The sequence below is a fragment of the Triticum aestivum genome, chromosome 3D (assembly GCF_018294505.1).
Source record: "Triticum aestivum cultivar Chinese Spring chromosome 3D, IWGSC CS RefSeq v2.1, whole genome shotgun sequence".
In the NCBI taxonomy this organism is placed as follows: domain Eukaryota; kingdom Viridiplantae; phylum Streptophyta; class Magnoliopsida; order Poales; family Poaceae; genus Triticum; species Triticum aestivum.
The window spans coordinates 594,147,524-594,219,612 of record NC_057802.1 but is presented as its reverse complement, the minus strand read 5'-3'; the positions used below and the strand labels follow the sequence as shown (position 1 = coordinate 594,219,612).

The 72,089-nt window shown below is 48.0% G+C and overlaps 3 pseudogenes; 1 reads left to right on the top strand and 2 right to left on the bottom strand.

The window, feature by feature from the left end:
• Positions 1 to 34,213: 34,213 nt before the first annotated feature.
• On the top strand, positions 34,214 to 43,294 carry LOC123076618 (protein STRICTOSIDINE SYNTHASE-LIKE 8-like; annotated as a pseudogene).
• Positions 43,295 to 63,170: 19,876 nt separating this feature from the next.
• LOC123075755 (protein STRICTOSIDINE SYNTHASE-LIKE 10-like) lies at positions 63,171 to 64,411 on the bottom strand (annotated as a pseudogene).
• A 6,739-nt stretch (positions 64,412 to 71,150) lies between these two features.
• The window catches only part of LOC123075754 (60S ribosomal export protein NMD3-like), a 1,533-nt pseudogene continuing 594 nt past the window's right edge, over positions 71,151 to 72,089 (bottom strand).

Below are 72,089 nucleotides of genomic sequence, written 5' to 3'. Positions count from 1 at the left end.
GCAAAACATGATCACACCTTAGTACTCTTTGGGTGTTAATCACATGCGATGTGAACTAGATTATTGACTCTAGTAAACCCTTTGAGTGTTGGTCACATAGAGATGTGAACTATGGGTGTTAATCACATGGTGATGTGAATTATTGATGTTAAATCACATGGCAATGTGAACTAGATTATTGACTCTAGTGCAAGTGGGAGACTGAAGGAAATATGCCCTAGAGGCAATAATAAAGTATTATATATTTCCTTATATCATGATAAATGTTTATTATTCATGCTAGAATTGTATTAACCGGAAACATAATACATGTGTGAATACATAGACAAACAGAGTGTCACTAGTATGCCTCTACTTGACTAGCTCGTTAATCAAAGATGGTTATGTTTCCTAGCCATGGACATGAGTTGTCATTTGATTAACGAGATCACCTCATTAGGATAATGACGTGATTGACTTGACCCATTCCGTTAGCTTAGCACTCGATCGTTTAGTATGTTGCTATTGCTTCTTCATGACTTATACATGTTCCTATGACTATGAGATTATGCAACTCCCGTTTACCGGAGGAACACTTTGTGTGCTACCAAACGTCACAACGTAAATGGGTGATTATAAAGGTGCTCTACAGGTGTCTCCAAAGGTACTTGCTGGGTTGGCGTATTTCGAGATTAGGATTTGTCACTCCAATTGTCGGAGAGGTATCTCTGGGCCCACTCGGTAATGCACATCACTATAAGCCTTGCAAGCATTGTGACTAATGAGTTAGTTGCGGGATGATGTGTTACGGAATGAGTAAAGAGACTTTCCGGTAACGAGATTGAACTAGGTATCGAGATACCGACAATCAAATCTCGGGCAAGTAACATACCGGTGACAAAGGGAACAACGTATGTTGTTATGCGGTCTGACCGATAAAGATCTTCGTAGAATATGTGGGAGCCAATATGGGCATCCAGGTCCCGCTATTGGTTATTGACCGTAGACGTGTCTCGGCCATGTCTACATAGTTCTCGAACCCGTAGGGTCCGCACGCTTAACGTTACGATGACAGTTTTATTGACTTTTGATGTACCGAAGGAGTTCGGAGTCCCGGATGAGATCGGGGATATGACGAGGAGTCTCGAAATGGTCGAGACGTAAAAATCGATATATTGGACGACTATATTCGGACTTTGGAAAGGTTCCGAGTGATTCGGGTATTTTTCGGAGTACCGGAGAGTTACGGGAATACGTATTGGGCCTTACCATACGGGAAAGAAGGAAAAGGGCCTCAAGGGTGGCCGCACCCCTCCCCTTGGTCTGGTCCGAATTGGACTAGGGAAGGGGGGCGCCCCTTCCTTCCTTCTCTTTTTCCCTTCCTCTTTTCCTATTCCATATGGGAGGTGGAATCCTACTAGGACTAGGGAGTTCTAGTAGGACTCCACACTTGGTGCGCCCCCTCCTAGGGCCGGCCTCCTCCTCCCTTGCTCCTTTATATACGGGGGCAGGGGGCACCCCATGGACACACTTGATATACGATATTTTAGCCATGTGCGGTGCCCCCCTCCACCATATTACACCTCGATAATACCATTGCGGAGCTTAGGCGAAGCCCTGCGTCGATGGAACATCATCATCGTCACCACGCCGTCGTGCTGACGAAACTCTCCCTCAACACTCGGCTGGATCGGAGTTCGAGGGACGTCATCGAGCTGAACGTGTGTAGAACTCGGAGGTGCCGTACGTTCGGTACTTGATCGGTCGGATCGAGCTGAACCGCGTTGTGATAACGCTTCCGCTGTCGGTCTACGAGGGTACGTGGACAACACTCTCCCCTCTCATTGCTATGCATCACCATGATCTTGCGTGTGCGTAGGAAAATATTTGAAATTACTACGTTCCCCAACATCCGGACCATTCCGGAACTCCTCGTGAGGTCCGGGATCTCATCCGGGACTCCGAACAACTTTCGGTTAACCGCATACTAATATCTCTACAACTCTAGCGTCACCGAACCTTATGTGTGTAGACCCTACGGGTTCGGGAGACATGTAGACATGACCGAGACATTTCTCCGGTCAATAACCAACAGCGGGATCTGGATACCCATGTTGGCTCCCACATGCTCCACGATGATCTCATCGGATGAACCACGACGTCGAGGATTCAATCAATCCCATATACAATTCCCTTTGTCAATCGGTACGTTACTTGCCCGAGATTCGATCGTCGGTATCCCAATACCTTGTTCAATCTCGTTACCGGCAAGTCACTTTACTCGTACCGTAATGCATGATCCCGTGACCAAACACTTGGTCACATTGAGCTCATTATGATGATGCATTACCGAGTGGGCCCAGAGATACCTCTCCGTCATACGGAGTGACAAATCCCAGTCTCGATTCGTGCCAACCCAACAGACACTTTCGGAGATACCCGTAGTGCACCTTTATAGCCACCCAGTTACGTTGTGACGTTTGGCACACCCAAAGCACTCCTATGGTACCCGGGAGTTGCACAATCTCATGGTCTAAGGAAATGATACTTGACATTTGGAAAAGCTCTAGCAAATGAACTACACGATCTTGTGTTGTGCTTAGGATTGGGTCTTGTCCATCACATCATTCTCCTAATGATGTGATCTCGTTATCAATGACATCCAATGTCCATAGTCAGGAAACCATGACTATCTGTTGATCAACGAGCTAGTCAACTAGAGGCTCACTAGGGACATGTTGTGGTCTATGTATTCACACATGTATTACGATTTCCGGATAACACAATTATAGCATGAACAATAGACAATTATCATGAACAAGGAAATATAATAATAACCATTTTATTATTGCCTCTAGGGCATATTTCCAACAGAGAGGGCCCGAACCTGGGTAAACATTGTGTCCCCCGCCTCCTGTTACCATCCGCCTTAGACGCACAGTTCGGGACCCCCTACCCGAGATCCGCCGGTTTTGACACCGACATTGGTGCTTTCATTGAGAGTTCCACTGTGCCGTCACGATAAGGCTTGATGGCTCGTCTTGTTGTCAAGGACAACATTACCTCGGGGGGAGCCCTGGCTGTAGGCCAAACTCTCCGACTAGGCGGCTTCGTCATGACCGCCCGTTCGGCCGTCACGCCGACGATGACTTCTCGGGTCATCAAAAACAGCCTCCACGTCGGCTCGGGATTCGCCGAGCAGATGGATCCAATAGAGCTCTCTTCCTTGAACGAGCTCTTGGATCGCATCGCCGCCCTGGGAGTCGCTACGGACTATGATCGGATTGGGCTTAAACCCGACCAAAGGGAGATTAACTCTCCCCCTGTCACCCATCAGATAGCGGTGGTGGAGGAGCAATGCGGCGATTCTTCCTCTATTTTGAGGACAAACTATGTCCGGATTCCCGAGCTCTTCGAGCCGGATACCCGTCTACGGGACGACATGGCCCAAGCTTCGAACCTAGAATCGGACATCGGGCCAGAAAAATTGGGCAACATCCTGGAGCCCGAACTGCCAAGCTCGGAAACTCCTCTGCCCCTGGGTCTCAGATCGGGTCAGGGTTTGGACCTAAATCTACCCACCCACCCAGACATAAGTGATCTTTCCCACATTAGACAAGAGCCCCAAGAGACAGTACATCACTATTGGCCCAGATTCCTCCTTGTAATGAGTAAGGTCAAGGACTGTTGCGAGGAAGACACAATTTCATTCTTTTGTGAAAATGGCATGGACAAGGGAATCCTCAACGCCATAAGTCGCCGTGACATAGCACACTTCGCTGACTTGGCGGCCATAGTATAGAAGTACTGTGCGATGGAAAGCGCCTGGAAAACCCAAACAAAATTCTAGGATCCTCCGGCTCTCATTAAAGCCCCCGTCCGAACTAAAAGGGTGTACTCTCGTAAGTCACCCAATCCAATTACAAAGAAACCAAAGCCCACTACAGGGCGTGGAACCGTATTGGAGGGATGGCTCAATGGGCCATGCAAAATTCACAGTACACCAGATACCATGCCAACACACAGCCTTAGAGCATGTTGGATACTCCGGCAGGTGGCCAAGAGCGGCGAGGATCTCCTCATCAACAATACCGCAGAGCACCATCCCGTGGAAAATAACAATACCGTATTGACAGTCTTCGAGACTTTCGCCTCAAATAATAGGCGCAAGCGAGCACTCCGCAGCCTCGCCGAAGTCTGCCACGTTGCAGCAATAAATCCATGGAACGATATCGCCATAACCTTCAATGCTAGTGACGAACCTCAATTCCAAACAGTCCGAGCACCAGCCGCTTTGGTCCTTAGTCCAATTGTGGACGGCTTCCGGCTTACTAAAGTGCTCATGGACGGTGGCAGCGGATTAAACCTCATCTACGAGGAGACTCTTAGCAAAATGGAAATAGACAAGAGCCGCATTGAGCAAAGCACACGACCTTCAGAGAAATCATCCCTAGCCGGGAGGCACGATGTGCGGGAAAAATCACACTAGATGTGGTATTCGGCACACCGGAGAATTATAGGTCTGAAGAAATCACATTCCAAGTGGCCCCGTTCAGTAGCGGATAGGCATTCACGATCTTCCAAGCTATACCCCATTACGGGTACATGAAGCTCAAGATGCCCGGGCCCAATGGAATCATCACTCTAGCTAGTGATCCGGACATAGCACTCCGCGCCGAAAATAAAACCGCCGCACTAGCCCTCGAGGCGTTATCCGAAGCCCTCGCGGCCGAAGAACTAATTGCGCTGCGCTCCACAGTGGACAGGGACGACGTGATACTCGACAAAAGACCCAAGTCCACCTCTTTTAAACCAGCGGACGAAATAGTCAAATTCCAGGTCCACCCAACGGATCCTACAAAAACAGCATCCATCGGGGCACAGCTGAACCCCACAACAGACACCGCACTGCGGCAGTTCTTGCGCAAGAATTGGGACATCTTCGCCTGGCATCCTTCAGACATGCCAGGAATCCCACGCAGGCTGGCCGAGCATAGCCTAAACATTCTAAAGGGATACAAGTCGGTCAAGCAGACTCTTGGGCGTTTCTCAGAGCCTAAGCGACAAGCCATGGGAGAGGAGCTAGCCAAGTTACTCGAGGCCGGATTCATTAGAGAAATAAAACATCCGGACTGGCTCGCAAACCTGGTAATGGTACCAAAGAAGGAAAAATCCCGGCGCCTATGTGTCGATTTCAAGGACCTTAACAAGGCTTGCCCCAAGGATCCCTTTTCCCTCCCCCGCATCGATCAAATCATCGACGCCACCGCAGGACACGACTCATTATGTTTCCTCGATGCATACTCCGGATACCATCAAATTAAGATGGCGGAGTCCGATCAAGCCGCAACGGCATTCATCACTCCATATGGCCTCTTCTGTTTTAACACCATGCCTTTCGGGCTCAAAAACGCATGATTCAGACATGCCTGGAAACACAAATTGGCAAAACAGTGGAGGCATACGTAGATGATGTGGTCATCAAAACCAGACATGTCGAATCTTTAGTAGATGACTTGAGGCTTACGTTCGACAATCTCCGAACATATGACATCAAGCTCAATCCGGAAAAATGCGTTTTCGGCGTGCCCGCCGGAAAGCTCTTGGGATCGTTTCCAATAGAGGAATTGAAGCAAATCCGGCTAGAAATCCGAGCTCTGTCACAGTTTGCTATCCCAACAGACCTCAAGCAAATCCAGAAATTAACTGGATGCGTGGCTGCCTTAAGCCGCTTTATCTCCCGATTGGGAGAAAATGCACTACCTCTTTATCGCCTTCTTCGACGCACCGAACAATTCGAGTGGACGGATGCGGCCACGGCCGGATTGGAAGAAATAAAAGCCCTCTTGGCCAGCAACCCAATCTTGGCTGCGCCAAATATCAGCGAACCAATGTTGTTATATATAGCGGCAACACACCAAGTTGTAAGCGCAGTGCTCGTCATCGAACGAGAGACGGACGGACATAAGTTCCCGCTTCAGAAGCCGGTATACTACGTATCCACTGTCCTCACTCCATGCAAATCACGGTACCCACATTATCAAAAGATAGCATACGCGGTCTTCATGGCATCCCGGAAACTACGACACTACTTTCAAGAGTGTTCAATCACGGCGGCCTCTGAAGTACCACTCAACGACATAATAAATAACCGCAATGCCACGGGCCGGATTGCTAAATGGGCTATTGAGCTCCTCCCGTTCGACATAACATACAAACCTCGGCGGGCCATTAAGTCGCAAATACTGGCTGATTTCGTCGCCGAATGGACAGAAGTCGAACTCCCTAAAGAGTACGGCGCATACTCCAATTGGATCATTTATTTTGACGGCTCTAAGATGCTGGCCGGTCTGGGGGCAGGCGTCGTCCTCACATCCCCCACCGGAGATACAGTCCAATACGTACTCCAAATATTATACACAGACTCCAACAACGCAGCAGAATATGAGGCCCTGTTGCATGGTCTCCGGATGGCAGTTTCCATGGGCATTCAACGCCTAGAGGTGCGTGGGGATTCGAACCTCGCAATATCTCAAATAAATGGAGACTTTGACGCCAAGGACCCAAAAATGGCGGCTTACCACAATGCCGTCCTCAAAATGTCAGCTCGGTTCGAGGGGCTCGAATTCCACCATGTGGCCCGAGAAAACAATCAAGCGGCGGATATCCTCGCCCGCATCAGCGCTAAACGCGACCCTGTCCCACCTAATATCTTCTTGGAAAGGCTGTTTAAGCCATCCGTTGTGTGGGAAGGGGAGACCGGCAACAACAGTCCGAATCCGGCCACAACACCAGATCCCGAACACTCTGACGTAATCGGAGGCTCCACCAAAATAACACCTTCGGCCCACGTGATTATGGCCGTCATCGCCCCGTGGACAGAACCCTTCTTGGCTTACCTAAATAGGCAAGAACTCCCCGAGGACCCAAACGAGGCACGTTGCATTGTGCGACGGTCTAAAGCCTACAAGGTCCACGAGGGAGAGCTTTATAAGAAAAGTGCTACCGGAGTACTTCAAAGGTGTATCTCCGAAGAGGAAGGATGGCAACTTTTGGCAGAAATTCATGCTGGACTCGGGGGCCATCACGCCGCAGCTCGGGCCCTGGTAAGCAAGGCCTTCCGTACAGGTTTCTACTGGCCGACATCCCGAGCAGACGCACAGGACCTCGTCAAACACTGCGTCGGGTGCCAGCTTTTGCAAAACAAAGCCATATGCCACCTACCGCTCTCCAAACAATACCCATTACTTGGCCCTTTGCGGTCTGGGGGCTTGATATGGTCGGACCCCTTAAAGGAGGAAGCCATAAGAAAAAATACCTATTGGTCATGGTGGATAAATTCACCAAATGTATAGAAGCCAAACCAGTTAAAACGGCCGAGTCCGGACCAGTGATAGACTTCATATCCGGGGTTGTACACCGTTATGGTGTCCCCCACAGCATCATCACCGATAACGGCTCAAACTTCACAGCTGACGAGGTAAAAACTTGGTGCGGCAACATGGGCATTAAGCTCGATTATGCCTCCGTCTATCACCCCCAAACAAACGGTCAAGTCGAACGAGCAAATGGTCTTATTATGAGCGGCATTAAACCCAGACTAGTGCGATCCTTGAAGGAATCAGATACGCACTGGGTTGAGGAGCTCGACTCTGTACTATGGGGGCTACGGACCACGCCGAATCGCACTACTGGATACACACCATTTTTTATGGTGTACGGCGCAGAGGCGGTACTGCCCTGCGACATCATTCATGACTCACCTCGAGTGCGCATGTACAAAGAGAAAGAAGCCGAGCTTGATCGGCAGGATAGTTTAGATGCCCTGGAGGAGGAGCGTGACGTTGCAAAAGCCCGCTCCGCATTCTATCAGCAACAGGCTCGACGGTATCAAAGCTGGAAAGTACGGGCCAAAACTTATAACGTTGGTGAACTCGTTCTACGCCTACCAGAGAAGAAAAAGGACAAGCTCAAGCCCAAATGGGAAGGTCCCTTCATCATCGATAAAGGTCTCACCGGTGGAGCGTACCGTCTGGGTGATGCATCGGACAATCGACTTGAGCCAAACCCATGGAACGCGGCCAGACTCCGAAGATTCTACGCCTAGTGCCGGACTCTGTGTTTGTCTCCTTATATATATATATATATATATATATATATATATATATATATATATATATATATATATATATATATATATATATATATATATATATATATATATATATCCGCTATCTGTCTTTCTTTCTTTTTTCTTCCCTTTTTCTTCATGGCCTTAAAAGCTTAAAGTGTGTCTTGACTACACAATCTTGACGCGCCATGCATGCTCATTATACCTGGGGGCTTCTTATACAGAAGCTTAATATAATTATATTCCGGGCTTTATGCCCCTTGCACATGTGTTACTTTTCTACATGTACCTTTTCTTCGCCATTATATGCATCGATATGCCTTAAGTTTTGGCCAAGTTGGGTTGCCTGGCTCTTGTGTTTATGCCCTACGTTCCCGTTAATTCGGCTAGGCCATAAGGGGAGCACCTCTGCGATTGTTACTGCCAGGTCAGCCGGATGTGTACCTCAGACTGGGTGAAGCCGAAAGCTAGCGTTCTTAAGGGAATATTCGGTCGGCGAACAAAAGATGACTTTTACTTATTGCAATACATGCCCCCAGATGTTTATATCCTGCGTCGCTTTTCGCAGTTCGGACATGCACATTAATGCATGCGTACCCATGGAAAGGAACCCTTAACGGAACTATTCTCCCTGGAAGATGTTTCTTACTATCCATGTAATATAACATAGCTAGTTGGGTACTTGTCTGTTCAAGCACTTATGACCCCTACGCCTGGTTTCCACGCGTATCCCGGTTTTTACATAACTGAGCGGGTATTCGGATACACTCCGGACTGTCGGGTCCGGAGGTTGAAGCGAAAAGGTCCGCCATGACAAATGATTTACAATCCGGCTAGGGACAAAATATGTCATTGGAAGTACACAGTCACTTAGACTGACTAAATTCTTCTTCTATACCATCCAATAGGCTGTCTAGCCTACAATACTGTTGGGAATACTTTGCGGCTAATTTTACCTGGTCATATACCAGACTAACGGGGATCTCTTTCCCATCAGACCCTACAGGTCCGACCTCGGCCATGTGGTTCGGGTCAGCCTTGGTATATCGCGTCTTCACCATGGCCCAGGCTTCCCTTGCACCTAGTCGGCAGGCCGATATCTTCCATAATCGGAAGCGCCGCCGCGCCCCATGGAGCATCTCTACGAGCTCCCCCATGCCTCCTGGCAGGGAGGTGGATGGCCACAAGGCCTGGGCAATGCCCTGCATCACCTGCCGAACTTGTTCGTGCCGTTGTGAGAGCTCTTGCAGAAGATCGCTCGCAGATCCGGGCATCTCCTCCTCGGGACGACCCGTCAGCATACCTACAGATATAACTCTGTTAGCCGGTTTCTTCGCCGAACTCTATAAAAGTTCGTTCAAGAACTTACTAAAGATGCCACGTCGAAGCCTCTTATTCTCCTTTACGGAGTCAGCAAGCTGGGCCCGAACATCTTTCAGTTCAACGCCCAGCCGGGTATTGGCATCTTGGAGATCGTTTTTCTCCCGCCTAACCCGCGTAAGCACGCGCTCGCCAGCCTCTAGATGTCGTTGAGCATGTTGCTCATCCCCTCGCACGATCTTCGGATTCGCTCCGGGATTATCTGCAGAATCTATTGTTAGATTTGCATGCATGCCGAATACTAACTGGTACCTGTCATTTCATTCTTTTCGATCAAAACAAGTATTACCAGATGGGGCCTTCTTGGACTCCTCCATTCCGGCAACTGCGGCCCGTAGCTGGGCTTTGCATTCCTCCAGCTCTTGAGACAACTGAGTATTCTTCTCTGTAAGAACCTACGCATATAATGATCCTTAAATCAGTTGTGCCAACTATTTCAAGTCTCAGGGGCTACTGGTATACATAATTATCAGATTTTCTTACCCGTATATCCTTTACATACTGGTCCGTCGCTCTGGCCAGGCCATTTTGAGCAGCTCGGATGTACGCGTCTCCTGAGTTGAAGGCATCGAACGCCTCTTCGGAGAAACTAGGGTCGCGGAGTACGGCCCGGCGACGCCTGTGATTCATGGTGCTCTCCACTTCGGAATTTGCAGCGGACAGCCTATCTGCATCCTCTGTAGGAGGAACATCCGGTGTTGTCCCCACATTAGCATCTGCCCCTAAGTCCGGCTCTGGAGTCCGGCTGGTGGAGGCGTGGCCGGCAGGCTCTCCGGACACGGTCCGGCGAGCGTTTTTCCTGCCAAGAACCATGGACGTTATTATATTTTAAAGACGACAACCACGGAGTAGGGTTTTTTTTTACCTCTGCGACGGCGTCTCAGTCCCGGCTGCCTTTCTTTTTAAGCCTACCCGGCTTCGGTGCCCCTTGTTGATGAGTCACCGCGGGTTCGGCATGGCGCTCCGAGGGCCTTCCCTATAAGACGCAACACGTGTGCGGTGGGTAAAGTGCAAAGAAGGGATCCTTCTCGGAAGTTGGGACTCTGGTTTTACTTACATGCGATGCAGGGAGCAGGCCAGGATAATCGGCTATGATGGCCACCAAGGCACTTTCGCAGCTTAATTGATAGAACGTCCTGTCGACGAGCTCCACAAATATGTCCGGATCTTCTTCGAGTCCGGGGTCGAGGGCCCGGTCAGGGTCCTCTGGCTGTGGAGATGGGTTGTGGACCTCGCTCACAGTTTTTCGTAGTTCCTGCTTGAAATATCAAGGTAAATATTTATGATGAAGAATGCGGGAAGGTCTGGAGTAAAAGGTAGCAGCTCACCCAGTTTGGGGGGTTGTACATGGAGAATCCATCCCGTGGCTTAATGCGGACGAACTCCTCTTCCTCTCCTTTGTACAAATCGGACAGTATTTTCGCTAGAGCAGCGGCGGAGTCCGGACCTTTACGACCGCAGCGGGTGGCATCGTCTTCTCCATTGAAGTGCCACATGGGTTTTCTCCGATACTGAAGTGGCTGCACCCCCCGCATTATACATATTGACATAACCTTGACTATTGTCAGTCCTGATTTGGCCAGGGTCGTTATCCTGCCCATCAGGTAAAGGACCTCTCTGTTATCTTCCTCCTGGGGGCTCCGAGGGCGCCAGCTGTGGCGTTTCTTCAAAGGGGCATTATCAAACTCAGGAAGGCCCAACCGAATAGGGTCCGGAAGGGGGACGTCCTCCATATAAAACCACTCCGAAGGCCAGTCTTCGGATGTCTTCTTCGGAGTACCGGACAGGTATCCGGTCCCGGCGATGCGCCATATTTCGGCTCCGCCCACTTGATATATTGACCCCTCCTATGTACGAGGTACGAGGCAGAATAGCCTCTTCCATAGCTTGAAATGAGCTTCGCAGCCCAGAAACAGCTCGCAAAAGGCGACGTAGCCGGCAATGTGTAATATGGAGGCGGGAGTGAAGTTATGCAGCTGGAGGCCATAGAACTCCAGGAGCCCGCGGAGGAACGGATGGATTGGAAATCCGAGTCCCCTCAATAAGTAAGGGACAAGGCATACCCGCTCCCCCCTGGATGGGTTGGGAAAGCTCTCCGCTTGCTCCCCGCCATTATAAGTGGCTAGTCCCTCTCGGACGGGGACCATATATGCAGGAGGGAGAAACCCCTGGGTCTGCAACTCTACTAATTGGCTGTGGGGGACGGAACACTTCTCCCAATTGCCTGGCTTAGTGCTACGGGAGCGAGAGGGGGAGCTGCGATGGCCGGCCATGATGGGATGGACTTTTTCGGGCGCGCTCTGATGGATACTCGATGTGGGAGGATGGTGTGATCTGGATCTGAGGATCCCCGTCTCTTTAAATAGACGATATACTTACGTGGTTAGGGTGGCAAATGTAAAAATGCCCTGACTTCTCGCATTCGCTCAACACGTGGAGATAGCCATTATTGAAGCACAGAAGCCGAGGAGTGCAACATTCATGGGAAGCCGGACACTACTCGACAGGTACTCGGAATTTGGAGAAGAACCCGCCTTGCAATGCCGAAGACAATCTGCGTGCCGGACTCATCGTCATTGAAGCCTGGTTCAGGGGCTACTGAGGGAGTCCTGGATTAGGGGGTCCTCGGACTGCCGGACTATATACTTTGGCCGGACTGTTGGACTATGAAGATACAAGATTGAAGACTTCGTCCCGTGTCCGGATGGGACTCTCCTTTGCATGGAAGGCAAGCTTGGCAATTCGGATACGTAGATCTCCCCCCTTTGTAACCGACTCTGTGTAACCCTAGCCCCCTCCGGTGTCTATATAAACCGGAGGGTTTAGTCCGTAGGACAACAACAATCATAATCATAGGCTAGCTTCTAGGGTTTAGCCTCTACGATCTCGTGGTAGATCAACTCTTGTAATAATCATATCATCAAGATCAATCAAGCAGGAAGTAGGGTATTACCTCCATCGAGAGGGCCCGAACCTGGGTAAACATTGTGTCCCCCGCCTCCTGTTACCATCCGCCTTAGACGCACAGTTCGGGACCCCCTACCCGAGATCTGCCGGTTTTGACACCGACATTGGTGCTTTCATTGAGAGTTCCACTGTGCCGTCACGATAAGGCTTGATGGCTCGTCTTGTTGTCAAGGACAACATTACCTCCGGGGGAGCCCTGGCTGTAGGCCAAACTCTCCGACTAGGCGGCTTCGTCATGACCGCCCGTTCGGCCGTCACGCCGACGATGACTTCTCGGGTCATCAAAAACAGCCTCCACGTCGGCTCGGGATTCGCCGAGCAGATGGATCCAATAGAGCTCTCTTCCTTGAACGAGCTCTTGGATCGCATCGCCGCCCTGGGAGTCGCTATGGACTATGATCGGACCGGGCTTAAACCCGACCAAAGGGAGATTAACTCTCCCCCGGTCACCCATCAGATAGCGGTGGTGGAGTAATGCAGCGATTCTTCCTCTATTTTGAGGACAAACTATGTCCGGATTTCCGAGCTCTCCGAGCCGGATACCCGACATTGACACAATTGTCTGCATCAACGTCATGTGATCCCGACAACATTCTCGCTTGGGCACCGGGGAAATCTGGGATCTTCTCCGTATGGTCTCGACACCACTTTGCCATGAACGAGCGCGAGCGTCCTATGGCAAGAAAATCGAGCAGGGCATTATACAATGCTTTATGCGCTAGTTGGCCAGCAAGCGCTCATGCGCCTAGCCTGTTGGGCTGGCCCATGAAGCACGAGAAAACCGCTCAATCGATCGCTCGATGGGCGCTCATTCGAGAGGCCTCACTCGATGGTTGCTTCAGTCGTCCGTTTGACCTTGACCACTGACCGTTTGACTCATTGACCATTGACTTTTCAAAAAATCGATAAAAGTTCATGAATTTGGAAAAAGTTGGCGAATACAAAACAAGTTCATGAATTTGAAGAAAGGTTGCGCACAAAAAGTTCATCAAGTTAATTTTTTTCCCAAATTCCAAAAAAGTTCATGGATTTGAAAAAAAATTTGCTCCCTTCGATCAATATTAATTGGCGTATCCTTTGGTACAACATTGAACTGAAGTTATACTAAAGCAGCGTTAATTAATTTGGACTGGAGGGAGTAACAAATGTGGAAAAATTCCACACATTAGAAAAAGTTCATAAATTTTAAAAAATGTTCACAAATTTGAACCAAAAATTAGACATTTGAAAAGGTTCACAAATTTGAAAAAGTTCATCGGTTTATTAAAAAAATATAAATTTGACATTTTTTTTGCATTTTTATAGAATAACTAAAAAATGAAAATAAATAAGGGGAAATATAAAATATAAAAAAATAAAAACGAAAATAATAAGGAAAAAACCAGGAATGAAAACAAAAAAACAGAAAAACCACAAACTGAACAGTCTATAATGTTCACAAAACTGGCTGGAAAAGAAGCTGGACAATATCGCCTACCTGGGCAATCAAACTATATTTAAGGGCTCAAGAGGAATTGCCAAAATAAGTCTCCTTTGTCTAGGCCTGCTAGCAAGTCCTCTACTTGCCGCCGCCTATGGGAGCTCCTATTCGGCGCTTTAGGCGCCAGGGAAGCTCCCTAGCGCCCACGTACATTTTCACATTGGAGGAAAAAAAAAACAGGAAAAAAATCGCAAAAAAGAATAAAAAAATCATGAATTAACAAAAGTGCACGGATTTTGAAAAATAAAATCATGAATTCAAAAAAGTGCACAGATTTTGGAAAATGATCACTAACTTGAAAAAAAAAGTTCTTCATTTGAAAAAAATTCATTGATTTTTTTAAAGATCATTGAATTTGAAAAAGATCACCAATTTTGAAAAAAGTTAAACAATGTTCAAAAATGTTTATCGATTTTGAAAAGAATTCGTTGAATTTGTGCAAAGTTCACTGTTTTTTTAAGTTCATCGATTTAAAAATAAGTTCATTGAACTTGAAAATAATTCATTGAATTTGAGCAAAGTTCACTGTTTTTAAAAAAAGTTCATCGATGTGACCAGGGCCGGCACTGACAATCCCAGGCCCCGGTGCACGACAAAAAAATGGGCCCCCTATACACAAAAATTTATATAGCTCATTTGATATTTCGATAGCAACTTATATATTGAACATAATTCTCTCTGTATTCTCAATAGACACATTAAACCACATAAGCTACTCATTATTTTATTACTGACAAACTGACAATGTTCAATTGAAAAAGACACTACATTTGACCAAACATGGCATAACCAGCTCGCACTACATCCAGCTCTGCGCTTGAGGCCTATATTTTCATGACCATTAGCATTGTTATCGTTCTCATCTAAATTTTCATTTGGTTGTCCAAAAATTACTAGCAGAACTTCTATTTGACCTAGCAAATTTGTTCATGGCTCCCTTTTGGGATTCTGTAAATTCATTGTCTCTCTTTCTCTTTTGCCTCTTCTCATGACCAGACTTACACTTTCTAGATGACATCTCATAACACAAGAAACAAAGACTACAAAAATGATGACATGAGATTGAATGTTGAAAAACAAAGCATGGATCTGGTTGCCCTTGCTTGCTAACCAGAAGATCTAAGGAATTTATAGAAGGGGAATAGGAAGTACTGACTGTTGCAGATTGTTGGAAATCAGGAAAATCGGGATCTCCTCCGCCCAAACGGCTAGAATATGCTACGGGAGAGCAGGGCACCATTATCGGCGTGATTGGGGCTGAGGAGAACTGAAGAACGAGGAGTCGCGGAGGCAGAGGAGAACGAGGAGTCGTCGAGGAGAACGAGCAGGCGTGGTCGCCGATTCCTTTCTTTCCAGCGAAATTGCGGGGTGTTAATTCGATCAGGCTTTTTTTTGCGGTGATTACTTTTTTTTTTTGCAATGAACTTTGAGCTTTATTCAAACAAAAATGTTTGCTTGGCAGTCAGCCATGAGGCTGCTAACCAAAAAACTTGGAGTTTCAGAGCTCTCGGTTACAGACACATTACATGCCCGTTGCGCACATTACTTCGGTCAAGCTGCTGGGCGTTTTGCGCTATTGGGCGTTCGTATATGGAGTATGTAGGTGGGGTGCCCTCGCAGGTGAGAGGGCCAACGCACCGGACGCACCTGCTCAGGGCCGGCCCTGGATGTGATCAAAGATGTGAGTCCGATTTTATTGCTGTACCCGTTGCGCTCTTGTTTCTCCACCAATTCTCTCTCTCTCTCTCTCTCTCTCTCTCTCTCTGCATGCGGTTATTACAGGATGCGCTGGCCAGGTCACTTGTTGTTATCCAGTGAAGTTGTTATGCTTGCATGCATCTGCGCGCGCAGAGGAATAGGTCATGGAGTTAGTCTGTTAGTGAGAGGAGCAAGTCTTACGGTGTGGCATAAGAGCCTTTTTATCAAGGCATTGTGCCTTGTGTGCGTTCGTGAAGCAACCGAGCAAGAGAGATAGAGATAGAGAGAGGTGAGAGAATCCCGTCAATGGCGCTCCGGCGGCAGCTCTGCCTCTGCGTGCTCCTCCTCCCCCTCCTTCCACTGGTCTTCGCTTTTCTGGCGTCTCCCGTCGCCGCCCTGCCCGCCGAGAACTGCTACGAAACGGTGATGAGGGTGCCCAAGTGGTGCGCGGGGGAGTTCATCCTGGCGCTCTTCGCCAAGAAGAGGCACTGGATCAGCCGTCCATGCTGCGACCGGCTCGTCTGCGTCCGCGAGCTGGCGTGCTACAGCGTGCTCCAGAGCTATTGCGTGCCGCAGGCGTGGCAGGACAACTGTTTTTGAGAAATTAAAGCGGCCGCGCGCCGGAGTACCATTGCCCGTTCGGCCGGGAGTGTCTACGTCGTACGGGTACCAACAATTAGGTGGCGTGCGCCGGCCTAATCCTTCTTCGTCCGAGGACGTTGTGCCTCGCATTGCGACTCTCCTCTCTTTCCGAGTGTGTAACGGGCCTGTAGGATATGTCTTGTATTTCTACTTGTATAAGGGTGCTAAGTACATTAAAAATCTTGACAACTAGTCTTTTCAATGCGTAAGAGCAAGTATAATAAGCTTATGTAAGCATGTTGTAAGGATTAAAATGTTATTTTTCTACTGACGTGGAGGAAAGAGAAGAGGAGCCGGCTACAGAATAAGAGCTAGCAGCACGTGCTCCTAGGCACTATATGTGAGAGTGAGAGGTGAGCCATATATTAATGAAGTAGCAATCTTTGTATCTTACTATTATACTTGGAGGCTACAAGCAGGGCCGGTCTTGAGATTTCTGGGGCCCGGGGCGAGGCTAAAATTAGGGGGCCCTCAATCAATATATGTATATGTGGAATATTATTAATAAACAATATAGTAAAGTGCATCCAAAATCAAATAATTTCTATTTTACCTTAAAATTTTGCTCTAGCATTCCTAGATGCAATTATGTTTACTATGGTATCAATAAAATCTCATTCAATATTTTTTAAAGTTACCAAACTATTTAAGCTCCCATGGAGTATATATCTATTTAAAAGATGTTCATGCTTCTTACTGACAATAACTATCACATAAGGCAGCATATATACCTCAGCCATTATTCACACATCCAGTGCCTCCTTATACATGTCCTTTTTGATAAAAGCAATCGTTCTTGAAGCACTAGAACCATCTTCTAAGCTCTAGAGATAACATGGATAATGAGCTGGATGTCATAAACTATATGAGAGAACCATTGAACAGAAGATTCAGTATATTACTAGATGTCATCTCCAGATCTAAAAGGCATTATTTTCTATCAAATTTAATCCTGGAGATATATGTTGAAACTTTCTAAAAGGAAGGAACCATCTGAATGTTTTTGAGAAAAGTGATTTTGCAGAATCACTAGGAAACCCTAAAATTGATCAGCAAGATAATTGAACAGACAAGTCTCATAAAAATTAGATGCAACTTAGTGTTAATCCTGCTTCAGTAGACATCAACCCCTACTCAGAATTTCTCTAAATCCAACAGTAACATCATGACCCTAATTTTCGAATGCCAAACTTAAATCCCGCTGATGGTGAGAAATATGAAAATCGGCACAATCCCACAAGATTCAATCAAAAAAGAACGAAGCGGTCCTTACCAGGGCCTGAAGATGAGCCTAGCTATGTGCTCCTTCTCCCTGGCCGCCATCGTAGCATCGGCGGCAAGAGCCTTACCGCGATTCGGTTCTGAAGTTTGGCGTCGGCGGCGGGCGATGGGCATCCACGAAGGAAAAAAAATGACACGAGGGCGTTGTGCGCTACCTAGGGCGTTGGCAGCATTGGGCCAGGCCCAGTATCTTAGCGAGAGGGATGGATGATGGATCGCAACAATGGAAACATGACAACGGACGTACAAGGCGATCTTCATCTAAAAAAATGTACGAGGTGAACTGCATGCTGCTGCGTAGGATATGCCTGGTCAGAGGGGGCCCCTGGATTTGGGGGGCCCTGGGCGGCCGCCCCTCCTGCCCCCCCTCAAGGCCGGCCTTGGCTACAAGGTTGGCTATAGATGACGTGGCAATGTCATATAGCCATCAGCTGGCTCTACTATTAACCATGCTCTAAGTGCTTAGCTACTGTACTCCCTCCGTCATGGTTTAGAAAGTGTACATTAGAAATCTCTGGGACCAAGGTATTCCACTATTGGCACTAGTTTCCTTTGCATGCGACTTAAAAATAGCAGCGTAGTTAATAGCACAGCGCCTAATTTTTTGAAAAATCAATGCGCAGTAACCCATGCCCCTAAACGAGCAGCCCTCACGCATGCATTGGTGGAGACCGATTCCAGCGGGTTGATATTGCTTTCCTTTTTCTTCCCGCACTCCTTCCTTTTCTTCCCGCTCTCCTTCCTTTTCTTTCCGCACAGTTTCCATAGAAAAGGAGAAAATTTCGCCTCCAAATCTCTCCCGCCGATGATCCCTGCTCCCAAATCCAAAACGAAATTAGACGCGCCAATTCTGCTCTTTTTATACCTAAGCCGATGGAGTGATGGAGTCACACGAACAGACGCCGCTCCAAATTTTAGATTTTTAAGATTTTTATTTTAATAAGATCTTCTTTCCTCCTCCATCCAATGGCGCCACCGCAGCAAGGTCAAGAAGATCGCCGGCCTCCTCCTCTTGGCCTCCGTGGCCTTTCGCGAGTGGCCTTCCAACCCAGATCGCCGCGGCCTGGAGGACTTCCACCTCTTGGTCTTGCCGGACGCGCACCACTGCCCTCTTTCTCCATCGGCACGGCTGGCTCCGAGCGTGTTCCTCCTCCATCTGTCTTGCCTCGACGACGTGTCGGACTGTCACGACCATCTCGCCCTCCGGCACCTAATGAGGCCGGTTCCTCGAATTGGGGTACCTCTGTCGGCGGTGGCGGGACGGGCAGTGGCGGCAGCGCACGATCATCTTCTTTCGTGGGGTTCAGTCTCAATGGTGGCGGGGGGATCTCGTTTGGCGGCAGGGAGTGCATGGGCTTCAACTTCAGAAGCGGCGCTGGTGGCATACGAATAGGAGGGAGCGGAGAGAGTTCATCTGGTGCTGCCATTGGTGGCAGCAGAACAGGTAAGCCCTCATGTATGTAGATCACGTACTCCCTCATGTATCTAGATCATGTACTCCCTCTGTCATGTATCTAGATCATGTACTCCCTCTGTCACATCTTCTGGATGGATGGCTGAATCTTCATACCCGTCGTACAATACTTGGGCTTTGTTTTTGCAATTTGTCGCCAGTTCATCTACTGTAAACCATCATTTAGTTTATCTATTTTTCGTAGTTGTAGATCACGAATTAGATCACCTACAGTTTTATAATTCTACTTCTTGTGTTTGTAGTTCATCTGCTTTTTTTTATTGTATATCATGTAGGTGTAGGTCTTGTAAAATTATTACCTACTCCATAGAATTTGTTCATCTACTATATTTGAAAAATTACTATCTGCTCGGGAGAATTTGTTCATCTACTATTTTTGTAAAAAAAATCCTAGTTGTAGATCACGAAATAGATCACATACTCGGCAGTACTGTTTTATCTCGTCGGCAGTACCGTTTTATCGTTGTACTTCTTGTGTTTGTGATTCATCTATTTTTTTTTGTTATAGATCATGTAGACGTAGATCACATAGAGGTTCTGTTTTGGAGCATACAGTAGATGATGTTCTGTTTTGGTAAAATATTATCTGCTCAGTAGGATTTGTATCATGTTAAACTCTACTTCTTTGGTCAGGTAACACCACAGGTAATAAATTGGTGGGCACAATGCACACGAGATGAGCGATGGCGAGGGTGCGCATGTATAATCTCTTTTGCCACCGGCAGGCTGCACCCCATGCAAAGAAAAATTGAACGATCACCGCGGACGCCGCACCTGGTGCACACCCATGGATGTATGCATCCCACACAGGTTGGTTGCTTAACGTCGATCAGTGCGGTGGGTTTGAATCGCTTGGCGCGGATGGCTTCGGACTTTGCGGACAACTCGTCGGCGTTTGCACGGCGACTCTGGACGATCTCCTCGCCATCTGACGGGTCTTTGGTTGGGCTCTCCACCTCCACCACGACGGCCAGTCCTTCCGAATCAGCCATGATCCGTTCCGCCACCACCACAGCGTCTGCACCCTCCTCACCTTGAGCCATCGCTTGTGTTCTTTGTGCACAAGATGGACCTTTATATAGGTGAACGAGAAGAAGAGCCCGAGAGGGACATGCAGCTTTCCACCCACGGGCCACGTTCCCACTGGCTTTTACACACACGTTCACACCATAGCATGCAGAACTAGCTTTTACACACACACATGTTCACACCATGAATGCATCAATTACACCCCAACGTGAGCAGCAGCATTCACACAGTCGCATGCATGAAGTACTAGTAGGAGTAATTGCATTGCGCCTTAATTCCTGTCTATTTTGGAAATGCACGTAAAACTAATTGTGCCTTCTAGACCGTGATGGAGGGAGTAGCTAAGTTTTCCTCATTAAATTGTTTAACAATTAAACTCCTTCATGCATTGATTGTTAGTCATTTTATATAGGTCCACGCGCTTAGTACGGGTTTTTTCTGGGGTTACCATAATGTTCTCTCTCCTCTCTAATTGCTTTGACACATCACTTTTTTTTGTTTATGTGGCACACTTAGCACATGTACACGGTGGAGCACTGTGAAGGGCGTGAGGCCTCATTTGGCACTAACGTATAGACATAATTTTCAAGGAAATCTTGCGGCCAGCCTTATATCCCAAAAAATCTCTACCAGGCCATTTGGCAGCTCGGTTTTGGATGGGGCCATTCCCAATTCGCATCCCTGTGTAATTCAACACATCCCTTGGCTTCAAGTTGGAATGCAAAACAGTTTCATGATAATCATGATGCAGATAGTTCATTGTCATCGAAACACTGAGCATAACGATCAGCCTCTCCCGGAGCCGAAAGTGTCTATAAGTTACCATTGGGCATGTACCGTAGAACCAATGATCTATAATCCATGTTGGAACATGTATTGATTATCCGTATGAGGTTGCCGTGCCGCGCCAAGCAAGCACACGACACTCAGCGCCGAACCTTCTAATGGCACGCGTGGACCGCATGTCAAGAAACCCTAGAGCAAAACCACCAAACCACTACTCGGTTGTCCCCTGAATACCTTTCCACAACCTCCCGATCCCAAGTTATCTTCACTGAAATTATTATTGGCACGAACAAGCTCAAGTTATGACACTAACTGATGCGAACACAAAAGATGAAACTACTGAGGGGAAAAAGACAATTTCCCCATCTATGTGTGTGTTCACACCAAAAAAAAGGTTGGAGGGGGGCAACGGCCCCCGGGTAGCACATAGCTCCACCATCACATACAACTACTTGCATAATTTTGTCCACTAAGTTGAATTGCTCAAGGAGCAGTTTGTCGTAGTCGTCGTCCGCAACCTTCGACATGGAAGCATTGACAAGAAACAGTAGCAACACTGCCAAGCAACAGCCCACCTAATCATCCACCAGAAACAATGCGGCCACCAGCAGAAACATGATCGAGAAGCTGGGGCCGACCATATTCCCCGACCCCCGTCGACTCAACGCGAAGCACCTAACTCCATGAAGCCCCAAGGCGGAGTACCCCAGCAGGCGGCGGCGGTAGCATGGTCGATGAGGATGGCGGAGCACTTTGAGCTGGCAGTGTCGGCGGTCCCTATGCAGACGGAGTCAAGGGGCAACGGGCGGGGGCGAAGGGCCGGTAGGGGCTGCAAGCGCTCCACTGGAGAAGATCTGCGAGGGCGTTGGCGAGGACATCCTCTGAAGAGATGCCCTGCGCCGCCACATCGCACGCACACCGGCGGGTTCTTGCACATGGTGGAGATGTGCCACTCATCCTCGCAATTTTAGCAGCAGCCAATGAGCTCTGCCGGGATGCAGCTCTTCGGGGGCGTGGAAGTGGGCAAGATGTTCGGCCACCTGCCCGGAGGAGAAAGCTTCGCCGGGTCAGGCAGGGCGTGAGCCCTCGGAGCCGCCACTTTGCAGACAGTCTTTGTCTTCCAGGTCGTGTTGCGAGCCGCCGGACGCGAAGGGGGGGGGGGGGGGGGGGGGCGAGAGGCCTCGCCGCGCATGATAGGGCCATGCGCCGTGCCAACCACATCAGGAACCACGATGAGTGAGCACAATGTGGTCCTGCTCTAAGGGGACAATTGGTGGGGTTGACGGCAGGGAGTCGGAACTCGCTGTCGACAGTGAGACCCTGGAGGCCATGCTGGACGCTGGCTTCGGAGGGGAAACCATCCAGGTTTGGTGGGCGCTGGGGCCGGAGTATCCGCAGGCGCAGGGGAGAGAGGGCTCGCTAGGGGAGGCAGTGCCCTGCCTGAAGGCCTTGCTCATTAGCTCTCGGATGGTACAACGCGCTCGTTGATCCGAGGCCGGTGGGAGCGGGAGAAGTGAAACGGAGGAGGAAGCAAGAGCACGCTAAGCCGCGATGATAGCAAGGATTTGTTTATTTTTCCAAAGATGTATTTTCATGTTTACTTGTCATGTTATTACTTCAAATATTCATGTTCTATACAATCAGATTGCATTAAAAATGTATTGCAAAACATTTCGCTAAAATATGCGGCATATCATCAGTTTCTAGCTGGGCGCTTGCACCAGGGCCGCATTATAAACACTCAACTGCTCCTTTGTCTCCAAGCAGGCGAATGTTCGGTAGATATCTTTCCAGAGACGCGTCACCTCCTGTCCGCCCTTCCGTCTGATCTGCACCACGCCGGCATGCATCTTGTGCTGATGCAAGTAATTGATTTGATCATGGCGTCCGTGTCCGTGTGTCAGGATGCAGTCGCCGTGCGCGAAGTGTGGTGTGGCGAGCTGCCGTACTCCGTGTGCCTCGATGACGAATCGGAGGTTCCACCATTCGCCCTCCTCCAGGACCCAGACCGCCGTCGACGCGTCGTCGCTGCCCACCGCGACGCCGAGCAACCCGTGCACCTGCGTCAGGCGGCAGCGGGACGATTTCGCCGACACGGGCAGTGGCTCGGTGTGCGTAACACGCTCATATTCGAGGTCAAACAACATGATCTTCCCGTCGCCTTCCTCCTCCGTGAGCCAGTAAAGTGTGGCATCGATGATGGCGAGGCTGGAGAGGCCAGGGCTGCACTTTGCGCCCGGGCCGGCATGCACGACCCGCCACGACGCCTCCCCCAGCCTGAACACATGCAATGTGCCGGGCTCCCAGAAGCTCTCGTAGCGCCCCGGGACGTGCACGACCTTGTACAGCCCCGTTTCTGGGTGGCGCGCGAAGGCGTACTTCAGGTGCCAGGTTTTGACGCCTAACCTCGGGTACAGCTCGACGGAGGAGCTCGCCGTCGGCAGCGGCGGGAGCCGGAGCTCCTCGTATGTCGACGGGTTAGCCAGCGTGATGGCACCGCCTGGCTCCCTGTCGTTGCAGAGGCATACGAGGCCGTTGCTGGTGCCGACCACGTTCATCCGACTGTAGCGCCAGGCCGTGGTGTCGTTAAGCTCGCGCCACAGCTCTGCGCGGCTCCCCTCTGGCGACAGGACGTGTACGCCGTCCAACAAGCCCGGGCTCTCAACGACGAGGATCCTGTCGTGCCTCCGCATGTCCACCGCAGCGTGCTCGTCGACAGTGTCGCTCCAGAGCCGGCAGGCGAGGCGGATACGACGGCGGGCGTTAGTCGGCAGCCGCGCCAGGATGTCGGCCGAGACGTCCGTGGGCACGTCGAACACCATCGCCATGAACCCTTCACGATTTTTATCGTTCCGCTGATGAATCGAGCTTCTGGTATGTTTACCTGATTTCATACACTTTTTACTCTAATAGCTACCATGATCCATACGGATCCGTTTGTAGTACGATTCGATTTAGGACCTGCCAACAGATCGAACCGTTTCGCTCGGTCAAACCGAGACTGGTGGCCCGACGAGGAGCAGCTCGTACAGAAACGAACATACAGCTCCTCTGCTCTCGCAACCCTAGATAGCCGCCACCCTGTCGCCAGCCGGCCGCCGCGCCGCCGCCGCCCCTCGCATCTCTTTCTCGTCCCGCAGGTCTCCTTCCGTCGGCGCTCGCAGCAGCTGCCCAAGTCACCGCGCCTTCATCTCCCCCATCTGCCGCCACTCCCTCCATTGCCCATTGGTCGCCGCCGGCAGTTGCACGAACTATTCCTGGACGAGCCTGCAGCAAGATCCACGTCAGATGGCCCACTACGTGCCTGAGCAGGCCTTAGCATGGTATCCTGGGCTACCAGCCCATGCCTGCGATAGGAGCCACATCGAGTGAGCCGAACGGATCGCTCCTCCTTCGAGAAGCTGGATCGCTCAATGAGAAGCTGGAGCCAGCGATTTTTGGAAGCTGGAGCACTTCCGAACGGGGCCTTAGAAGTGTAGCATTGTACTTTGGGGGTGTTGGCCCATCACTAGGTTTCTAAAAATACTTGTTCTCTCATTTTATCAATGCATTGAGACATAAGCTCTTGTGTTTGGTCAAAACTAGTATAGTGTCTTAGCATAGAAAAACTTTCAGGGCATATTTGTGAATGGCACCGCGTATATGTGCTTCTAAAATTATACAGCAAGAACAGCCTAGAATCATATAATCGCCACAGGTTTATATTTTGTATCTACTAAAAATAGGTTGTGTTGGCATAGGCTATGTTGTAGCTTGTGCCCTACAAAATTTCATGTAAAATAAGAGCTCTTTTTAACTATGCAAAATAGACCAGATTATAAGTAAAAAGTTTCATGTGTTGTTCACATTTTTTTTGTGCGGACCACAAATTGTCATATTTTTGGATGAACTTTTGTGCATACACACAATTTATACGTTTGAATTGCACTGCATGTATGAACGTCTCCAAAGGAGCGCCGTTTGATTGGCACACCTGGTCGTATAATTAATCTTCGCCTAGCTGTGGCCTCCTGTCCGTCTTACCACCTTTCCATTTCACAGCGTTCCCTTCCACTTGTAGGTGCCTGGCCGCCATTTAAAGCCAACCCATCCCGGCCTCTGCAAGCCAGCCTACCCTCCCAAGAACCCTAGCCGCAAAATGGAACCCCAACTCCCTGTTGCAGCAGCCGCCACCAACGCCCCTGCAGCCGCGCCGGAGATTAGCCGGCCGTTCATCGCCGGCACCGAGGATGGCGGCCATAAACGGTGGGTACACATATACGCATGCACATAGCTATCTCTTACGGATTATTAGATCTAGTTTATTTATACATTTTCTTGTTACTAGATTAATTCAGATCCATCGATGAAATGGAACTCTAGTATTCTCTTGATTTCCTAGATTAATTAACTCTAATAATCTCTTGATTTACAGCGTACTCACCTGTACGGGGGCGGAACGGGACTGGGAGATCGTCTTCGCCGACCTGCTACCCAAGGTGTCGGAGCTGGTATTGGCCTCCGATGTAAAGGACTACATGGCGCTGAGAGGTGTGTGCAAGCCGTGGAGGGCCGCCACCGCCGACCCGAAGCTTGTGGGCATGGACCCGCGCTTCTTCCCGTGGCACTGGGAGATGGCGAAAGGGGATGAGCGCACCGACGACAATGCCAGGTTCGTAAACAATCTCACCGATGCCTCCATCAAGGTGCACATCCCTCGGGAGTATGGGGACGTCGTCGCCGCCGCCGAGGGCCTCCTGGTGCTCTTAGCTGTTGGGTGGGAGATGCGGCTGTTCAACCCGGTGACCGGGGCCGTCGCTGACCTGCCTAATGTCTTCCCCGAGAACCCACCCTGGGCGATCGAGTGGAACGCGGCAGGAATGGTCTACAACGACGGCGAGGCTGATCCCACCGTGGTGTTGTATGTGACGGTGGGGTCGTTCAGGGAAGTGATCATGCACGCAAAGCCCGGCGACGTCAGGTGGCAGATCGTGGATCCTTCGCCGGCGCTGTCAGAGTCCGGGCTCTCCGTGCGCGGCCAGTTCTTCCTGCCAACTCTAGAAGGGGATTTGCTCAGATATGCGCTCCGACCGCAGCCTCACTTCGTGTGCGTGGCTAGGCAGCACGCTCGCCACAGGCTTAGTAACAACTCGTTCATCAGATCCTTCCTGCAACTGGCCCGCCACCGCGACGGGGTGATGAGAATGCAGCTCGTGCGTGACATCCTTGTCGTGTTCCCTAGCGAACACGTGGACATGGTTGTCGAGTTGTTCTGGGTGGACGTCACAGAGGGGAGCCTTACACTTGTGCAGCAACAGGACTTGGCCGATGGCGATGATCGGCGTGGTGATTACATGTTGGCGCTAGGCATCGGCAGTGATGAGTCTGAATCTGATGACTAGTACCATGTTCCAGCTATATGTTCCATCAAGACGTCTAGTGTCAATACATTGCTGTATCCTTTTATCAGCTTGTTGTTGAATAATTTGCTGTCAGTTATTTCAATTCATGTAAAAAATGTTTTATAATTTTGCGTGGAACATAATTATTATTGACATTTTTTCCTATTCTTCAAACCTGAAGTTATGTGCTTTCAATCACTACAAGATTAGTCATCAACCCGTGCACTTCCACGGGAAAGCAATTTAAGTTACAGATAATATAATACATATGTGATTTTTTTTATTTATGCATCAATGATGAGTTATATATATAGAGAAGAGAAATGACATAAGTTCTCGGTATAAAAATCCTCGTATTCAAAATCAAGTAGCATGGGTGCATCAACATAGGAAACTCACACAAACTAATAAAATTCTATATCAGTATATATTGAACTCATGTTCCAATCATTTCCATGGAACTCCTTGGAAAGTACAAACCTACGTTATACTAAGCCAGTTATAGTTTGAAAAAAAATTGAAGTTACTTCATTGAAAGATTAAAAAAGTTATATTAAACCTTAGTAACAACAACAACAAAGCCTTTAGTATCAAACAAGTTGGGGTAGGCTAGAGGTGAAACCCTAAGATCTCGTGACCAACTGATGGCTCCGACACATGGATTGCAAGCTTCCACGCACCCCTATCCATAGATAGTTTTTTGGTGATACTCCAATCCTTCAGGTCTCTCTTAACGGACTCCTCCCATGTCAACTTCGGTCTACCCCGACCTCTCTTGACATTCTCCGTACGTTTTATCCGTCCGCTATGCACTGGATCTTTTGGAGGCCTGTGTTGAATATGCCCAAACCATCTCAGACGATGTTGGACAAGCTTCTCTTCAATTGGTGCTACGCTAACTGTTGAACATGTCACCTTTTAGTCGGCCAACACTCAGGCCATACAGCATTGTGGGTCGAACCGCCGTCAGTTCACATCTTCATCAATACCCCCATCCTCCTGCAGCATTGACCCCAAATATCGAAAGGTGTACTTCCGGGGCACCACCTGGCCACCAAGGCTAACCTCCACCTCCTCACACCTAGTAGTACTGAAACCGCACATCATGTACTCAGTTTTAGTTCTACTAAGCTTAACCCTTTCGATTCCAAGATTTGTCTCCATAACTCTAACTTCCTATTTACCCCTGTCTGACTATCGTCAACTAGCACCACATCGTCCGCAATGAGCATACACCATGGGATATCTCCTTGTATATCCCTTGTGACCTCGTCCATCACCAAGGCAAAAAGATAAGGGCTCAAAGTTGACCCCTGATGTAGTCCTATCTTAATCGGGAAGTCATCAGTGTCGACATCACTTGTTCGAACACTTGTCACAACATTATCGTACATGTCCTTGATGCGGGTAATGTACTTTGCTGGGACTTTGTGTTTCTCCAAGGCCCATCACATGACATTCCACGGTATCTTATCATAGGCCTTCTCCAAGTCAATGAACACCATATGCAAGTCCTTCTTTTGCTCCCTGTATCTCTCCATAAGTTGTCGAACCAAGCAAATGGCTTCCATCGTCGACCTCCCAGGCATGAAACCAAACTGATTTTTGGGTCAAGCTTGTCATGCTTTTTAAGCGGTTCTCAAGAATAAGATGCACTAAGAGAATATAAGTGCAACTGTATCATGACACATTAGTAGTTGAGATCCTATACATCCCTGTTCATTGTGGTGAGCTAACCTTGGCAAAGGGAGCATGCATGCAACTCATTATGCAAAGATAACCTATAAGAATAGCCTGCACCAGCGAGAGTGGATTTTTGGAATGCGGGCGTATTGGAGGACCTTATTTTAAATACTTTAATAATCACATTTATTTTTTCAAAAAATTCCGAAAAGAATTCTACATGATCATATGGATGTATATTACATATGTGTAAAGTTTGGCGATGAAATAAGTAAACATGTGAGCTATACAAAAATGACAAAATGATGATTTCCAAATAGTGAATAATACATGCACTATTCATCTTTCCAGAGTCCTGATTTTGTCATTTTCGTGTGACTCACATGGTCACTTATATCAGCATCAAATTTTGCACATGTGTAATATACATCCATATAAACATGTTGATTTATTTTCATAATTTTTTGAAACTCCAAAATAGCATTTTGGCATTATTCAAAATATAGGGCTCCAATGCACCCGTCCTCCAAAGTGACTTTTTGCTGCACCAACGTACTATATCTTGAGAAAAGGAACTCCTTGGTCATCACCGAACATGCCCCAAAAGGATAATTTTAGATTTAATTTCTTGTTGCGTCCATCAACTAATCAAATCCTGCTACCAATAATAAAATAATAATTCTGCTATTACAAAAATTACTAACAATTCATAAATTGGTTATTTCTCTACTCTGGTCTCAGATTCTAAGCTATATCTGTTTCAGAACATTAGTTATTGCAATCTTAGAACGAACATAAACTGCTCCTCATCATCCATAATAAGTGAAAGTTTTGGAGAAATCATACAAAAGTAAATGTCAGTATAGCCTTGTCAAATGGATGTTGCTTATGTGTCATGAATCTTTGTTATTTGTACCGATTAAATAGTGAATAAATAACAAATCCGAAAGATCATAGTGAATAAAGTAATTTAAAGGAAGCATATATCATGAAAAAGGTGATTAGGATTCCATCCGAGGCTTCCAACTATAGGCATCTCCCCTTTTTCTCAAACATACACTACAACCAAAAAGATGAAATGGTAGATGGAAACAACGATTAAATGCAGAACATGATGAAATAATTAAGCTTGCATGGCATATTTGTGTCTGAACTAAGAACAATTTCCTGAAGAAATATACTTACTATTTGGTAACAATAGCTGATGGTTTCATCATAGAGACAATAGCTAATGGCTTCATTGGAGGACAACCGACTTTGAACAAAAATATGATTGAAATTCAAAATCATGGACGTCTTCACTTAAGAGGGAAACAAAAATCAGAGGAAGAGAACTGGAAATTAAGTGGTTGTATAGGGAGATGTATATGCTTGACTCATATAATCGAGATAGAAATTCAAATAGAAAGAAATCACGTGCATGCTTCATTTAATAGATATACTATATGAACACTAACTCAAGCAAACATACAATGTCCAAAAGGTTTAAAAAATAAGCAACTTCGATAAGAGAGAAAGCAATCATTGGGTCAGATCTAGGAGTTAACTCTCATCTGGAGTATATAAATATCAATGGAATCAGTATGAGTAAATAATAGCCACTTTACGTGGTAAGAAAATGCATATCTGCATGCAATCTGTGGAGTAAAGCATCAGCAATTCCCATGACTCAACTTCTAATGCACTATTGATGTTTCACGTGCAGGGTAATAACATGGTAGTATGAAGCCATCATCTTTCATCCATCCAAGGTATCCTAGTGTGCTACCAATTAAAAAATAAACAGAAGTAATCTTGTGAACTGGTCAGGGAAAGAAGGAATATTTTCTTTCTGACATGCGAACTACCTGTGTGGTGGCTTAGAGGATGTGCATGTGGAGGAGAGGCGACTACTGCTCCTAGATATAAGTTTTTTTTCGAAACAGAGGCAAAAGATTTGCATCATCTATTAAATAAGAAGAGAATATAGTTTGTTACAAGGGCACACTTCTACACGGCATGCAGGAATAGTCACACAAAAAAAGGTTCCCTAATTTCATAGCTCTGGCGGTGATCCAATGGTTTGCCGCGCGGATGATGTTGTTTAGCAAGATTGGTGGTGCAGTGCTCTTGTTCCGGACCATTTGGAACGAGCGGAATGATCCTAGATATATATAAGTGAGGGTGACATGGAAGGACAGCTTCAATATTTTTGTTCAGATGGTACGGATCAACCTCATTTATCGGATATTTGGTGACGAATTTAATGGCTTGTAGAATACAGTAGGGGTTCAATCCAATAATTAGTGGGCTGCACCTGCACCAGGAAACGCGTGATGCAGCCCCGACGTGATGAGAAGCTCATATGGCCAGTACGTCCTCACGTCTGTTGTGCAGCCATGGGAAACAATGGATGAGGGTATTGCTTGTACGTACGTCAGCGTGCATCTTCTTTCATAATAGAATCGCTAGCTTTAGCTAGCTATCCTTGTGTACCCGTGCTTCTCAGGGTAACCAATCTATCTGTGCGTGGGTGTTAATGATACTGTGCCAAAAAGTACAGGATCATACATCTCGTCGGAAATATAGGGCGTTTTCGCCGCAAAGGAACCTGCATCGCTTAGCTTCTGAGGAGAATGGATGGCTGCACAGTCGAGTTTGCCACAGCCCACGGAGGCAAGCCGCCCACTTGCATCCCGTCGTTGTTGCCAAGCTGATGCACGCCACCGCCTCCATCGTCAAACACTCAGGGATACGGATATTAGATAGCTAGCATCCGCTGATCAATCTCCAACCCTGGGCACTATATACATATCAACATGCATATGCAACACGGTCGACCTGCTCTCGTGGAACCTGGCCACCGGCGACTCTGTGCAGCTCCCACATTGCACGCCCATATACAGCATCAACGGCCTCAGCTGCTACCAGTTTTCTTGGATGAGACTTGGATCGTGGTTTTATTCATGAAAGAAAAGAGGAGGAGCTACCATGTATTCTGGTTATGGAAGCATGTTTTTTTTAAATAAATAGATGATAGGAGAGGACCGTGGTGATGGTCTTTTTTTAGGAAAAGTGCTGATGGTCGTTCTTGTGAGAAAAGGTCTCTTATAACGTTGTTAGTTTTTTCTTCTGAGATTGCGACTCTTATGACGTTTTTGTGAAGGAAAATATTGATATTTTTTCCTGATGTTATTAGTGTGCACGCTGTGTCGGTTTATTGATCTTTTTTTTCTGATCTTAATTAGTGTATATGCATATAAGATCAGCTTCTCGTGGTCAATCTCCTTGATGATGTTTTCCTCACTCACCTGTTCTATTTTTATTTAGCTAGCTAGTGTACATATAAGTTCGATCTGAAAATAATTTGATAAATTCTTATACATTTTTGTTCTATTTACTTCATTTGTACCTAACTACGATAAGTAAATTCAGCACTCATTTTTTAACAGGTTGCATGTGCCATTAAAAAAAAGATGTGATCACTTTGATGTCCATCCTCTTGGTATACTGGGTATGCACACCGTTCACTACTTATATTCCTCAAGGAATTTCATGCTGAAAAGAGAAAACAAAATAGCACAACAATTGGTGCGGATGTTATCCTTTTTCTGTTTCATGTATAATTGTGTCATATATTTTCTCTAGATAGTTGTTGTTCCCTACTTATGTAATCAAAGTGGAGCTGTAATCACGTAGGAGCTCATCCCTCTACATTGATTCTACATATATCTTTGTCTTGGTCGTTGATTGTCTTGGTCACCTGATGGACCTCGCTCAACAGCTCAACGTCCTCTCGCCCCTCAGCAAGATGACCATCAAGCATAGGGCCTGCATTTACGCAGACGATGTTATCATCTTCATCAAACCTTTATTGCTGGACATCAATGCTGTTTCGCAGATCATGGATCTCTTTGGTAAAGCTACAGGCCTATGCACCAATATGGCCAAAAGTAAAATTCTTCCAATCAGATGTGATGGTATTGATCTCACCTCTCTGCAAGTTGCTATTGGTTGTCAGATTGCTAGCTTCCCTTGTCCTTATTCGGGGATGCCCCTCTTGGATAAGCGTCTGAAATTGACTGATGTCCAAGAGCTCCTGGATAAGTTTTTTTTTTGCTTGGAAGTGCTCTCCACGTACGCCATGTGGTAGTTCCTGGATAAGCTCATCAAGAAAATTGTTGCATGGAAGGCATGTTGGATCTCCTCCTCTGGGGGTTGGTTTTGTTCGCTTCGTATTATCGGCCATGCTCATATTTTTGCTTCTTGCCGTGGAGCAACCAAAGTGGGTTATCAAGCAGATTGACAAACTGCAGTGTGCTTTCCTTTGGGCAGGAGTTGATGCTATCACTGGCGGTAAGTGCTTGGTGCGATGGTCGCAGGTTTGCTCGCCAGTGCAGTTTGGTGGGCTCGGTATCCCTTGTGTTCACAAACAAGGTATTGCTCTAAAAGCGAGGTGGTTGTGGCTCAATCATAGAGGAACTGACAAGCTATGGCATGATCTTCCGATTCCTGTCGATAAGGAAGTCAAGGCTCTGTTTGTTGCTAGTAATTGTTTCATCTTGGGTTATGGCAAATCAGTTTCCTTTTGGCATGACCACTGGTTGAATGGGGAGGCTCCTGCATTTGTCTTCCCAAATCTTTATAAACACAGCAAGAAGAGGAAGATCATTGTTAATGAGGGCCTCACCAACAGTAAATGGATTTCTTCGATAAAGCACAACCCGGACGTTGATGTTCTTCCTAAATTTATCAGCCTTTGGCACCACACTCATGTAATTTTGCTATCTGAAAGGGAGGATGTTCTAAGCTGGAAATGGACTCCTGATGGGAAGTACTATGCTAACTCTGATTATTTGTATCAGTTCTGGGGAAGGGTTAAGTTCCCTTATTTTAGGGAAACAGCAGGACTCTGCTGCGTATTTTTATTAATTTTTGAAAAGTAATAGAAAGTCTTCAGGAAAGAAAAGAAAGAAATAAAAACATACAAATACAAATGAATAAATAATATATCTAGTTTACTAGATTACAACAATTACAGTCTGGCTTAACGAAAATCTTTCACCTAGTCATGAAAGCCACTGTATTCATGCCTTTTCGCTCTGTAGATGATCCACTTGAGCTCTTCTTTAAATTTTGTCCTGCAATGATACAAACTTGTTGGGATAACCGCTGCGGTGGCGGCCTCTGGTTTAGTGGGCGCCGTCACGCCGGAACACCCAGGCCCTGATCTAAGGTTTGGCCGGCCGACCTCAGTGTAGTCCGCCTACTCCTGTGCATCCGTGCCAAAAAAATAAGAATCCCTTTATGATATATTTTTCTTGCGGGGGTAATTTCGTTTATTTTTGTTCAAAATCGGCTCATTTTCGTTCAAGAACACAAAATATGGATGGTGCTCTTCGTCCGGAATTTCCGTTAAAGCCGAATTGCGTCAATTTCATTCTGGGGCGGTATATTTTCCGAAATCCAAAACCTTAGGCGGGGAAGCCGGCGGTGTTGCTCCTTAATGGAGTAATATTTTTAGATTCTTTTAATTTATAGAGTATGGATGGCGTACGTGCTCCTGTCCTGTGTACGTGTACCATTCGTAGTACTAGTTGGTTGATAAGATGGCATGTACAATGGTTGATAAGATGGTCTTATCTTAAGTCTTGCATGTAATTTAGAGATGATAAAAATATTTGTCTACAATGGGTCATCTCTTAGTCTTATCCTCAATAACTAGTTATTTCTAAAAACATGGTGACACATATTGTGTTAAGAGATCATCTCTTGTCTTCTCTTAAATAAGAAAAGACTAGCCTTTTCTTATGAGTTCTCTCTCCTACACCTTATCTTTTATCCTACGTGGCATTCTTAAGATAGCACCATTGTACATGTCCTAAGGTACGTTGGTGAAAACAAGGAAAGAGAGGGGTTTTGGTCGGAACGGTTGTTGGCCGAGTGCCGACGATGAGTACTTCCGGCGACGGCGAGACGATGACGATGGAGTGCTTTCCGAAGGAACAAGCTGTACGAGCTCCGAAGCAAGCAGGCTAGCAGGTGGATCGATTCTTCTGCTCCCGTACACAATACACGTGAAGCTGGCTTGTACGATCACGCACGTACACCGGCCACCCTTTTTTTTTGCTCTTCCTCGTTTGGTTTGATTCCGTCCGTTACGTAGCAGAAACGGTTTTCCTAAAAAAAAACGTAGGATCGAAACCCACTCGGCCTCCGGCTGTACCACACGCCGACTCGGACTACTGCTAGTTCTCGATGGATCAATGCTACTGCTATATAAGAGCAGCCTCCAGCTTGGATCTCTCCATCAAACCAAGCCATCCAGCGCAGGTGCTTATTAACCAAGAGTCCAAGAGCCAAGGAGAGAAACTAGCAGATCGACAACAACATGGGGTGCAGCATGAGCCGCCTCCTCAAGACCACCGTCACGCTGATCATCCTCGTGCTTCTCCTCATGCCCGGGGCCTTAGCCGCCACTAGCTTCGATGCCTCACGAAGCCAACAGCTGCCGCTGCCGCGTGGGACGGTCCACGGGCCGGAGAGCGTCGCCTTCGACGGTCAAGGCCAGGGCCCCTACAGCGGCGTCTCTGACGGCCGGATCCTCAAGTGGAACGGCGAAAAGCTAGGATGGACTACCTATGCATATGGACCCGGCTACGATAGCAGGACGTGCACGCCGTCCAAGTTCAGCCCGGAGACTGAGACTGCCAGGGAGAGCCGCTGCGGCCGTCCGCTCGGCCTACGGTTCAACCAGAAATCGGGTGACCTCTACGTGGCCGACGCATACAAGGGGCTGATGCGGGTTGCGCCGGGCGGCGGGGAGGCCACCGTGTTGGTCAACCAGGTTGACGGTTTTCCTCTGCGCTTCACCAACGGTGTTGACGTCGATCAAGTTACGGGTCAGGTCTACTTCACCGACAGCTCGATGAACTATCAAAGGTCGCAGCATGAGATGGTCACTCGCACTGGGGATTCGACGGGCCGCCTCATGAGGTACGACCCACGGACATCCGATGTCACGGTGCTCCAGGCGGGCATGACGTACCCCAACGGCGTCGCGCTCAGCGCCGACCGCACTCACCTCGTGGTCGCATCTACCGGACCATGCAAGCTGCTGAGGCATTGGATCAAAGGGGTCAACGCAGGCACATCGGAGCCTTTTGCCGACCTGCCCGGCTATCCAGATAACGTGAGGCCCGACACCAAAGGAGGCTATTGGGTGGCGTTACACCGCGAGAAGAATGAGTTACCCTTTGGTCGTGATAGTCATCGTCTCGCTGTCAGGGTCGGTAACGATGGGAAGATAGTCGAGGAGATGAGAGGGCCAAAGAAGGTGAGGCCCACCGAGATTATGGAGAGAGCAAATGGCAAAATCTACTTGGGTTCGGTAGAGCTTCCTTATGTCGGCGTTGTTAAGCGCAAGTAGAGAACTATTGTAGTAGATACATATAGAATGCCTTTTAGTTTCTTGCTCTTACCACTAAATGTATTTTTTCAATTTGTTTTTCTTTTCGTCGGATGGACTATTGTAATACACATTTTCTATCAGCAAATCATTATTTGTTCTTTCCTCCATATTTACGTGCATAAAAGCTAAATTCTATCCATATAAGAGCCAGCCTGCATGCTATTGCTAGCGAGAGAGCAGGGACGCACCATGCACTCGTGGATTGTTCCCTTCACGTAAACACGCAAAGTCAATGAATTTGCTCTTTATTCCTGCTGTAGAATTCTAGAACCACATATATGCAGTGCAATTCACACATACACATATGCCCTCAAAGTTTTTGTGTGTTAAGACACTATATTATTTTTGACAAGAAACAATGGTTATACTTAGACGTGTACTGTGACGGCACTCCTCCCAATGGTTGCTACTTAGAAGTGTAGTATTGTACATTGGGGTGTGGCCCGTCACTAGGCATGTAAAAATATTTGTTCTCTCATTTTATCAATGCATCGAGACAAAAGCTTTTGTGTTTTATCAAAAATAATATAGTGTCTTGGCATACAAAAACTTTCAGGGCATATGTGTATGTGTGAATTGCATTGCATATATGTGGTTCTAAAATTCTACAACAGAAACCGCCAAGAATAAAAGAAGTTCAGACGTAATGAACAAATTCGTTGAGCTGGGTTTATTTTTCGTATCTATTAAAATAGGTTATGTTGTATCTTATGCCCTGCAAAATTTCATTTAAAATATGAGCACTTTTTAACTATGCAAAATATACGAGATTATAAGTTTATAGTTTAATGTGTCATTCACATATATGTTTTTTGTGCAGACCACAAGTTGTCATATTTTTTTATAGTTTTTTTTTTGCATACACACGATGTATGCTAAACTACATCCATTTTGTGTCCATTTGTACGTTTGAATTGCACTGCATGTACGCACGTGCAACTCCTTTCTTCCTCTGATATAATCACCTCAACAGCTAATGGTCTCCAAATGGACGCTGTTTGATTGGCATCCAAGGGTACAGGATCGAAGCATATTAATTTATGACGATAAATACACCAGCTGGTCGTATGATTAATCTCGTCGCCTAGCCTAGCTGTGACCTCCTGTCTCTCTACTACCTTCCATTTTCGTTCGATCCACACAGCGTTCCCTTCCACTTGTAGCTGCCCGGCCGCCATTTAAAGCCAACCCATCCCGGCCTCCGCAAGCTAGCCTGCCCTCCCAACAACCCTAGCCGCAAAATGGAACCCCAGCTCCCTGTTGCAGCCGCCGCCACCAACGCTCCTGCAGCCGCGCCGGAGATTGGCCGGTCGTTCATCGCATGCCCCGAGGATTCCGGCCAAATACGGTGGGTACACTATATGAAATTACGCATGCATATATATAGCTGTATCTTTTACGGATTAGATCTATATTATATTTTTTTCTTGTTGCTAGATCAAAAGCATATGCATCGACGGAATGAATCTCTAATCTCTTGATTTCCAAGTTTCAAAAGCATGCATCCAGGAAATGAATCTCTAAACTCTAGTGGGGTATTCTCCTGATTTGCTAGATTAATGTACTCCAATCTCTTGATTTGCAGCGTATGCACCTCAATGGATGAGCTGGACAGCCTAGACTGGGAAATCGTCTTCACCGACCTGCTGCTACCCAAGGTGGCGGAGATGGTATTGGCCTCCGACATAAAGGACTACATGGCGCTGAGAGGTGTGTGCAAGCCGTGGAGGGCCGCCACTGCCGACCCGAAGCTAGTGGGCATGGACCCGCGCTTCTACCCATGGCAATGGGAGATGGCGAAAGGGGATGAGCGCACCGATGACAAGGCCAGGTTCGTAAACCATCTCACCAGCGCCTCCATCGAGCTCAACATCCCTCGGGAGTACGGGGACGTCGTCGCCAGCGCCTAGGGCCTCCTGGTGCTCTTAGCCTCAGGGTGGGATATGCGGCTGTTCAACCCGGTGACCGGGGCCGTCGCTGACCTGCCCAACGTCTTCCTCGAGAGCCCACCCTGGGCGATCGAGTGGAACGCGGCAGGACTGGTGTGACGATGGCGAGGCTGATCCCGCCGTGGTGCTTTATGTGACGGTGGGGCCGCCCAGAGAAGTAATCATGCATGCCAAGCCTGGCGACGTCAGGTGGCAGATCGTGGATCCTTTGCCGGCGCTGTCAGAGTCCGGGCTCTCCGTGCGCGGCCAGTTCTTCCTGCCAACCCTAGAAGGGAACGTGCTCAGATATGCGCTCCGGCCACAGCCTGACTTTGTGTGCGTGGCTAGGCAGCACGCTCGCCACAGGCGCAATAACAACTCGGTCATGAGATCCTTCCTGCAACTGGCCCGCCACCGCGACGGGATGATGAGAATGCAGCTCGTGCGTGACATCCTCGTCGTGTTCCCTAGTGTTAGACTAAGTATATAGCATATATATGTGTTATAACATAACCTGTATTTGTACGGCTCCCTCTTATAAATATATGACAGCCATACCCACTAAGGATATCGAGCATTGTTCCAAGCCCTAATATGTCTAACATGGTATCAGACGACACGTTCGATCCGCGCCGTGCTTCCGCCTCCTCTGCTGCCACCGTGTCCGTCCCCGCGGCCGCGCCGCCTCCCGCTACCCTGGCGATGGAGTCGCCGTTCCTGGCGTCACCTCCGCTCGCTTGGGCCCGATCTGCTGCGTCCGGGTCGCGCCTTCCAGGGCCACCTCGATCGCCCGTCCCGCAACCGATCTCGCCCGGTGCCCCGATCTCACTGCATGGCGCGCCTCCGCCGCCGCCCTCCTACGGCACCCCCGCGCAGGCGCTCTACCCTGCCCCAGCCCGCTTCCCTGACGTACCGCCTGCCTCGGGGCCCTATGGCGCTCCCGTGCAGGTGCCCTACGGCGGCCCGTACCCCGCACCATACGTCGCCCCGTCTACGGTCTCCTACGTGTCGTATGGTGGAAACTACGCCTCCGCTCCTGCATCACATGCCGCGGCCCTCGCACTCCCGTATGGTGTGCCCTCGTCGGCCGATGCCCTGGTCTCATACGGTCATCACCAACAATCCCGTATGACGCCGCCGGCCGATGCCCTGGTCTCGTACAGCGCCGTTCTGACGCCTGATCCGCAGCTTCCAACGCCAGCAGCCGAACCCGGGCCGTTCCACTTTGCTCACCTGGTGACTGTGAAGCTCTTTGCTGATAACTATCTCCTGTGGCACGCTCAAGTGTTGCCGCTGATGCGTAGCCACTACCTTGAGGGATATGTTGATGGCACACTGCCGTGTCCTCCGGTCGTGGTTCCAGTCCCTTCGTCCCATGGTGGCTGTGTTATGGTCCCCAACCCTGCTCATCGTCGGTGGGTAGCACAGGATCAAGCCATCCTCGGGGCTATTCAGTCTTCGCTCACGCCGTCCATGGCCGGTATGGTGGTTTTTGCCGCGACGTCGCGAGATGCATGGGCTACCCTCGACTCCAGCTTCTCCTCGCAGTCGCTGGCATGTTCGTCTGCCATTCGTAATCAGCTTGGTGAGGTCAAGAAGAATGATCTCTCCATTACAGCCTTCTTCAACAAAGTCAAAAGCTTGCCTGACACACTGTCCTCCATTGGGAAGCCTCTCCGTGACGAGGAGTTTACTTCATTTATTCTCAATGGCCTTGATGAGGACTATGACACTCTTGTTGAAAACATCAACGGACGTGACACGCCGATGCCGCCTCGTGACCTCTACGCTCGCCTCCTCAGCACGAAACAGCGGCTCGCTGCTCGCCGTTCCGTTGGAGTCTACACTGAGGGCCCGTCTGCGAACGCTGCTCTCCGCGGGGGTGCCCGTGGTGCTAAGCAGAACCCGCCTCCGTCCTCGGGCAACCAGCCCCGTCCGCCTGCTTCAACTCCTCCAACGGCCGGCCGCAAGCGGCTCCACTGCGAGGCGTGTGGCGGTGGGGTGGAGTGTCAGCTTTGCAGCATTGAGGGACACTTGGCGTCTCGGTGCCATCGTCGATTTAAATATGACTTCCTTGGCATTGGGAACAATGGGAAGGGTAACGAGAAGCAAGCTGCTCTCGCCACACAGGAGCCTGGGTTCACTCCTTCATATTTTGTGGATCCTGCTTGGTACATGGACACAGGTGCACCGGATCACCTGATGAGCCAGCTTGACAAGTTGGCTACTCGCCAGCCCTACACCGGTCATGATCAGGTCCGCACGGCCAATGAATCAGGTATGCCCATCTCACATGTTGGTCAGGCATCTCTTCTTTCGCGTACCACTAAAACTTTGCGTCTCCTTGTTGTCCTTCGTGTTCCTTCAGTCACACGTAATTTACTCCCAGTTCCTAAATTGACGTATGACAACAATGTGTTTGTTGAGTTTCACCCTTTCCATTTTTTTGTTAAGGACCGGGACACGAGGGCCGTTCTATTTAGTGGTCGAGCTCGCGACGACTTATATGCGCTCGATGTACCACGAGCGCTTGATGTGCCACGAGTATCTCATGTTTTCAGTGGTGTTCGGGTGTCGTCGTCACAGTGGCATTCTCGCCTTGGCCATCCTGCCACTCCCATTGTGCGCCATGTGCTGCATCGTCATCGTCTTCCCGTTGAGTCTAGTAATAAGGAGTTTCTAGTGTGTGATGCCTGTCAACAAGGCAAGAGTCATCAGTTGCCTTTTTCTGTATCGAGTCGTGTTGTTAAGGCTCCTCTCGAACTTGTGTTTTCGGATGTGTGGGGCTATGCCCAAACTTCTGTCAGTGGTCACAACTATTATGTCAGTTTCATCGATGCTTTCAGTCGCTTTACTTGGATTTATCTCATTAAGCGCAAATCTGATGTGTTTCATGTCTTTATGCAATTTCAAGCACATGTTGAGCAGTTGCTTAAGCACAAAATCATTCATGTTCAGTCCGACTGGGGGAGGGGGGTGAATACCGTAATCTTAACACCTTCTTTCAGAAGCTTGGCATCTCTCACCAGGTGTCCTGTCCTCATACACATCAGCAGAACGGTGCAGCTGAGCGCAAGCACCGTCACATAGTTGAAACTGGTCTAACACTTCTTGCACATGCCTCTGTCCCGTTTCGGTTCTGGAGTGATGCCTTTTTTACTACTTGTTTTTTGATAAACAGGATTCCCACACGACTTCTTCACATGAAGTCTCCTCTAGAAGTGTTGCTTCATGAAACACCAGACTACTCCTTCCTTAAAGTGTTCGGCGTGTTGGCCGCATCTCCGTCCGTACAATAAGCATAAACTTGAGTATCGATCCAAAAAATGTGTGTTCCTTGGGTACAGTCCTCTCCACAAAGGTTACAAGTGTCTCCACCTTCCAACAAATCATGTTTACATTTCTCGTGATGTTGTGTTTGATGAGACTGTCTTCCCTTTTTCCACGCTCACATCACCCACCGATACTCCCGCCACCAAGTCGCACTCTTTTCCAGTTTTGCCTGATCAATTTGTAGATGCTGCATATTCTCCTCTGTTGTTGCCTAACCATGGTGCAGGGACTGGAAGAGGTGCTCGACTTGAGCTTCTTGATGATGATGCTGATGCGGCCTCGATTGTGCCAGCTGTCGCCGCACCGGCTGACCCCGTTGCTACGACGGCTGCCTACCCCGACACTGATCATACGTGCATGCCCCATGCACGTGGCCTTGATGGAGCGCCCACGTCGCCTGGTCTAGCGGCCTTGCGGTTGCCTGGGCTGATGGCCCCCGTCGCGACGGACCCCGTGACGCCCACATCGCCTGGGCTGGCGTCCGCGCAGTCGTCCGGGTCGGCTGACCCCGCGGCCCTGTCACTTGGGCCGGCGGCCTCGCCGGCTGGTGCCTCGGGTCCGTCCTCGTCCCCTGGCCCGTCGTCACCAACCATGCCCGGCCTGTCTTCGCCAACTACTCCAGGCTCGGATACGACAGTGACCGCCTCACCGGGTGCGATCGCTGGCTCGCCTGAAGGTCTGTCTTCCTCGTCGCTGTTGGACAGTGGCTCCCGTGTGGTGGCTGCTCAACCGCCGCCTCCGTCGGACGTCCTGCGTCCTCATACTCGCAGCAAGAGTGGCATCTTCCAACCGAAGAAGCGCACTGACGGCACTGTTGCGTGGCTTGCGGCGTGTGTGGCTCATGCTGCAGCCGATCCTACGACTGAACCACGACACTTCCACGCAGCGCTTGGCATTCCTCATTGGCGCGCTGCCATGGAGCAGGAGATCCATGCTCTTCAAAGAAACAACACTTGGCGTCTGGTTCCACCTCCATCTGGTGTCAATGTCATTGATTCTAAATGGGTTTTCAAGGTGAAGAAACATGCTGATGGCTCCATTGAGAGGTACAAGGCACGTCTGGTTGCCAAGGGATTCAAACAACGGTATGGCATTGATTATGAAGACACATTCAGTCATGTTATTAAACCAACTATGATTCGTGTTCTTCTTTCCTTGGCTGTTACTCGAGGATGGTCGCTTCGATAACTTGACGTTCAGAATGCCTTTCTTCACGGAGTTCTGGAAGAAGAGGTTTACATGCGTCAACCACCAGGTTTTGTTGATCCTGCTCGGCCACATCACTTATGTCGTGATGTGGTCTGAAGCAGGCCCCTCGTGCGTGGCATGCACGTCTTGGCGCTGCTCTTCGTGCGCATGGGTTTGTGCCTTCTACAGCAGACACGTCTCTGTTTATTCTTCAGCGACCTGAGGTGACTATGTACGTTCTGGTATATGTTGATGATATCATACTTGTCAGTTCATCCGCTGCTGCTACGGATCGGCATGTGTCCTCTCTTGGTGCTGAGTTTGCTGTTAAGGACCTTGGGAGCCTGCATTATTTTTTGGGTCTGGAGGTACTTCGTTCTGATGGTGGCTTGACTCTTACTCAGAAGAAGTACTCTCAGGATCTCCTACGCCGTGCCGGTATGTTGCAGTGTAAGGCTGCTATGACTCCCATGCCTGCCACGGACAAACTAACAGCTTTTGATGGTGACTTGCTCTCTTCTGCGGATGCCATTGAGTACCGCAGCATTGTTGGTGGGCTGCAGTACTTGCTCATTACTCGACCAGACATATCATTTGCAGTTAACCGTGTGTGCCAGTACCTTCATGCATCGCGTGACTCTCACTGGTCAGCCATCAAGCGCATCTTGCGCTATGTTCGTCACACTGGTTCATATGGCCTTCATCTTCAGCATGCATCTTCTGGCTTGATCTCAGCATTTTCTGATGCCGATTGGGCTGGTAGTCCTGATGATCGGCGATCCACGGGGGGACATGATGTGTTCTTTGGACCTAACTTGATCGCCTGGCAAGCTCGCAAGCAAGCTACAGTGTCTCGGAGTAGTACTGAAGCTGAGTACAAAGCAGTTGCTAATGCTACAGCTGAGATCATGTGGGTGCAGTCATTGCTTCGGGAGTTGAAGGTCTCTCCGACTCAGCCGCCTGTCCTTTGGTGTGATAACATCGGTGCCACCTATCTTTCATCCAATCCAGTATTTCATGCCCGAACGAAGCACATCGAAGTTGACTATCACTTTGTGAGGGAACGTGTTGTTCAGAAGCTTCTTCAGATCAAGTTTGTTTCTTCTAAGGATCAACTTGCTGATATTTTCACTAAACCCTTGCCCTTGCCTTCTTTTGAGGGATGTCGACGCAATCTTAACCTTCTGAGTGTTTCAGGACATAGTTAAGATTGAGGGAGGGTGTTAGACTAAGTATATAGCATATGTATATACGTGTTGTAACATAACCTGTATTTGTACGGTTCCCTCTTATAAATATATGACAGCCGTACCCATTAAGGGTATCGAGCATTGTTCCAAACCCTAATATGTCTAACACCTAGCGAACACGTGGATATGGATGTCGAGGTGTTATGGGTGGACGTCACAGAGGGTAGCCTTACCCTTGTGCAGCAACAGGACTTGGCCGATGGGGATGATGAGTCTGAATCTGAGGACTATTAGCTTGTTCCAATCTACCTAATTGATTAAGGAAGGCATTATAATAGATTAATGTTCCAATAAGACGTCAAGTGTCAAGACACCGCTGTATCCTTTTATCAGTTTCTGTTGAATGATTTGCTGTCAGTTATTCCAATTCCTGTAAAAGATTAGTTTTATAATTTTGCGTGGTACATTTTTATTATTCACATTTTTTCCTATTCTTGAATTCTGAAGTTCTGTGCTCTCAATTACTACAAGATCTTATGCTTTCAGAATAAAACTAATCGAAGAGGCCACAAAAGTGCTCAAAGCACTCCCTTCAGTACGTACCTCTATAAACATGCCACTCTGCAATGTTTTCTTATTTCAAACTTTGAAAAGTCAAGTGGGGGGACCCAAAAATTGAACTTAAACAAGCCAATACATTAACGCAGAGCAGGTCAAAACATCAGCTTATAACCTCAACGTAGTGTTGCCAAAAATGGTCAGGTGGAGTACAGGACAGCTAGCTTTACTTAGAGACAGCAACCCCTCACCTATGATGTATAAGTACTTCTGAGACTCAGAGACTGCAGAGTGTAGTCCGTGAGCAGTTTCTCCTTTTTAAAAATTTAAATTTCAAGTTTCTAATGCTCAAATCGTCATTTCATGCATCCATCTAGCGAGATATTATTGTATGTATTGTTTCTGCATATAAGAGCCTCTCGTGGTCAATCTCTTTGATGATGTTTTCCTCAATCACATGTTCTATTTTTAATTACCTTGCTAGTGTACATATATGTTCTATCTCAAAATAATATTGTTAATTCATATACATTTTATTGTCTATCAAACAAAATAAGCATCGCGCAAAAGGCGAGCGCCGGTGCTGTCCAAGTAGATTTTACAATGCCCAGGTGTTTCACCACGTTATTAACAAAAGAAAAAAAATCAAGAGGAGAAACGTCTTCGTCTCGTTTCGTTCCCTTCGAAGGAACTCCACACAGTCGTCCACTCCACGCCTCCCCTCGACCCAAGCACGCCGCCTCCTCCTCTCCCCATCCTAGCCACCTCCGCTCCGTCGCCCATTCATGGTCATCTCCACTGTCGCCCGGAGTTGTTCCGCCCATCTTTGGCAGAGCATGGGGGCAACAACATCGCGTGGTGGAGGTTGCTGGTCCGCCGTATTCTGCGTGCATCTCCACGGGATCCACATGGCACGCCAGGCAAAAGCTCCAACAGTTGGTCTTCTTCCCTGCGGGCTAGAAGATGTAAGAGTCTACACACTTCTTTCCCTTCTCTTTTCCTTTCTCTCTCTAGCTAGAAATTGTGCCCTCTCTGAGATTTATTTTTACTTTTTAATGTGTTATGACTTTTGTTCGTGTTGATGCCATAGGCCGATGTGCTACTTTGATTCAGTTTCCTCTTCTTTGAGGCATGGTTGTACAGAAAGTTCAACCTGCTAACTGTTGCAGGTCCCCACCTATGGCAAAGATTAGCAGAGAGTGCAAGGACGTCGTCGGATGCTGGGGAACGCTGCAGGAGTTCGCCTGCTCTCGGCTTCTTGTTTGGAGTTTTATAGTGCCACCAGGGACTGTCCCCTGCCGATCTACGTCATTCGTCCCCCGATAGCGGGATCCAGGTCCCCATTGACCTCTTCCTTCATCCTTTGTTGACAAAAACCACTAAGCAATCCTTATGGTGGTTATTACTATCATAAAATGTTCTCATTGGCAATCTGTTCATCTGCCATGAAAAAAAAAGGTTCATATGCCTCACCAAAAATAATATGTGCGTCTGATACGTAACTACATTGATCGAGGATGCTTGCTTCATGTCATGCTGTCAAGTTGTGCAAAATCTAGTGGAAAGTTGTCAGACAATTACCACACCTTGCAGAATCTAGTCAAATATTGTGAAATGTTAGTAAATGGGGTGGAACAGTGTTATAATATCATACGAATTGTAGTCGATACGTAAAGAGCTGCTAGCTTTTAAGTACCTTCCACTTAGTTTTAAGTACCTTCCACGAATTGTAGTGGACCGCCTTCAGCTTAGTTTTATTTCTTGATTTCTTTTTCTCTCCCAATTTTCAGCCTAGTTTTCCTTTGAATAAACCAGGTAACTATGTATTTTTTTCCCATCCATATGAAATCCTCGAAGGAACACCCTGCTTGCATCAACAAAAGTGACATACCACCTTTAGTTGTATGGATGCAAAATAGAGAAGTGCGGACGTTCGTGTGTCCGGACGCAGTCGCCATGCGCGAAGTGCGGTATCGCGAGCTGCCGCGGCTCGTGGGCCTCCATGACGAACCGGAGACTCCACCTCTCGTGCACCTCGAAGACCCAAACCATCATCGAGCAACCGTCGCTGCCCACCGTGACGCCCATCATCCGGCGCAACTTCGCCAGGCGGCTGCGGGGCGAATTAGCCAGCATGGGCAGAGGCTCCGTGTGCATGATGCGCTCATGTTCGAGGTCGAACGACCTAATCTTCGCGTCGTCGTCCTCTGTGAGTCAGTAACGCGTGACATCGATAATGGCGTTGCTGGAAAGGCCGGGCCTGCACTTTGCACCGGGGCCGACGTGTACACCTCCCCTAGCGTGAACATGTACATCGTGCCGATCTCCCAGAACAGCTCGTAGCTCCCTGGGACGTGCACGACCATGTACTGCCCCGTCTCGGTGTAGCGGAAGGCGTAGTTCACCGTACACAAAGGTCACTCTGACCTGAATATCCACCAAGTCATCAATCAAAACATGAATGTGATATCTGGAGTAACCAATAACTTCAACTTTTATTTCATCATTCCAAATAATACCGAGACCACCACTTGTACCTAAACTGCTTACAGCAAAACTTTTATCGTAACCTAGGGATTTTACCCTGTTCTCAACTCTTGAACCTTGTATTTGTGTTTCGAGGATGCAAAGGATAGAGGGGGCAAATTGCCTCGCTAGATCACGAAGCTCACGAACTATCACGATTTTGCCAATTCCGCGGCAGTTCCAACATAGAAGACTCATTGCGCTAGGCACGACCCTCCTTATAGGCCGGCCAAACGCACATCAGTGTTTTTGTTAGGAACTGTGTTCTTTGCCGGAGTTGTGACTTATGGATATTGGGAGGGGGAGGCCAAGTAAAAGGCCTACCAGGCTGTTGGGGTCGCCTTGGTAGATTTCAAGGGAACGTTTTCGTTGGTTGGAACACTCCTTCGCTCGATGGAGCCCTCCCCCTGGCTAGCTGATGGTCCGCAGATATTGGCGTCCTTACATTAATATGATGAGGACATAAATTACGAGCTAACGTACTGAAATGTGTATATCCCGTAACAATGCATGGACAATTGTCTATTACATGCATAAATAAATCTCGTTCTCATCCCGTGTCTCATGTCACAAATATCCATGAACCTCCATATCGTACAGCCTCGAAAAAAATTAACTTAATGAAACAGCTAAAATCAGGTAACTGTGACATAGAAATAGTAAACCGTACGTATTACTACGTATCATCTAGTACAATAGCAATGGATTATTGTGACTGTAACAACAGCTAAAATCAGGCAACTGTGATAAAGTAAAAGACTATCCCCAACTCAAAGACAAGTATCATCCTGTCTTGCACACCTTTTGCCTGACGCCATCGTGTAGATAAGATATCGGGCCTAAGCTGTCGTTCCTATAGCACTGCTCATACAATAGTACACTGATTTCTACGGCGCTGGGTCACCAGAGCTGCGCTGTAAACACTGAGCTGCTCCTTGGTCTCGACATAGGCGAACGTTCGGTAGATATCGTGCTCGAGACGAGTCACCTCCTCTCCGTCCTTCTGCCCTATCTGAAGGACCTGCCCCGCGCCGGTCTGCGTCTTGTGCCGGTGCAAATAATAGTTTTCATTCCGGCGTCCCTGTGTCAGGATGCAGTCGCCATGCGCGAAGTGCGGCATCGCTAGCTGGCGCGGCCCGTGCGCCTCCATGAGGAACCAGAGAGTCCACCTCTCGTCCACCTCCAGCACCCACACCGCCCTCGAGCCGCCGTCACCGGCGACCGCGACGCCCAGCATCCCGTGCACCTTCGCCAGGCGGCAGCAGGACGATTTCGCTGGGACGGGCAGAGGCCCGATGCATGTGACGCGGTCGTGGTCCAGGTCGAACGACATGATTTTCCCGTCGGTGTCCTCCGTGAGCCAGTAAAGCGTGGCGTCGATGATGGCGAGGCTGGAGAGGCCGGGGCTGCACTTTGCGTCGGGGCCGGTGTGCACGGCCCGCCACAACGCCTCCCCCAGAGTGAACACGTGCACCATGCCGGGCTCCCAGAACCGCTCGTAGCTCCATGGGACATGCACAACCGTGTACCGCCCCGTCTCCGGGTGGCGTGCGAAGGCGTATTGCAGGTGCCAGCTTTTGTGGACTAAGCTCAGACGCAACTCCACGGAAGAGCTCGTCGTCGGCAACCGCGGGAGGCAGAGCTCCTCGCCTGTCGACGGGTTAACCAGCGTGATGGCGCCGCCTGGCTCCCTGTCATCGCAGAGGCAAACGATGCCGTTGCAGGTGCCAACCACGTTCATGCGTCGGTAGAGGCAGGCCGTGGCGACGTCGAGCTCGCGCCACAGCTCCGCACGGCTACCCTCCGGCGACAGGACGTGGACAACCTCCCTGAAGCCCCAGCTCTCCACGACGAGGATCTTGTCGCGCCTCCGCATGTCCACCGGCGCCCACTCGTCGACTAGGTTGCGCCAGAGGCGGCACACGAGGCGGACACGACGGCGGGTGTTGGTGGGCAGCCGCGCCAGGATGTCGGCCAAGACGTCCGTGGGCACGGCGTACACCATCGCCTTGAACCCTGCCGCCGATGAATCGAGCTTCTGGTATGTTTCCCCGATTTGTGGACTTCTATTACGTACAGCCACCGTGATCATCTATACGAATCCCTTTGTAGTACGTTGGTTAATTTGGGACCTGCCATGCCAACACAAGAAAGAAACAAAAAGAGACCGACCCTAATTTGCGTTGAGTTGACGCACAAGAGGAAGAGGCCCACCAGTTTGCACGTCGCAGCGGCAGGTGTTGGCCAGGGGACGCGTGACGGTGGTCTTCCTTCGATTGATGCAACAATGCACGCGCGCGTACGCCAATTGCGTCGATCCCGACCGGCCGCGCGCGTGTACGAGGGAGCAAATCAACGATGCGTACATGTCATGTTACTTCAAAAAAATGCGTACATGTTACACACACACACACACACACACACACATCAAGCACTTAGATTTTTCAAGCCACCTAAAACAAATCTTGAGCTTGCCATCTCATCTCCAATGTAGAGTATGTACCAACTAAAACATCTACCTCTCCAGATCATGTTTATCCTAGCTAGCTACACAAACAATAACGATACCAATAAAACCAGACATTGAACTAGAAGAGTAGGACAGATCTTTAATCCCCACCCCGCCGCATTGGTCCCGTTGGAGAGGCATCGGCACTGCTCAGGTGCTCGTGGTCTTCAACTCGGTCGTGTCACACCTCCAACCTCTCCTACCAGCACAACTCCCTCACCGAACGGCCAGATTCTTTGGCAATTGATTCATGTGCCTAAGCTCAAAAGCATTCTTGTGCTGCTCAGAACAGACCTGCATTATGACATAGCACGTATAAGAACCTTAGTTCAAAGAGAGGAATCTAGCTTTGGAGCAAGCAGTAGTAAGAAATCCATCTAACATGGCATATTGTTTACAATTTCTGTACACAGTGAGGTGTGATGAATTGTCTATCCATGGCAATGAGGTGTGATAAATTACTTATCCATGGCAGTGAGTCGTCTTATCTATAGAAGAAACAAGCACAATCCTGGGTTGTAACATAATAATAATATCCATCTAAGGCCAGGTAACAACCTTTCACCATTTGAAGATGCCACATTTTCTGCTTCCAGTTTTAGTCCAACATGATACCGGAAAAAGAACACCCAAAGGAAAAATAATGATCTGATATTAAAGCACTGCTACAGAACTGTCCTATACATCACCAAACAATCATGTCAAATAAACAGAGCAATTCCTCTAGATAGCAAATCCAAGATTATGACCAAAAAATCTCTACCCAGTAGTAATTTCAAAGCAATAACAGTGAGCTAGTTCGACTACAAATACAAGCCCCGAGATGCTAGATGTACACTTATTCGTGGACGGAGGGAGTAGGTAGCAACTAGTTCACTATGAACAGTAGCACAATGCTAGTGTCTGCAATATATGCTAGAGCAGAGCGGCAATAGCTTGTGAAAAAACCAAGAGCATCTTGGGTGGGAGGGCAAAGCAAGGAGCGACCTTGTGCGGGGCGTCATTGTCGCCGTCGAGGTCGAGGTCAAAATCAACGATGTCCTTGTTGAGCTTGACAGCTCAACCGTGCGGTCTTGTCCGTCGCCAACATCTTCCTCATCCAAATTAAGTAATGAGTGCAAATTGACTACTTAGCATATAAACAAACACATGTATCTTAAGGTAAAACAATGGATTTGGAAGATAGGGACTACCTTCTTGCCTGTTTCTAGATCTGATGATTGACAGCTCTTCAGCTTGCGCCATTGATCCACGGAAAAAAACGAAGATGAACCCACAGAGCGTACCTGCCGCCCTCCGCGCACAACCGGGTGTTTCATCTTGGGTGCCATCGACCACCAGGTGTTTATGTTGGTGCTGCTGCTGTTGCACGATGTAGAAGATGCAACGTGTTACAACAAATATGTAGATAACGATTCAAGATGCAAACCATGTACAGTTTTGACCTGGGCATTATGAGGCATGCAGCAAGAAAACATAGATGATTGGACCATAGGGTTCCTGACGTTAACTAGTTTTGCAGCGGTTGACAATCTATATTTCATGCAGTAATAAAATAGGGGTATGCTCCCCTGGCTTGAACATCCTTCGGCCCTACAAAGCACTCTACTAAGCACTGAAATGAACCCCGGATTATAAATATAAGGAAACCAGAAAAGAGATCAAGACTAAGCATCTTGAATTTGTTGTTGTCACTATAGTGCTAGAAATTGCATGGAAAAGGAGACTACCAGTTCTTTTGGTGGCTTCTAGAATAAGCTGCAATAAGCTGCCCCCTACCCAGCTTATTCTAGAAGCCCAACCAAATTTATTTTTTTAGAAGCCTAGTAGTTAAGACTTAACTAGTAGGCTTCTAAAAGGAGAATTTTGGTTGGGCTTCTAGAATAAGCTGGGTAGGGGGCAGCTTATTTTGAAAGCCCCAAAAAGCAAACAAAAGAACTTGCCCTTAGATTGTAGAATTGGTGGAAGGAAGAGAAGGTTAAGGGGGGAACAAGTGACCTCCTTGACCGGTGATGTAATGATGCTGGGAGGCAGTTCTGGAGCTCGTAAGGTCTTGTACAATGCTAGGTGCTTAGGGAGGTGCTTAGAAAATAAACCGAGCTTTTCTGAAGCACCAATGCCTATTTCTACAGGAGAGGCGCCTAATTAAGCATCTACCCTCTACCAATAAGCACCGGTGCTTAAAGAAACGCTGGTTTATTTTTCTAAGCATCTGCCCTAAGAACCTTTGCATTGTACAAGGCCTAACAGGCTCTAACTACTTGTGCTAAGATGGATTAGTTCATCCAAGTTCAGCATCCAACACATTGTTAAGCACTTGAGAGCTAAGAGCCACAGAGCAAAAAAAACACTCACTGGAGGTGATACACAACACCAGAACAACAACATTCAGCAGCAACCCAGTACAAATGCTGGAAATGGAAGGGAAACCACCAGACTTCCCATTGACCATCGACATAAATGCCCTCCGGAAGATATCTTTGGCAAAGGTCGTCTTCACCAAGTCAGCCCCCTGTGTGCAAGGATACAACAAGGAAGAAACCTGTAAAGGATAAAATCAATCTTACCAAAACAAAATTAATTCTGCACAGGGCATTCTACAAGACAACTTGTGGCAGCAAGACAGAACATTATGTGGGCTTCTTCAGAAATTTGCAAGAACACATAATACTTGGTACAATCAGTCAACTTTCTGGACCAAAAAAACGGGTGCGTCTTCGTGTGGCAACTTAACAACCGTGCTAACAAGCTGAAAGAAATGCATCTATTCGTGCATATAGAACACAAAGCAATATCAATGGCACTTGAGATAGGCTCACAACAAATACATACTTGCATAATAATCTTTGCAAAAAATAAGCTAAACCAGTAATGTTTTCAAAGCAACCAATTTTTACAGTGAATCAGATTCACATTCGATTACTCTTAATAAGGGTAGAACTAGCGACGCATGTACAACATAAGCTTAGCTACAGAGTTCAGAATTAAGCTTTATTGTTAATTTGTTCACTTCTTAGTCTTGCATTATCACATAGATCCTCTTCAACGTTGGGAGGGCAGAAAAGGGAGTGACCTTGTGCGGGGCGTCGTTGTCGCCGCCGAGGTCAGAATCAACGTTGTCCTTGTTGAGCCTGACAGCTCAGCCATGGGATCCTAGCCGCCGCCAACGCCGTCCTCGTCCATGGAGGGCGCCTGCTGCCCCAGACCAAGTAATCAATGCAAATTGACAACTTTACTTATAGACAAACACATGTAGGAAAAGGTAAAAATGATGGCTTTGGATGTACTAAAAATTCATGTAGCTCACACCTCACAGGCAAACAGTTTCATGAAATAAAAATCAAGATTTTACCTTTGTTCCCTTAAGGAGGTCCTTGAACAGAACTTGAGGTTGTCTTCAACTCCATTGAGGATAAGCTGATAACAAAAAGGAGATTGTTATCAACAAGGTATTTCGATTTGGTTATCATCATAGACTACGGAATTCATAGGAATGGTACTAAGATCTATGATTATGGTTCGACAATGAGTTTGCAAATTTCTCTGTGTTGCGCTGCCTCATTCAGCTTAGGCATCACTAAATTATGACTCAACATAGTTCTTCTAGAGAACAATGATTCAAAATAGTAGCTTATAGTGTAAACACAAGAAAGCACAAATGTTGGCATCACAGGTCAAGAATTCACACTGCTATAGGCCCCAATGAAGTGCCCATAGATCTAACAGAGAACATTTCTTCCATTCAAAAGGCGATTTTTTTCTAGGAAAGTGCAACACTGTACTTGATGGATATCAATTACTTTATCCAATAGCCAGCAAGCATTACATAGATTTATATTTTATTTTCAAATAAATGTACTACATGCTTGGCGGTGTGCTGTGTGAAACTTGTACTCCAGTGCCGGCTAGAACACCCCTCTCAAGTGCCATCACATCAAAATCTGTAGAGGTACCTCCAAGGAACACTAAATCCAGTGACACGAATTTTGAATGGATTTAACACTAGGAGGGTGCAGCTATTAACCATTAACTATGGTTCTTCGTTTACGATGTAGGCGGCCGAGACGATGTGGATGCGTGATGGGAGATCATAGGCATAGATGTGGACGTAAACAACCCGTGTCACGTCGGTCGAAAGACGGACATGGGCGGTGACACCTTGAGATTTGTCGTTGCGGAGTGTGCCTGCATAGCAAGCACCATTTCGACTACGCGGGCCATGATTTTTGGTTGATGGCATCAACCCTCCCCCTACCGCATCAACCAAAGGCAAGTATAGCGGTTTCGTCGCCGGTGGAGGCAGGAGACGAGGTCGCCGGTGGGAGAGAGAGAGAGAGAGAGAGAGAGAGAGAGAGAGAGAGAGAGAGAGAGAGAGAGAGAGAGAGAGAGAGTTATGGGGTGGGTTTTCTTTCCCCTAAAATTTCGGCCCAAACATTTTTGAACGGAGAAGGCGCGATCAGTGGAATGAAAGGCGCGAATCAAATTTATTAAAGTTCTTTTTTTGTCCCCCCCCCCTCAAAAAAAGTTCTTTTTTTGTCCGGTGGCACATATAATCAGGCTGAAAAACGCATGGTGCGGGAAAGTTTGTTCGTAAATCACAACCTAGCTTTTCTTCCCTCCTTCACTCACCCGAGTCGATAAGGAAGGACCGTTGTTCCCCACCATCCACGCCCAGAATTGACCCTGTGGTTTCCTCCATCCTCCTGTGATCTCTTTGGCATTGTGGGTGGTGGGAAACCTTGGTGCCTCGTTGTCTGCTTGCAGATCGGCTAGGGTTAGGGTAACGTGGAGGTATTGTTGAGGAAGTCCTGATGCATGGGGGAAGAGATAAACCTTTGTGGATGCTGACCACTGATAGAAAGTTTTCTGTCAAGTCTTTATACAGATATTTGATTAAGACTGATTTGGGGTTTCCCAGGAAATTTTTGTGGAAAATTAAAGTTCCTGCTAAAATTGTATTCTTCCTATGGCTTATGGCTAGGAGAAGTGTACTTACTAGAGATAACTTGTTAAAAAGAGGCGGGAAAGGAGATAAACATTGCGTGTTCTGCGGCAAGGATGAAACAATTGATCACTTGTTTTTCTCTTGCTCGGTGGCCAGAATTATCTGGGCATTACTAAGATGTGCGTTACTCCTAGAGACCTTAATGATTGTCTTGGAAACTGGCTAATTTTTTTTCAGAAAGATAGCAAGAAGCTTATACTAGTTGGCATCTTAGCCCTGTTATGGGCGATTTGGAGATGCAGAAATGATATTGTATTTGATAGAAAAAAGATTTCTAACCCAATGGGAATTGTGAAAATGCCGTGTGGATGGATTTCTGAATGGTCTATTTTGCAGAAAAGGGACCCAAAGGAAAAAATGTTGATGCTGGGGGCAAAACTCATCGTGCAAGTAGCAAATGATGTCTACAAGGCTGCGCAAGGTTGGTGTTTTGGAGTTCTTCGAATTCAGCAGTGACAAGAAATGAAGATCTTCTTCTTTTGGTGCTCCGGCAAAGTGAAGTGGGGAAACTGCGCATGCAGCTCATCCTTTGGGGCCTGGCCCCCGGGTTTCATTTCTTTCTGTAGTTTCCTGGTTGGCCTTGTTTCACTTTGAGACTCCTCCTTGCATGTAATAGGGCTAGCTTAAATTGTGCGGGGTTCAAAACATATCGGATGCTGTTGCTGGTTTCTTTAATGGAAATCGGAGGGGGAACCCTCTTTTGCTCAAAAAAAATTCATACGGAGTCCATGGTCTTGACCACCTCAATGACCATATGCTCGTGTTGATCTCCATGGTGCGAAAGTAGGTAGTCGGTAGCCAACAACCTGCCCGAGCCGACACACGCCCTTGGGTGAATCCCAGGGCACAGGCCTTGAAGCTCGTGGCTACGAGTGAAGTCGTGGAGGCAAGCTCGTGAGTAGGAAGGACGCATGCATGCGACCGACCGAATCGATCGAGTTTGCTCAAGACGAGACATGTCGAATGAAGCCTTATTGCATCGTGTTCCTGGGGATGTACGCTGTAACGCGTGGACTTGTGCTTCGTCGTCCTGCGGACTTGAGTGGCCGTCCTCGACCTCGACGCCCCAATGCTCTTGTTGATCAATCGATGTTAGTATTCTCTAGCCGCGCCTCCAGATCATACATAGCCGTTTTGTTTCCACAAACAAATACGTAATTACAAAAGAACCATGTGTGATGTAGTTGTACACGGTTGACTTGGTAGCTCAGTTCCTTGCGTTGGTAGCGTATATAGATGTAGCTAGGTAGCGACGGGATGGCGTGCGTACAAGAGGAATGTTACATTCTCTTCAAAAGCGAGCTCCTTGCCGTTGGCAACCCAGAGTTGAGAGCTCCATGGTGCGGAAGTTGGTACGCAGCCAACAGGTAAGAATCTGCACGAGCCGCCGCCCAGATCAACGTGGACGACACCGGGGAGGTCAACGGTGCAGCGGAGGCGGATGAAGCATCCATGGGAGGCACGGCATGGCCGGAGATGCCGAACCAGAGCCCCAGCACTGGAACGTGCATGCTCCGCCATGCCCTCTCATCGAGCTAGTGCTGGAGGCGAGGCACGGGGACGACTGCGCCGCCGGTCATCTCCGACCAATCAATCGATCGTGCTGTTGTTGATCTGCGTGCGTGCATCCATGGTCGTCAATGAATTGTGTGATGGATGAATGAGCAAGTAGTGGGGAATGGACGGGGATATTTTTTTAACACAGTACAGACGCAAGCGCTCATACAATCATCCCTATGAATGCACACACACCCTATCCCTTTGAGCGCCTTCGAGAGACTGAGCCCGAGCAACAGGACTTGAACCCTGGTGGGTTAGAGATATCACTGTCCTTCTAACTACCCAACCACAAATTGGTTCGCGATAGGGAATTTGTTTGCAATGGAGACAGACGATTCCCTTATAATTCCCAAAGAAAAAAAAAAGAAACAACGCACCGTGTCTGCACCGCCGTGGCCACGCAGAGCACGCAGTCCTGCCGCGGGACGTCGCCGCGGCACTGTGCAAGGCCCCATAACGCCAAGGAGCAGCAGCTGGCGGTGGCCGTGACGTAGTAGGCGGAAGCGCGCGGGACGAGGCGTAGAGAACCTGGTCGATGCTAGTCTGTGTCTCCGCGTTGGCACCATTCTTGGCACAGTATGCCCCGATCGGGTCCATGCTGGAGCATGGACGTGGCATGGCGAACAGGAGCATCGTCGGCACCAGCTAGAGTGGAGACGACGAGGAATACATTGCCAATGTGGGCTTGCTTTGACCGGGTATGACTCGATATTTGTATGTCTGAGTTTAATCTGCACATATGAATTTCTTGTCTATAAGTAAGTGATCGGAGGGTTGCATCGATAAATACACCGCAGCTCCTTCGGATTGTCCAGCGTTTTCCACGGACAGCCCGAGGATGTATAGATTGGGTATGTTCTCCATGTTCTACCCCGTTCCGAGACAGGATTTCGGCGGCGCCTCCCCATTGTTCTCCAGAGCACATTCTCTCGGTTATTTGCCGAGACGTGTATCTGGAGAACAGCGGGTAGGTGCTGCCGAAATTTTGTCTCGGAACGGGGTAGAATGGAGAACGTACTCAATCTACACATCCTCGGTTGGGATTAGGACCCATCTTTACCTATTAGAGATGTAGGTGGATTCAACGCGGTAGAAATTGAAAATTTGATGTGATTAATTTAAGTGAATGCTTAATTATGTTGTGTGGCTTGCAAAAAAGCAGAGGATGGCAGATAATCAGTGGATGTACAGTGGTTTTATCCGTCGGAATCGAGTAACATCAGAGTGGATCGCGAAAACGGGGTAGAATGGAGAATGATTGATAGTGATGATGAGACCAACCGAGAAAGAGGTTACAACAGTGATGATTCGTATGGGTTCTAGCAGATGTACGTTTCAAGTCTTTTTTCTATAGTGTAGGAATATGCATTTTTATTAATGTGTTTATTATTCCTTATTATTATGCCTTTTCTTTCATTTTTTTAATTTACTAATTGCTTATTCTCTTTTCAATGCAGGTTCGTGGAACATGGGCAAGGGGAAGGCCAACGGCGTGGGTTTCCTACGCAAGGTCGTCGGCCTGCCTAGTTGGAGTGGTCGAGCACGTAATCCTCCCCCCCCCCCCCGCCCCCGCCCCCCCCCCCCCCCCCGGCTACTTGACGGTGACTCCTCATAGGGAGGTCGAGAGGGAGATGCCCCTAGTGGACGAGGGGGCGGGAGGAGAGCCCCTAGAGGGCGAGGTGGTGGGGGGAGAGCCACTACAGGGGGTCGCGGCCAGAAAGAGCGCACCCTCACCGACTTAGGGGTGTTGTCTTCGAGGCCCTCCTCTAGTGAGGTACCCTCTGACGAGGACGAGGAGGAGGAGGAGGTTCGGGATGGGGCCGAGGAGGAGGTGGAGGAGGAGGTTGGGGAGGGGGGCGACGGGGAGGAGGAGGAGGAGGAGGAGGAGGCAGGCGAGGACGAGGAGGCGGGCATGGAGGAGGGTGGTGGCGGGGATGATGGTGGTGGCGGGGGTGATGGTGGTGGCGGGGAGGGGGTTGGCAAAAAGGGGTGGCTGTATGGTAACGCAAAGCTACCAAAGCAGATTCCTGCTACTGAGCAGCAGAAATGGCTCATTGAGCCCACGGGAAAAGAGTAAGTGCCACTTTATAATAATTTCATTATTTTGCTTGTCACATGCTCATTCCGGTAGTTATTGATTTTGCTTGTCACATGCTAATATTTCATTCTTTTGCAGCAACTGGATATATCCTAAAGGGGCCCGTATTCCCAACGGCCTCATCACCGTCTTGCTGAAGTTACACTGGCCGGGGCTGTACTGTCTGAATCCAGTCACGCACCCGGGCCGTCGGGTTTTGGCCACGAGCTGGGACCACTGGGAAGCGACCCTCCATGCGGACCATGAGACCCATGCCAAGGCCGTGATCACTATTTTCTGGGTGAGTTCTCTTCAGAAGCACAAGTCCATTCTAGTTTCATGAATGATTTAACTCATGGCTTCTTCCGTTCTTGTTTCATGCATGATTGTAGAAATTCTATCGAGTTCTTTCGGAGCACAAGGCCAGAGCCGACCAGATCGTGCTGCGCCAATGCAAGAAGAAGGCCCGCCAGATGCAGTACGAGGTGCGCTATGTGGCCATCTCGACATACTATCACGACGCTCTTGGTGTGAAGATGACCAAGGAAGAAGCGCGGAGGATGGGCATTACCTTGGAGAGGCCCGAGTACTTGGCGGTAAGTATAAAAGATTTTTCATTCTGATGTTTGTGGTACATTTCACCGTTTCGTGTTGACATGCCATTATGCTTTCATTATGTAGGTGTGTCCAAATTGGTGTTATGGAAAAGACGAGTCCTGGGTGGGATTGGTGGATCTTTGGTATGATAAGGATGGAGCCTGGGCGGCTACGAGCATCAAAAACAAGGCTAACCGAGGAAGGGATTGAGTACATGCTCAGGGAAACCGAAACCACTTTCTCCACAAGGCACTTAATGTATGACTAACCTCATTAAACATTCTTCTTCTTCTATTTACTGTCACTTTCTTATGCATGACTAACCTCTGTTTGGTGGTGCAGGAGGAGAAACTGAAGCGGCCGCTCTCACACATGGAGGTGTGGGAGATCGTCCATACGCGGAAGGACTCCAAGCCTGGCGAGCCCAAGTACTACGGCAAGAAGACCACGCAGAGGAAGAAGGCCTACTCCGATGGGTATCTGAGGTTACATCCTGACACACCTGACCGCATTGCGGCGGATCTGGACGAGAGGGTGGTGGTGGGCATGGGGCCCAAGGAGCACGGTCGGGAGGCGATTCTCGATGATGTGATCACTCCTACTATCTCCTACACACAGCTCCGTCGGATCGACCCGAGTCTGAGCCAGCGCACGAGCACGCCCATGACTAGTGCACAGTCACAGTCCCTCTTTCAGGAGCGGCAATCTGTCAGTATTTTCCCTCTTATCTTCATTGCTCACTTTATTTTCCACATTTAGTAGTTTTATGAGTTCCATCATGTCATACCGTAGGCCTACATGGAGTACACACGCCAGGAGACCATGGCGTGGCACGAGAGCCTTTATGCATACCATGAGCAGAGGGATCGCCAGATGCAGCACGCTTTTCAGGAAATGACGGCCGGCAGGTTTCCTCAATTGCAACCAGCACAATGTCCTCCAGCACAACAAAGGCTACTTACCTTTGAGGAGTTTGTGGCACAGAACGCTGGCCCCTCGCCGGTTAGTTCATCCCCAATCTATTCACCCAAAGCATATCATGCCTTTCAACACTGTCATATATCTCGTTAACATGTCTTTTCAACATCCAGGGAATCGGTGGATCAACCGTTGGTGGTGGTCTTCGCAGCACTCCCGAGTCACAGAGCCCGACCACTCCGATCCACGGAGGCGGAGGTGGAGGCGGTCTTGGCGGTAGCGCTGCCGCTAGCACTGACGACCTGGGCTTCGGCGGGCTTGGCGGTGACGACCTCCGCGGTGCTCGACGTCCTGGCGCTTAAGCCTTTGGGTTACTTGGGTGATGATACACTTGATGTTTCTTATGTTGTGAGATGCTTCTTATGTTGTGAGGTGATTCTTATGTTGTGGGATGCTAATGCTTTGTGAGATGCTTATGCTTTGTGATGCTCAATTTGTCTATGCATATGTGATTGATACGTCCATTTTGCATCATGCTTTTATATCGATATTTATTGCATTATGGGCTGTTATTACACATTTTGTCACAATACTTATGCCTATTCTCTCTTATTTTACAAGGTTTACAAGGAGGGAGAATGCCGGCAGCTGGAATTCTGGGCTGGAAATAGAGCAAATATTAGAGACCTATTCTGCACAACTCCAAAAGTCCTGAAACTCCACGGAAGTTGTTTTTGGAAATAATAAAAAATACTGAGCGAAGAAAATACCAGAGGGGGTCCACACCCTGGCCACGACGGTGGGGGCGCGCCCTACCCCCTGGGCGCGCCCCCTGCCTCGTGGCCCCCTGGTGGCCCTCCGGTGCCCATCTTTTGCTATATGAAGTCTTTCGTCCGAGGAAAAATCATAAGCACGCTTTCGGGATGAGACTCCGCCGCCACGAGGCGGAACCTTGGCGGAACCAATCTAGGGCTCCGGCGGAGCTGTTCTGCCAGGGACACTTCCCTCCGGGAGGGGGAAATCATCGCCATCGTCATCACCAACGCTCCTCTCATCGGGAGGGGGCCAATCTCCATCAACATCTTCACCAGCACCATCTCCTCTCAAACCCTAGTTCATTTCTTGTATCCAATTCTTGTCTCTAAGTCTGAGATTGGTACCTGTAGGTTGCTAGTAGTGTTGATTACTCCTTGTAGTTGATGCTAGTTGGTTTATTTGGTGGAAGATCATATGTTCAGATCCTATATGCATATTAATACTCCTCTGATTATGAACATGAATATGCTTTGTGAGTAGTTACGTTTGTTCCTGAGGACATGGGAGAAGTCTTGCTATTACTAGCCATGTGAATTTGGTATTCGTTCGATATTTTGATGAGATGTATGTTGTCTCTCCTCTAGTGGTGTTATGTGAATATCGACTACATTACACTTCACCATTATTTAGGCCTAGAGGAAGGCATTGGGAAGTAATAAGTAGATGATGGGTTGCTAGAGTGACAGAAGCTTAAACCCTAGTTTATGCGTTGCTTCGTAAGGGGCTGATTTGGATCCATATGTTTCATGCTATGGTTAGGTTTACCTTAATACTTCTTTTGTAGTTGCGGATGCTTGCAATAGGAGTTAATCATAAGTGGGATGTTTGTCCAAGTAAGGACAGCACCCAAGCACCGGTCCACCCACATATCAAATTATCAAAGTACCGAACGCGAATCATATGAACGTGATGAAAACTAGCTTGATGATAATTCTCATGTGTCCTCGGGAGCGCTTTTCTTTATATAAGAGTTTGTCCAGGCTTGTCATTTGCTACAAAAAGGATTGGGCCATCTTGCTGCACTTTATTTATACTTGTTACTTGTTACTCGTTATAAATTATCTTATCACAAAACTATCTGTTACCTATAATTTCAGTGCTTGCAGAGAATACCTTGTTGAAAACCGCTTATCATTTCCTTCTGCTCCTCGTTGGGTTCGACACTCTTACTTATCGAAAGGACTACGATAGATCCCCTATACTTGTGGGTCATCAAGACTTTTTTCTGGCGCCGTTGCCGGGGAGTGAAGCGCCTTTGGTAGGTGGAATTTGGTAAGGAGAAGAAGCAATGGCTAAGGCTGATCGATCGAATCGAAGTTGGCTATTTTTTAGCACAACACCAACAAACTTCTATACCTTAGTTTTTTAATAACTATAAAAAGGGCCCGTGCGTTGCAATGGGAGAGACAAATTTATAATTTTGTAAGGGCCATGATCATATTTTGCTGCATCACCGAGATACAATATCACTCTCAATTTTTTGAAATCATGAACATTTTTTTAAAACTCATGGAAATATGTGAAATCGTCAACATTTTTAAAAATTCATGAACACATTTACAAACTTTGGAACATTTTTGGAATTCACGAACATTTCATACTATTTGCAAACATTTTTTACAAATTGTGAACATTTCTTTTCAAAACATTCTTGAAACAGCAAACATTTCTAGAATGGACGCACATTGTTTTGGAAATTGGTGGAACAAATTTTGAAATTCATGAACATTTTTTTATTTAAAGAACATTTATTGAAATGGATAATTACTTTTTTGAATAAGCGAACATTTTATGAATGAATAAACTATTTTGTACGTCACAAACAGTTTTTGAATTTCTAGGATATCTTTATATTCATGAACATTTAATTGATGGGCCAACTAACTATCACACATAGCATGGGCTAGTGGCTGACCAGTCAGTCCCTCACATGCGATGCATCATGGTTGAGGCCCGCTGAAAAATTCTGCTGCAAGGCAAGGCCCACAACACAAAGTTTAGTCCCACCCCGCCGAGGCGAACTTGATTGAGTATTAATGTATGCACACATTAGCGCGTGCGCTCGCGTGATTATACGCATGGACTTAGGACTTTGGACTCTTGGCGCGGCGCCGGCTGCCGCTTTCCGTTTCTTTTTGTTGTTTCCTTTTTATGTATGTAAACACATGCACCTGTTTATCTAACAATACACAATCTTGCTTTTCATGTACGATCCATTATAGTGTGTGCCCATTCCTCTGGTTGATGAATATTAGCATGACAATTGCTAAGATTCTATGGTAGATCGAAAGGAAGAAACCCTAGCGCAACCTAAAGGAGGCCCGTGAAACCATAGACCCTAGAGGCGACCCAGCAAGAAGAAGGAGCACACACCCCAGACTCAAGCGACATCGGGGGTTTGCTCCCCTCCGTCGACTGCTCCGGCGGCAGAGAGGGAAGCGAACATCGGGAACTTGTTTTTTCGTGTGTTCAATGGTCTACGTGTCATACTTGGCTCTTTGGTTGTCCATGGCTCCGGCTCCAACTGTAGCAACGATAGCGGCAAATAAGTTTCCTCGATATCTCCTATCAAACATGTGGTTCTTTCAACTATCCGTGCTTTATCTGGAGACCAAACCACATACGTACAGTAAGTTGCACGGATTTTCTTTGCATCAATCGGAATTTGAACTTGTTGCAATCCCAGTCAGCACGACTACTTCACTCACACTCTCTCTCTCTCTCTCTCTCTCTCTCTCTCTCACACACACACACACATGCTGCACAACCTAACTCCAATTATCCAAGGCCTGCTTGGACACTTCCGCGCGCTCCAGGCCTTCGACAACACCAAAAGCCGGCGTCAAGGGTCTCGACGCCGATGTGGACACAATCCCCGCCATCTTCCACAACCCACCCGAGTCTCTTCCCCTCGACAACACACCAACTCTTCACCACAGCCACCACGAGTTCTCCGTCCCGGTCATCGATCTCACCGGCCTCGCGACTCTGTCCGGACGAGCCTCGGCGGCCGGCGAGATAAAGGCGACCGTCGAGATGGTGGGTTTCTTATGGGTAACGCCGGAGTCGGCCATGTCCGAAACACTAGCTGGCGGCGGCGCGGGGCTTCAACGAGGGTCGGCGGAGGCCAGGGTGCCGCGGTACAAAGGCCGGGAAATATTATACTAGTAATGGTTATCGTCAAACAATAGTATATGTCAATCAGAGTTTGATCCATCCAGTGACTATACTAGTACGACCTGGTAGACGACAGCAGATGTCCGTGCTGGCCGACGCGGTAGGCATGCGAGGTCCCCCGTAGACGGCGGACCTGGCCGACGGACGAAAGTAAGTACTGCTCGTTGAAGTTGATGGAGATGCCAGCGAGCCAGCACGGGTGCAGTTTGATGGATGCTTGGGCCTTTCGTTGGCCGATGAGGTGACCGAAACCTAGCTAGCAGGATAGCAGCGTCATATATACCCACTATTGATCATGGCAGAAGGCCGCAACAATCGCTGGATCATCTGCGAGTCTTCTCCTCCTTGTGTACATAGTTTTTCTCGGCTTGCTTCTTAATGAAAACATGATGGAATTTAGCATTTATACACGTTAAAATGGAGGAAAGAACAAATTATTCGCTGATAGAAAACGTGGATTACAATAGGTCGTCCGAACCGGAAAAAACAAATTGAAAAATTACATTTACTGGTATAAGAACAAGAAACAAAAAGGCATGCCATACATCTACTGTTTTCTACTTGCGCTTAACAACACCGACATAAGGAAGCTCTACCGAACCCAAGTATATTTTGCCATTGATCCTCTCCATAATCTCGGTGGGCCTCACCTTCTTTGGGCCTCTCATCTCCTCGACTATCTTCCCATCGTTACCGACCCTGACAGCGAGACGATGACCATCATGACCAAATGGTAACTCATTCTTCTCGCGGTGCAACGCCACCCAATAGCCTCCTTTGGTGTCGGGCCTCACGTTATCTGGATAGCCGGGCAGGTCGGCAAAAGGCTCGGATGTGCCTGCGTTGACCCCTTTGATCCAGTGCCTCAGCAGCTTGCACGGTCCGGTTGATGCAACCACGAGGTGGGTTCGGTCGGCGCTGAGGGCGACGCCATTTGGGTACGTCATGCCCGCCTGGAGGACCGTGACATCCGATGTCCGTGGGTCGTACCTCATGAGGCGGCCCGTCGAGTCCCCTGTGCGAGTGACCATCTCATGCTGTGACCTTTGATAGTTCATTGAGCTGTCGGTGAAGTAGACCTGACCCGTAACTTGATCGACGTCAACACCGTTGGTGAAGCGGAGAGGAAAACCGTCAACCTGGTTGACCAACACGGTGGCCTCCCCGCCGCCCGGCGCTACCCGCATCAGCCCCTTGTACGCGTCGGCCACGTAGAGGTCGCCCGATTTCTGGTTGAAGCGTAGGCCAAGCGGGCGGCCGCAGCGGCTCTCCCTGGCAGCCTCAGTCTCCGAGCTGAACTTGGACGGCGTGCATGTCTTGCTATCATAGCCGGGGCCATACGCATAGGTAGTCCATCCCAGCTTGTCGCCGTTCCACTTCAGGATCCGGCCGTCGGAGACGCCGCTGTAGGGGCCGTGGCCCTGACCGTCGGACGCTCTCCGGCCCTTTGACCGTCCCTCGCGGCAGCGGCAGCTGTTGCCTTCGTGAGGCATCGAAGCTAGTGGCGGCTAAGGCCCCGGGCATGAGGAGAAGCACGAGGATGAGCAGCGTGACGGTGGTCTTGAGGAGGCGGCTCATGGAGCACCCCATAGCGTCGATCTGCTTCTCTGGCTGGCTCTTCGACCGATTTGGCGTACGTGTTGTTGGTTAATTTGCACCTGCGGTCGATTGCTTGGTTTGATTGATCGAGGGATCCAAGCTGGAGGCTGCCTCTTATATAGCAGTAGTCCGAGAAGTAGCGGTCCGAGTCGGCGCGTGCACGAGCGAGACAGCCAGACGCCGAGTGGGTTTCGTACGTTTTGTATGACCCTGATCCTGATGGGTCACTACTACGTACGTACGCACGAAACAAGGGGAGCACGTCACAACAAGCAACTCGTACGTCCATGCAAAAAAAAAAAGCAACTCGTACGTATACATGAATGAAACAACAAAAGGAAAACGTTTCCCTCCCAAAAAAAAAGGAAAAATAGAAGAAAGAAATCCCCCCGTTCCTTTAATTTCTACTGTATTTCTTCTCTTTCTCACTCACGCACAGTTTGATCTCTCTTTCTTCTTTTCTCCGACGAATTCCGACAAAGGGTGGATTTTATTTTCTCAATATGGAGCATTAAGAAGAGACAAACACAGTGAACACATACTCGGCCCTCCATAGCTAGAATGCACACAACTAACGCCAACGCACCCATATAAAAAAACACGTCGGCAAATGTGTAGGCTGAGGAAAAAGGAAAAACCCAAAGCGAATATACGTTTGCACCCTGAAGAATAAATCTGAGAATTGCCTTCAACAAGGTAACGACATTGAAACATCATCATTGCCAGGTATGTCCAACACGGCTGACCTAGGCTATCAGTCCGAAGTTGAGACCGGTGCTCGTGCAGCACCACCACTGAACTCAATCATGTGTTGTCTCCATCACTTTTCCGGAATCCCAACAGCTACTTGCCTTGAGACCGTCGCCACTGTACAATCACTCTAGTCGTCGTTCATAGCTGACATCTCACACTGCCGAATTCAACCACCAGATATGACGAGAGGAACCCTCGCGAAGACGCTGTAGGCCGGAGTGATCACCGGCATAAGGAAGCTCTACCGAACCCAAATAGATTTTGCCATTGCTTCTCTCCATAACCTTGGTGGGCCTCACCTTCTTTGACCTTCTCGTCTCCTCGGCTGTCACTTTCTAGGCCACTATCTTGGCTCACGAGGATGAGACGCCACCGTGCACGGTGTCCTGGACTAGGTGGTAACAACCGAGATGGCCCACGGTCTCTAGGCCGAGCCTACGGCCCACCGATCTCAACAAGGAAGGACTCCGGCAGCCTCAAACCCAGTCGTGATCTGGATGAATGTTGCCGAAGACTTGGCGTACACTTCTAGGATAGCTTTAGATGTTGGCATGTTTATTCCTAGTTGGTAACCCTGGATACCCCAGGTGTCTTTATAAACCGAAGCGTTTAGTCCATAGAGACACGACTACACTCACTAGCCTTAGGGTTTAGAACACAACATACGCTCTCGAGGTAGATCAACCTGTACTCGATACTCCATCATCAATATAATTAAGCAGGACGTAGGGTTTTACCTCTTCGAGAGGGCCCAAACTTGGGTAAAACATCGCGCCCCTTGTCTCCCGTTGACCATTATTGTTCCGGGTCCACAGTTCGGGACCCCCTACCCGATCCGACGGTTTTAGTACCGACATTGGTAGCCCATATATCTTTTCGTCCACATAAAAAATAAAAGTTTAGTACAAACACTACAAAAAAAAACCTCCTTAACTGTTTTATGCATTATGTGAATAATATGTCTTCTCCATACATGAAACTTGGAATTCCTAACGTGAAAAACATATTTTCAACACGGCATGATTTAAACATGGGCTTTCTGCAAGCAAAATAGAATATGCATACACATAGATTTATTACTTCATGTATTCATCGTATATCCTTACTAAACAAAACTATTCTCATCGCGAAGATGGGTTTATCGGGTCAATGCGTCATTTGATGCGACGGGTCAACTACTATATATAGTAGAAGAAGAAGATATGATGTACGTAGGTTGTCTAGATAGAAGGAAAGAGATGTGGGAAAAATAACCAGTGACGCAAAATGTGTATCGTATTATACTAGAGAAGAATACTGAGTACTCCCTCCGTCTGTATTACTTGTCAGAGAAATGGATAAAATTGATGTATCTAGAACTAAAATACGTCTAGTTACATCCATTTCTCTAACGATAGCCAATATAATGTCGATACAGGCGGATGGCCCGGTGAAGGCTGGAGCTCGGGGAGGGTCAGTGGTTGGCGGTGTAGGGAGGGTATGGGTGTGTGGAATGGGAGCTATGTAGTATGTACGGCCGGTGCTTGGCTGGGAAGTCGATAGGGTGGTGCATAGGGGCGAAATTGAGCCTGGGGCAACTGGGGCTGTAGCCCCGGCGTGGCCCAACTTGCACCTATCTATCTATCTATCTATCTACTACCCCTATAAAAGGAAGAGAGGGGCAGATCCAAACGATTATATCGGTTCATCTATAATATCTAATGGCCTTAATTCATTCCGTGTTTAACACAACAAGCCACGCAATTATAAGCCACCAATCTATCGATACTAATCCCACCCGCACGCTCCCACGCCCGCACCAACTCCCCACACCACGATCTTGCGCCCGCTCCGCACGCCCGCACAACAGACGCCAGCGGACGCGAGCATGGGCCGCCGCCGCCCGCCGATCCTCCACTCCACCAGCCTCCGGTCGTCCTCTCTGCCGCCGTCCGCCGATCAACTCGGCCTCCGCCGCATCCCTAAATCCTCGCCCTCCTCCGCTCCCGCTCCACTCCTCCTCCGCTGCCGCTACGATCCTCCTCTCCTCCGCCGCCGCCGCTCAGCCCAGCCTCCGCCGACGCTCTCTGATCCTCCACTTCGACGCCGCCCCCCTATACAGTGAGGCCCTCGCCATCAAGGCGGCCACCATTAATCAAGGAGAGACATGTGCTTATGTCCACACAGGGAGAAATAATTCAGCAAATTTCCAAATTAATGGGATTGGCCTGTAATGATCCAGTTTATGATCCTTCGACATGAGAAATCGATGCTTGTGATTATGATTATTTACATTCTGTGGTTTTCCTGCACAGGGACAACACTCCATCTCTCACGATGCCAATTATTCAATTAGGATGTGGTGGCATTTTCTTATGTCTCCATTGGAGAAAAGGGACCGGGCTAATTGGAATTACAAAGTTTACTCCACAGAGGTAAACGTTCGTGTTTGCATTTCCTCGTAGTTTTCTTTTCAGTTTCTTGTATCATGTGATTTGAGGCAGATTTAAGAACTCATCTCCAAGCTGTAGTTTAAGAGGGCCTACAGATGGCCATCTAATTTTGTTCAGCTACAGATGGCCATATCATTTTGTTCAGGTACAGCTGGGTTGATGATTTGATTTTCTTATCATCCAATGTTACCTCATAAACCATTTTTATTGAGGTAGTGTTTGTGTACAGATTAATTGCTCAAACATTTTTGCTGTCTCTATTCAAGTTGATTGTTGTGTGAAAAGTTAGCTGCTTACATGTCAAGATTGGTACTGCAAAGATCATGTTGCTGGTATCCCATGAATGCCAGTTGTGTGATTGTTTCTAGCAATTTTCGGAGCCTTATGATCGTTATGCATTTTTGCCTGCAGTGCATACATAATATTTCCTATGTCCACCTTTGGAAGGTTTGCTGCCATACTATCGATTGACAGTGCTTTATGCGTTCTTCTTGACCGTTGGTGGACTCTATATGAATACTGCTCCAAAAAATCAATCCTACCGGGCATTGCCGCACTGATCGCTATGGCATTTTGGGGGCGCTTCCTGGTAATACTAGGCATCTATTCTGATATTATTGGCGACCATTATAGAATTTTGTTTGTGGTTTCTGCAATTTACACTGAAATTTAGCTAATCAGTATATCATGGTTTTACAGTTCGTATAATGAGTAAATAATATACATTCCAATGGGAGGACAAACTTTTGATGCTGGTGAATTCTTTACAATCATTCCAATGGCAGCACAAACTGAAGGTATTTATGTAGGCACAGATCATTGCTACATCAGAATAAATCAAGTATTGAGTAAATAATACCCCCAGTTTTATAATACAGTCTACCGGTGCTTTCATTGTGGTTTCACGGTAATACCACCATGCCCTCCTTCTGTTATGATTGACGCAAGGAGTGTCATTACTTGAAATTTGCAGAATGGTAAGCACTATAATTTATTGGAGATCTTGTGCTGTTGGCTGACCCAAACAAGGTACTGTTGAATTGAGGTGTTGTAACAGTTTTTTTAAACTCTCATGCATGAGTACAAGTTGAACTATTTGTAGTATATCTTCATCGTTTCTTACGAAGTGTATGGGAGAAAGTGATAACTGGTCACAGACATCATTTGGAATAATGTTGGACTCAGGCATAGTGGTCCCTGATCTAACACGGAGCAAAGGGAAACCATTTACGGATTTGGTTGTGTCGCAGATAGCCCGGCATGCTCTCATGTAATTCTTGATCTACCGCGGATTATCCTTTTCTATATTAATGGAACGTCGCACAGTTCTCTTGCGCATTCAGAAAAAAATAGTTTTGCAACCTTTAAGTTTTGATGAAGCCTTTGATAATTCTTTTTTATCTTCTAATTTTCTTTTGACTGTGCTTAACGTATGGCTTTACCTATTATTATGATTTTGCACCACGGTTTCCCTTCGCTGTTTATATATGTTGGGACTATTGATTTTTTTAAGTGATCTTCAGTTCCTCACAACAGATTTCTTTTGGAGATTTCACTGATCAGTATGTTGGAGATCTGCAGATGACACTTCTTTATATGCAAGTGCAAAAAGATTTCAGGTTCTGTCCTCTTTTCTTTGTTGGAACTATCAGGTCGCGTCTTCTTGCAATGTAAGATTATCCTTATTTTCAAGTCATTTTTGTTCTGACATCATTGTACCCTTTTCAAATAGATAGATGCCATGAGTAAACAATTATTGAATTGCAGGCAGGTATTGTTGAGGACTTGAGGCTCAGATTTCACATTTGGGTTTTTTCTTTGAGGAAAAAATACTTAATATTGGTATATCCTAGACCTTTTCATTTGAACTTCATGATGCCCTGATAGATATAACAGTTATTTTGTTTCAGTAAGGAGGAAAAAATTGAATTTGTTTGTCTGACATTACATAATCTCTAAATATTGCGGTCGTATCTTATATCTTATGTTTAGTTTCTCTTTGCCACTAAGCACAACATTTTTTGTAGGCTACGAAGCACTAGCATCCTACTTATAATCTTCCTATCTGGTTATGCAAAAGGTGAATCTGTACTCATTAAACTTTGTTAAATAGTAGGTCCTACTAACAGTATGCCTAAAACTAATTGTTTATCTGTGTCTATAGTATGTTAGTCCAGCACAATGGATGTTCTTGACGAACTGCTAGCTTTATTTGGTCTTATCTATTCTCTGGTGTTAATCCACTCGTACATTGCCAAACTCAGTATGATTATACATGGAGTTGTGTTCGGCCTAAACTTGGTCAAACTTTACAAAGTTTGACTTCAGTCAAATCTAATATGCGAAGTACATAAAAATGCAGGGCTACTATGTCCATCCGGGTTTTTAGTCCACATCACTTTTTTAGTCCACATCACTTTTACTAATGGCGCACTTGCCTATGGTGCGCCATTACTATCTTCCCGCCTTCAAAATTCAAAATAAGTCAAAAAAATAAAAAACAGTTACTAATGGCGCGCCTGCCCATGGTGCGCCATTAGTATCTTCAATATCGTTGTCGTTCTAATCATCTGGAGATACCCGAGAGCACGGAAAAGGCCTAAGGTTCTTGCTGCAGTAGTTACCATATACTCCCTCTGTATTAGTGATCTAAACGCTCTTATATTTCTTTACGGAGGGAGTACCATCTTAAATATTCGACCTTGTTACAACAGTATACTTGTTGGTGAACTACATGAGGTGGGTATGTGTTGCAGAGCAAATATTTGGATATGTAGTTAGCTTTATAGCGTTCGGGCCTCCGCACAGCTTGGTGTATGTGGCTTTCTGGATAAATGTTATCTGCCCTGTAGAACATATCTAGTCTCTTGATAGTATTATAATAAAGCTCTAGTTTCTTTTTCTGAAAGCTGGAGAAAATTAACATTCCTGCCCATTATTGAAGCCCGTTGCGTGCTGTTTATGGAATGGGAAAACCAGATAATGCAAATTCTCTTGATAGTATTATTATGTGCAACATTGATCCAAATTCTCAACCCATATGAACAAGGGCGCGCATTTCTAAGTCAAGTGAGAAAACTCAACGATCCCGAGAATAAGAAATTCTTATCCTACAGATGATGAAATCAGATTTTATTAGAGAATGTTGGAGCACAGTATTTTGTTCATAGGTGACTGACAAATAGCAAATCTGACAAACAAAGAATCAACTGGATGTGCCAAAACTCTGTACATTACTACCTTTTACTAGTAAACATTAGCTGAATGTGAATCATTTAGGCCTTCCCAATTCCCGGACAACAGAACAAGGCCTTAGGGAGACAGGAAGTACTGAACATTTGAGTGTTTGGCAACGAAATCCATGGGGCATACAGTTGTGGACAGAGGCACTGAAGCCCTAAGGGGTATGATCACAATAAACATGTGTGGCAGAATATTAGCAGTTCAGTTTAAGTTAAAATACTTTGGAAAGTGCTGCAAATAATATAATACTTTCAAGTTTCAATCTATAACAACGTAAGCATATAGTGCAGTTAATTAGAAACTACTCCCAGATAATGTTCCGCAAAGAATCATTGCTTTTCCTCAATTTATTAGATGCACTTAATCTGAAGCTCCCAAGACCAACGGTCATCATTCAAAAAGGTCACAACTCATTCTCTCAGATTCTGAGGTCCTCAAGCAATTCATCAAGCTCCACCTCGTCGCACGGGTCCAGATCAATGCCTCCGATCCCCATTGTGATCTCGTCGATGCAGGCGACGCCATGGTCGTTGCTCCTGCCGCCGTCCTCCTGAATCCTGTCGCCGTCGCCGCCCTTCTCGTAGATCTTCTTGACGAGCACCGCGTCCGGCGAGCAGTGGCTCTGCCCATCCAGGTCGTTGGCGTTGGCGCCACGGAGGTCGTAGCCAAGCGCACGGTCGCCGGGGCGCTGGAGGTGCCCGAGGTGCGTCCTCACGGTGACGATGGCGTCGGTCCTGCCCAGCTCCGATGCGCGGGCCACCTGCACGTACGTAGTCCGGTACCCGAACCTGGCGGCCGTGGCGTCGCCGGTGGCCGGCGATGGGTCGATATCCAGCACGACGTACTCCACGAGCTGGCGGCTAGTGAGCGAGGGCTCGAACCTGTGCCGGTCGTAGTCCTTGATGCCGAGGTTGACAACGCGGTGGGTGGAGGCGTCGAGGAGGGCCAGCGTGTCGGTGACCCTGATGGAGAAGCACGAGCGGCCCGAGACCGCCGAGCGCGCGCGACGCCTCCCTCGGAAGGAAAACGAGGTCATCGCGGCACACCGGGCAGAGCTCCACGGAGAAGGCGTGCCGGTGGCGGTACGTGTTGCTCTTGGTGTCGTGCGACACGAGCTGCCTCGCGGCGTCCGCCACGCGTGACGGCGCGAGGGAGGCGATGAGGGCGACAAGGCCGGCAGCGTGTGACCTGGACGCGAAGAAGAAGTCGATACCGCCGGCACCGGTTACGTCGACGCGGGTCGCCGAACCGGCCGCGCCGAGGGCGGCCAGCCGCTGCTCGAGGTGGAGCAGCGTGCGGCGGTGCGACGCGCGCTGCCG